The 62,464-nt window shown below is 42.0% G+C and overlaps 2 protein-coding genes across 3 annotated transcripts; one reads left to right on the forward strand and one right to left on the reverse strand.

Moving 5' to 3' along the window:
- The first annotated feature begins 12,973 nt into the window (after window positions 1-12,973).
- fbxo25 (F-box protein 25) lies at window positions 12,974-36,029 on the forward strand. Of its 2 annotated transcripts, XM_029676421.1 has the most exons (11): window positions 12,974-13,064; window positions 13,376-13,604; window positions 22,496-22,599; window positions 22,767-22,816; window positions 23,011-23,103; window positions 23,266-23,359; window positions 24,102-24,286; window positions 26,298-26,480; window positions 26,762-26,905; window positions 35,203-35,229; window positions 35,492-36,029. In XM_029676421.1, the coding sequence occupies exons 2-11, from the start codon at window positions 13,477-13,479 to the stop codon at window positions 35,579-35,581; spliced, it is 1,098 nt and encodes a 365-aa protein (XP_029532281.1). In that variant the 5' UTR covers window positions 12,974-13,064; window positions 13,376-13,476; the 3' UTR covers window positions 35,582-36,029. The 2 variants fall into 2 exon arrangements, with proteins under 2 accessions (XP_029532281.1, XP_029532280.1); XM_029676420.1 differs by lacking the exon at window positions 35,203-35,229.
- Window positions 36,030-36,587: 558 nt separating this feature from the next.
- si:ch211-225h24.2 (uncharacterized protein LOC564539 homolog) lies at window positions 36,588-60,533 on the reverse strand. Its single transcript, XM_065026310.1, has 4 exons — window positions 60,172-60,533; window positions 49,989-50,042; window positions 40,065-40,180; window positions 36,588-38,861 (listed from the first exon to the last, which is right to left on the reverse strand). The coding sequence occupies exons 1-4, from the start codon at window positions 60,256-60,258 to the stop codon at window positions 38,432-38,434; spliced, it is 687 nt and encodes a 228-aa protein (XP_064882382.1). The 5' UTR covers window positions 60,259-60,533; the 3' UTR covers window positions 36,588-38,431.
- Between the last annotated feature and the right edge of the window lie 1,931 nt (window positions 60,534-62,464).

A 62,464-nucleotide genomic window follows, 5' to 3' on the forward strand; every position in this document is an offset into this window, starting at 1 on the left:
AAACTATCCTTCCAGACTCATATTAAACATCTCCAATCCAAAATTAAATGTAGAATTGGCTTCCTATTTCACAACAAAGCCTCCTTTACTCATGCCGTCAAACATACCCTCGTAAAACTGACTATGCTACCGATCCTCGACTTTGGCGATGTTATTTACAAAATAGCTTCCAATACTCTACTCAGCAAACTGGATACAGTCTATCACAGTGCCATCCGTTTTGTCACCAAAGCCCCTTACACCCCCCACCACTGCGACCTGTATGCTCTAGTCGGCTGGCCCTCGCTACATATTTGTCGCCAGACCCACTGGCTCCAGGTCATCTATAAGTCTATGCTAGGTAAAGCTCCGCCTTATCTCACCTCACTGGTCACGATAACAACACCCACCCGTAGTACGCGCTCCAGCAGGTATATATCACTGGTCATCCCCAAAGCAAACACCTGCTTTAGCTGCCTTTCCTTCCAGTTCTCTGCTGCCAATGACTGGAACGAATTGCAAAAATCGCTGAAGCTGGAGACTTATATTTCCCTCACTAACTTTAAACATCAGCTATCTGAGCAGCTAACCGATTGCTGCAGCTGTACATAACCCATCTGTAAATAGCCCACCCAATCTACCTACCTCATCCCCATATTGTTTTTATTTACTTTTCTGCTCTTTTGCACACCCATATTTCTACTTGCACATCATCATCTGGTCATCTATCACTCCAGTGTTAATTTACTAAATTATAATTACTCCTTTACTATGGCATGTTTATTACCTTACCTCCTCACGCCATTTGCACACACTATATATAGACTTTCTTTTTTTCCGATTGTGTTGACTGTACGTAACTCTGTGTTGTTGTTTCTGTCGCACTGCTTTGCTTTATCTTGGCCAGGTCGCAGTTGTAAATGAGAACTTGTTCTCAACTAGCCTACCTGGTTAAATAAAGGTGATATATATATATATATATATATATATATATAACTCCAGTTTAGAGCAAAGGCAGCACATTGCTACTAGTAGCAGCCTATTTGTGGTTTGATGTACATTTGAAGGTAGCCCCTAGGAGGCAGCATCAGATTGGAGCTGGGTCTTGCTCTCCATAACAAACCTAAACAATATATGTGGCCAATGTCTTTCCTACTGTTTGAGCTGCTTATCTGTGTGAAGTTAGTTCTCATGATACATCCCATAGTAATATCTGATTTAAGAAAATCTGACTAAAACAAGATCACAAAATAAAAATATATTATGTGAATTGCATCAGGGCATGCTTGCGGTCCAATGTAGAATGTTACTCACTCTGTGGAAGTGCCCTTAGAACAAGGTGCCTGCTTGTGATCTGCTTCTCTGTCTATCTCTCTCTCTCTCTCACATGCACCCATTCACACACGCACGCACACACACACACACACACACACACACACAGATAGGGCCATTCTTTTATGTATTTAAAAAGGCCCGGAGTTTGTGTGTGCATGTGCTGACCCCTAAAAAAAAGAGACAATGTTGATGTAGTTCATCAAAATATTTATTGATTTAAATGTGCAGTAGAAGAATAATACACTTTAAGGGGGCACGAAGCCCCCTTAAATCTGCAGGAATGAGTCTTAGACAGCCCCGGACGATGCCATAGGGTGGTACTGTGGTGTCATGTCAGAACTTTGTAGCTGAATCCCAAATGTACCTTAGGGAAGTAAACACCAACTTACTATTGGAGCAGCCTGGTCCCAGAACTGTTTGTGCTCTTGTCAACTCCAATGATGTCATTGTCAAGTGAGCCAAACATGCTTGGAATGACATTGAGAGACAAGGAGCTGGCATGATAACATAAACAGACTCTTAGGCTACTGTTGGAGACCCACATGAGAGTGAGCCTGCCGAGACAGTCGCAAACTGGCTGTTCATAATGTTAGGACGATGTACGTCATCTAAGCACAATGGCGCAATCTACTGTGGCGTTTTGCTGTCGTCACATTGACACATGTTTTGTCATCATAATCGTTTATTTACTTGACAAAAAATGTTCACGTCCACAAAAAAGAACACATAATTTAAAGCTACTTAACTATAGCTTCACCAATGGTTACTACTTATTGGTAAATAAAAACATTCGAAAAGTATTCAGACCCCTTCCCTTTTCCAATTTTTGTTACGTTACAGCCTTATTCTAAAATGGACTAAATAAAACAAATTCTCAACAATTTACACACAATACCCCATCGTGGCAAAGCAAAAACAGGTTTTTAGAAATGTTAGCAAATTTATTCAAAATAAAAAACAGAAATACCTTATTTACATAAGTATTAGGACCCTTTGCTATGTGACTTAAACTTGAACTCAGGTGCATCCTGTTCCCAGTGATCATCCTTGAGATGTTTCTACAACTTTATTGGAGTCCACCTGTGGTAAATTAAATTGACTGGACATGATTTGGAAAGGCACACACCTGTTTATATAAGGTCCCACAGTTGACAGTGCATGTCAGAGCAAAAACCAAGCCATGAGGTCGAAAGAATTGTCCGTAGAGCTCCGAGACAGGATTGTGTCAAGGCACAGATCTGGGGAAGGGTACCAAAAAATGTCTGCAGCATTGAACACGGTGACCTCCATCATTCTTAAATGGAAGTTTGGAACCACCAAGACTCTTCCTAGAGCTGGCTGCCCAGCCAAACTGAGCAATCGGGGGAGAAGGGCCTTGGTCAGGTAGGGGACCAAGAACCCAATGCTCACTCTGACAGACTTCCAGAGTTCCTCTGTGGAGATGGGATAACATTTCAGGCCTTTATGGTAGAGTGGCCTGATGGAAGCCACTCCTCAGTAAAAGGCACATGACAGCCTGCTTGGAGTTTGTCAAACGGCACCTAAAGGACTCTCAGACCATGAGAAACAAGATTCTCTGGTCTGATGAAACCAAGATTGAACTCTTTGGCCTGAATTCCAAGCGTCACGTCTGGAGGAAACCTGGCACCATCCCTACGATGAAGCATTGTGGAGGCAGCATCATGATGTGGGGAAGTTCTTTCAATGGCAGCGACTGGGAGATTAGTACAGAGAGATCCTTAATGAAAACCTGCTCCAGAGCGCTCAGGAATTCAGACTGGGTCGAAGGGTCACTTTCCAACAGGACAACGACCCTAAGCACACAGCAAAGACAACACAGGAGTGGCTTTGGTATAAGTCTCTGAATGTCCTTAAGTGGCCCAGCCAGAGCCTGGACTTGAACCCGATAGAACATCTCTGGAGAGACATGAAAATAGCTGTGCAGCGACGCTCCCCATCTAACCTGTCAGAGCTTGAGAGTATCTGCATAGAAGAATAGGAGAAACTCCCCAAATACAGGTTTTCCAAGCTTGTAGCATCAAGCGGGGCGGCAGGGTAGCCTAGTGGTTAGAGCATTGAACTAGTAACCGGAAGGTTGCAAGGTCAAATCCCCGAGCTGACAAGGTACAAATCTGTCATTCTGCCCCTGAACAGGCAGTTAACCCACTGTTCCTAGGCTGTCATTGAAAATAAGAATTTGTTCTTAACTGACTTGCCTAGTAAAATAAAGGTAAAATAAAAATAAAAAATACCCAAGAAGACTCAAGGCTGTAATCGCTGCCAAATGTCCTGAGCACAGGGTCTGAATACTTATGTAAATGTCGTATTTCCGTTTTTATTGAAATTTGCTAAAAATAAAAATAAAACTGTTTTTGCTTTGTCATTATGGGGTATTGTGTGTAGATTGATGAGGAGAAAAACTATTTAATCTATGTTAGAATAAGGCTGTAATGTAACAAAATGTTGAAAAAGTCAAGGGATCTGAATACTTTCCGAATGCACTGTAGCTGTCAAGCTGTTATTTTCATCCTATAGCTTACATTGGCTAGTTGTAATGGTTGGTAGGTTATTCAGAGTGAAAGAAGCATTTGAAACAAAAGCCCAATGATGAGTGAGTGACACGAACTGTCCCACTTGGCAGTGTTGTGCATGATGCTATTGTTTGGTGACATCTCGCAGGTCCCCCCCATCCCCCCTACCCTCCTATGTCCTGTGTGTCCTGTGCCCGTGTCCCCTTCACAGATGCTGAGCCCACATAATGGGTCACTGTCCTCAGTGGTCACAAGCTGATGCTTCAAAACAACTCAGAACCGCCAAGTTAAAATTTGTGTGTTTTTTTTCCCGTAAAGCTTCCAATTGGTTGAGTCTGAAACTTTCCAAGTTGGAAAATCTGAGTTTATTGGTTCCTTCAAGACAACTCGGAAACCTGGGAACGCCGAGTTGAAATTTGGGTACGTTGTTTTGCGTAGAACTTCCTATTGGTTGATTCTGATACTTTTCAAGTGGGAAACGTGGAGCTCATATTTCTTCAACGATTTTCCAAATTGGATGCCGAGTTCAAGACCACTGGGAACTTGGAACTCTTCCGACATCTGATATATGACTTCGTTCAATGGTGCTTTAAAGACAACAAAGAACCTCAGAGTTAAAATTTGCACATGTTTTTTGCGTAGAGCTTCCTATTGGTTGATTCTTATACCTTCCAAGTGGAGTAGTGTAGTACTGTAGTAGTAGAATGTATTTGTTTCTTGCAGTCATAGACTGAATTATACAGCAATTTACAATCATAACACAAATCATAAATAATTTTCAAATAGTAAAATCCTAACTTAGCAAATCACTTTTAAGATCATACAATATTAAAATATGCAACATACACCGAGTGAACAAATCGTTAATAACACCTTCCTAATATTGAGTTGCACACACATGATCCATGTCTCAAGGTTTAAAAATCCTTCTTCAACATATTTCTTCTCCTTCATCTACACTTATTGAAGTGGATTTAAAAAGTGACCATAGCTTTCATCTGGTCAGTCTATGTCTACGACCTGAAGATCACTGACGTCACGATTTGACCTAGTTTCTTTTCGAGTTCACAGTTGTCTTGAAAACATCAACAAATTCCAGAGTTTCTCGAGTTCTTAGCTGTCGTGAACACAGCAACTGTCTATCCAAGGTCTCTCTCCGCACACAGGTTGCAATTTCGAGACCTTCGACAATAAGATTCTATCTGCGCAAATGTTGCAGGAATTAAATTGCTCTATGTTTTAACACCCAATTAAAATGAAACACTCTGTCAATTCATAAGGATTTGTAAGACCCTTATTTTATAAAAATGGACAGAGCCCAGTCTTAAAGTCAAACAGCAGATTTTATTCACGAGAGTACTGCTCCTTACACATTTGACCACAGGTTATAAACTGAAAATGACGTCAGCGTTTTCTAAATGTTCCGTCTCTTCTTGACACTGGTAGAAAGGCTCTATAGTTCTCAAGCCTTCCCTCCTCGCCTAGAGCCAAGGTTAGCCAGTGTAGATAAGCATTCTAGCCAGTCTGGCGATATAGTTCATTCATTTCTACCAAGGAACAGACAGCCATTGTTCTAATTCTTGATTATATTTACACACATTATATTCAGTACTAGGATTAAAAAGAAAATGCATACATATACAGTAACATAATAGTATTCTGATTAGTACATATACAGTAACATAATAGTATTCTTATTAGTACATACACAGTAACATAATAGTATTCGGATTAGTCGGTCCTGATTGAAATGTATACATAATTAGCCATTATTGATAAAAATTCCCTTAACAGCAAAGCATAGTTCTGAGATATTGAGCATTGACAAGTTACAAATCTGTCGTTCTGCCCCTGAACAGGCAGTTAACCCACTGTTCCTAGGCCGTCATTGAAAATAAGAATTTGTTCTTAACTGACTTGCCTAGTTAAATAAAAAAAATAAAAAATTACAAAAAAATGGATGTTTTCATATCCCAGATCTCAGAATAGTGTTTTTGTAAATTATTATTTCATAAGCCAATAAGATCCTCACCTTAAAGGTACCTAAAGTGCAGAGTTCCAAAATCCTAAGACATTTATAAATCATTCTTTTTGTTTTTTGTTTATGTTTAATTGTCACATACACCGGATAATTTGAGTAAATAGTGGGGGTGCAATGGCAGATATAATCTTATAGCTCAGAAATGTCAATCTGGGTTCAGCCATAATCCACTAGGCACACAGTGGTTGAATCAACGTTGTTTCCACGTCATTTAAATTAAATTACGTAGAACCAATTTGGGATTATTCTTAATTCCATTCCTTTACATTTGTGTGTATTGTGTGTGTATTGTTGTGAAATTGTTAGATATTACTTGTTAGATATTACTGCACTGTTGGAACTAGAAACACAAGTATTTTGCTACACCCACAATAAAATCTGCTAAACGTGTATGCGACCAATAAGATTTGATTTGATTTGAATAGATGTTGAGTTGACATCTGTGCCCAATGGGAAGGTTCTATCTGGCACAGAATGCTAAATAATTTAATGGTGAAATAATGATAATACTATTCCTTCTTTTTAATCACATCATCAAATATATAAATTCATGTTCATCAAAACATTTGTTAAAGCGATAGTTCCCTAAAATGACAAACAGTGGTGTAGGGGAGGGTATGCGCGTGTATACGCCATATATACCCACTTATTTTTCAGGGGCATTGCGTATACTCACTTCTGAATCCCCACGATGTGTATCAAATGAGTGTAGTGGAGGTATACGCATATCAATTAATAAGGCTGATGGAATAGATCCGAACGTTTACCTTAAAATGTTGATAAACTATAATTTCTTCATATTTTAGGTGCAGCAATGTGCACATGGTGGTAGGCCTACGCGTGAATGTTCCAAAATGCCATTTGCGGCACAGCACATGCAAGGGGTTTCATGGACCGATATGAAAACATCCGTTCGAAATTTAGAAAGAGGGGAGATGTAAAGATGTAAAAACTATCCTGCATTGCAGATTGACTAGGATAATGCCAATATGTGCTGGACAATGAAAAAAAAACATTTAAAAATAAACAATAGAACAGGAGAATGTACACTACAGGTCAAAAGTTTTAGAACACCTACTCCTTCAAATGTTTTTCTTTATTTTTACTATTTTCTACATTGTAGAATACTAGTGAAGACCTTAAAACTATGAAATAACACATATGGAATCAAAAAGTAACCAAAAAGGTGTTTTAAAAAATCTAAATATAGTAGCCACCCTTTTCCTTGATGACGGCTTTGCACACTTGGCATTCTCTCAACCAGCTTCTGCTTTTCCAACAGTCCTGAAGGTGTTCCCACATATGCTGAGCACTTGTTGGCTGCTTTTCCTTCACTCTGCGGTAAGACTCATCCCAAACCATCTCAATTTGGTTGAGGTTGGTGATTGTGGAGGCCAAGTCATCTGATGCAGCACTCCATCACTTTCATTCTTGGTAAAATAGCCCTTACATTGTCTGGAGGTGTGTTGGGTCATTGTCATGTTGAAAAACAAATGATAGTCCCACTGAGCTCAAACCAGATGGGATGGCTTATCGCTGTAGAATGCTGTGGTAGCCTTGCTGGTTAAGTGTGCCTTGAATTCTAAATCAATCACTGACACTGTCACCAGCAAAGCACCTCCACACCATAACACCTCCTCCTCCATGCTTTATGGTGGGAAATACACATGCAGAGATGATCCGTTCACCCACACCGCGTCTCACAAAGACATGGCAGTTGGAACCAAAAATCTCCAATTTGGATACCAGACCAAAGGACAGATTTCCACTGGTCTAATGTCTCCTCTGAACAGTTGATGTTGAGATGTGTCTCTTACTTGAACTCTGTGAAGCATTTATTTAGGCTGCAATTTCTGAGGCTGGTAACTCTAATGAACTTATCCTCTGCAGCAGAGGTAACTCTGGGTTTTCCATTCCTGTGGCAGACCTCATGAGAGCCAGTTTCATCATAGCACTTGATGGTTTTAGCGACTCCGCTTGAAGAAACTTTAAAAGTTCTTGAAAATAGTCTTAACGTAGTGAAGGACTGTCATTTCTCTTTGCTTATTTAAGCAGTTCTTGCCATAATATGGACTTGGTCTTTAACCAAATAGGGCTATCTTCTGCATACCACCCATAGCTTGTCACAACACAACTGATTGGCTCAAACGCATTAAGAAGGGAAGAAATTCCACAAATTAACTTTTAAGAAGGCACACCTGTTAATTAAAATGCCTTCCACGTGACTACCTCATGAAGCTGGTTGAGAGAATGCCAAGAGTGTGCAAAACAGTCATCGGATAAGGATGGCAATTTGAAGAATCTCAAATGTAAAATATATTTTGATTTGTTTAACACTTTTTTGGTTACTACATGATTCCATATGTGTTATTTCATAGTTTTGATGTCTTCACTATTATTCTACAATGTAAAAAAAATAGTAAAAAATAAAGAAAAACCTTTGAATGAGTAGGTATTCTAAAACTTTTGACTGGTAGTGTATGAGGAAGTCTTCATAAAAAATTGCCTCCACATTTCTAGGGTAGGATTTTGTCGATAGGCTACTTTGAAGCAAGGTAAGACATGCCTAATAATATGAATTTAAACATCCAGGTTTCAAACAATGAAGGAACAGGAAAAATATAGTGATGCTAATGATAGGCCTAACCGTCTTCTGGTAGATGGAAAGGCTTTTTCCCAGAAACCTTCTTAATTAAATGTTAACAAAGTAGCCTACCTGGCAGAACGATATCATGATTATTTGCATCAATCCAGTGGCCATTTGTTTTACGAACTCCATCTCATGTGCTACTGAAATGCTAAACTAACAACAATTAAAGGGTAACTACACTCAAAAATCGAAATTGATGTCTCCTGATGTGTTCTGAGCATTTTTATGGACATCCAATTGTGTTGTTTTCTAATAAAAAAGGTGTGACTTTGAGAGCGTGACAGCCTTATTTATCTATATCAACAGTGTGAATACTATTAGCCTACTGCACAGTACAGCTTGGGTAGGCCTGACCAATATGGGATTTATAGTTTTAGGTCATTCAAAGTGTATGTCACTGTTTCTCATAGAATTTTTCACACAGGGCGCCTTTCCTTCAATGAGCAGGTCATTTGGGAAATTTGGGCAAAATTAGAGTATACCCACTTCTCCAGGCACCTCTACCATGGATAACTAGAAACATTGCTAAAGCATAGCTCTGGATGAGTAAACTGATTTATTTTTCTGGTCTCTAACACTAAAGTCATTAAACTGCTTGCTAGTTATCAATAAAAATGTGGTTTGTAATTTTTATGAAATACCCTTTTCATCGAGGTTCTCATATTAATATAGATTTTAAAAAACAGTCACGGCTGGTTGTGACATAGCCTGAGGTTGAACCCCAGGCTGTAGTGACGCCGCAACACTGCACAACACTCCACTCAGGAGGCCCAATGTAGACATTTCTGACAGGTTGTAAATAGCTCTTTAATGTATGTAATGACTAACACCGCAAGAGGAACTGATGATGCACTACCTTGTGCATTCTACTGTTACCTTTCAAGAGTAAGTTTAAAGGCCTCTCTTCCGACCCCTGGGCGCGCCCCACAGTTTGAGAACCACTGCTCCAAGGCACCTGTATTTATTTGTTTTTACCATAAAGAGCTTAGTCTTCTGAAAAAGTGGTGATATAAAGTCATTTAAAAAGAGTACATTTGCCATCAATAATCAAGGACTTGAGACAATAAGGTTCTATTTGCTAAATATATAGTTTTGAGATAATGAGTATTTTTCAAGTCCCAGATCTCAGAACTGTTTTGTGATGACTTCCTCTTTCATGACGCAAAAAGTACATTGCTTTCGGAAAGTTTTCAGACCACTTGACTTTTTCCACATTTTGTTACGTTACAGCTTTTTTCTAAAATGTATTAAATCATTTTTCCCCCTCAGGGTAGCCTAGTGGTTAGAGCGTTGGACTAGTAACCGGAAGGTTGCAAGTTCAAACCCCCGAGCTGACAAGATACAAATCTGTTCTTCTGCCCCTGAACAGGCAGTTAACACACTGTTCCTAGGCCGTCATTGAAAATAAGAATTTGTTCTTGACTGACTTGCCTGGTAAAATAAATTTTTCCCCCTCATCGATCTACACACATACCCCATAATGACAAAGCAAAAACAGGTTTTTAGAATTGTTTTCAAATGTATTACAAATAAAAAACAGCCTAGAGTCTTCTTGTGTATGATGCTACAAGCTTGGCAAACCTGTATTTTGGGAGTTTCTGCCATTTTTCTCTATCCTCTCAAGCTCTGTCAGGTTGGATGGGGTGCATGGCTGCACAGCCATTTTCACATCTCTCCTGAGATGTTCGATCGGGTTCAAGTCCAGGCTCTGGCTGGGCCACTCAAGGACATTCAGAGAGTTGTCCCGAAGCCACTCCTGCGTTGTCTTGGCTGTGTGCTTAGGGTCGTTGTCCTGTTGGAAGGTGAACCTTCGCCCCCAGTCTGGGGTCCTGAGCATCCTGGAGCAGGTTTTCATCAAGGATCTCTCTGTACTTTGCTCTGTTCATCTTTCCCTTAATCCTGACTTGTCTCCCACTCTCTGCTGCTGAAAAACATCTCCACAGCATAATGCTGCCACCACCATGCTTCACCGTAGGGATAGTGCCAGGTTTCCTCTAGACGTGACACTTGGCATTCAGGCCAAAGAGTTCAATCTCGGTTTCATCAGATCAGAGAATCTTGTTTCTCATGGTCTGAGAGTCCTTTAGGTGCATTTTGCAAACTCCAAGCGGGCTGTCATGTGCCTTTTACTGAGGAGTGGCTTCCTTCAGGACACTCAATTGAATCAATTGAATTTTCCACATGTGGAGTCCAGTAAAGTTGTAGAAACATCTCAAGGATGATCAATGGAAACAGGATGCACCTGAGCTCAATTTCGAGTCTCATAGCAAAGGGTCTGAAAACATACAGTACCAGTCAAAAGTTTGGACACACCTACCTATTCAAGGGTTTTTCTTTATTTCACTATTTTCTACAATGTATAATAATAGTGAAGACATCAAAACTATGAAATAATACATATGGAATCATGTAGTAACCAAAAAAGTGTTACATTTTAGATTCTTCAAAGTAGTCACCCTTTGCCTTGATGACAGCTTTGCACATTCTTGGCATTCTCTCAACCAGCTTCATGAAGAATGCTTTTCCAACAGTCTTGAAGGAGTCCCCACATATGTTGAGCACTTGTTGGTTTCTTTTCCTTCACTCTGTGGTCCAACTCATACCAAACCATCTCAATTGGGTTGAGGTTGGGTGATTGTGGAGGCCAGGTCATCTGATGGAGCACTCCAACGCTCTCCTTGGTCAAATAGCCATTACACAGCCTGGAGGTGTGTTTTGGGTCATTGTCCTGTTTAAAAACAAATGATAGTCCCACTAAGCGCAAACCAGATGGGATGGCGTATCGCTACAGTAGCCATACTGGTTAAGTGTGCCTTGAATTCTAAATCAATAACTGACACTGTCACCAGCAAAAAACCTCCACACCATCACACCTCCTCCTCCATGCTTCACGGTGGGAACCAGACATGCAGAGATCATCCGTTCACCTACTCTGCGTCTCACAAAGACAGCGGTTGGAACCAAAAATCTAAAATTTGGACTCCATTTCCACCGGTCTAATGTCCATTGCTTGTGTTTCTTGACCCAAGCAAGTCTCTTCTCTTCTTATTGGTGTCCTTTAGTAGTGGTTTCTTTGCAGCAATTCATGCATTCTCCTCTGAACAGTTGATGTTGAGATGTGTCTCTTACTTGAACTCTGTGAAGCATTTATTTGGGCTGCAATTTCTGAGTCTGGTAACTCTAATGAACGTATCCTTTGCAGCAGAGGTGTCTTCCTCTATGTCTTCCTTTCCTGTGGCAGGCTTCATGAGAGCCAGTTTCCTCATAGCTCTTGATGTTTTTTTTTTTAAATAAACTTTTTCAGATTGACTGACCTTCATGTCTTAAAATAATGATTGACTGTCTTTTCTCTTTGCTTATTTGATTTGAGCTGTTCTTTCCATAATATGGACTTGGTATTTTACCAAATAGGGCTGTCTTCTGTATACCTTATGTATACCTACCTTGTCACAACACAACTGATTCACTCAAACGCATAAAGAAGGAAAGAAATTCAACAAGTTCACTTTTAACAAGGCACACCTGTTCATTGAAACTCGTTCCTGGTGGCTACCTCATGAAGCTGCTTGATAGAATGCCAAGAGTGTGCAAAGCTGTCATCAAGGCAAAAGGTGGCTACTTTAATTAAAGAATCTCAAATATAAAATATATTTTGATTTGTTTAACACTTTTTTGCTTTCTATAAGATTCCATATGTGTTATTTCAATGTTTGATGTCTTCACTATTGTTCTAAAATGTCGAAAATAGTCAAAATAAATAAAAACCCTTGAATGAGTAGCCATGTCCACACTCTTGACTGGTACTGTATGTAAATAAGGTATTTCTGCTTTTTTTTTTAAACATTTTATGTATTTTTTCATCCATTTTAGAATAAGGCTGTAAAGTAACAAAATATGGAAAAGTATAGTGGTCTGAATACTTCCCGAATGCACTGTATATCACCTTACATATAATTATTTTTGATTGACAACCCAGAATTGTATAATTGGATTGCTGATATAACCTTATAGCACCAAGTTAAAAGGTGTTTGCGCAGATATAACTTTCTGATTTAAAATTGTTTTATTGTCAATGTACTTTTTTAAAACCAAAATGTCAGATCGAACCTTATAGTCCCAAGGTCACAATTTGTAACTGGGATATCATGACAGAGCTAAATAGCCTATAGTGGTATCAAAATATTACATGTCTTAGAGCGAAGTCAACCCATACTGTTCAGTTTAGCAAGCTCGGCATTATATCCCTTCCCCATATCCAAACCAATACACTCGGATACATGTGCGAGGTTTCTATCACGTGTATACAAATTTCTTAGCAAAACACAGTAGATAAAAAAGATAATGATTGACAATAGTGACAGCCAATCAGCGATATAATTCCGGGTAGCAACAAGATAAAGAAAGCCAACACGTCCAATCACAGAAAGGCAAGAGGCGTGTCACATTCTATTGTACGATATGTTTACTTCCGTCAATATTTCCAGAGCAAAGCTGCGTTTCTCAATTCAACAACCTAATCGCTCTCTAAGTAAGTTTGGTATGATTGTTTTATTGGGAAATATATGTTTAACTAAGAAACACAATAGTCCTCTGTCTCTATAGTCTGTTAATCTTTTTCCGGATAATCAGTTTGCGAGCTAACGTTAGCTGTCATTTGCTCTGCCTTTTTCTAACTCGGCTCAACCAGAGAACTGTGCTTGACAGATATCCGCAATAGTAGTCAATATTTAACAATGGCTTTATCTTTATTGTACATTCGACAGTGTTGACAACTGCTGTTGATTTTTTTTTTATTACAAAAAACTAGAAATCGCTAAAATGTGTAATCTCTCCTCACAGCGATTTATTTTAACCGTGGCAATACAACAATACACACAGGTACAGTAACTAACTAGCAGCTAGCTACACAAACATCTCCTTGCACATTCCCCGGGTGAAGGATGCCTTTCTTGGGCCAGGACTGGAGGTCGCCAGGATGGAGCTGGATCAAGACCGAGGATGGCTGGAAGAGGATCGAGTTCTATGGAAATGAATTGAGGGACAACAACAACGGAATAGACTTGGAAGAGTAAGTGCCATTTACGTACGTGCCCTCATCGCTCTTAATAATTCACCTATTGATATATACATGCATACAGTAGCAGTCAACATTTTGGACACACGAACTCATTCAAGGGTTTTTCTTTATTTTTACTATGTTCTACATTGTAGAATACTAGTGAAGACATCAAAACTATGAAATACCATATGGAATCATGTAGTAACAAAGTGTTAAACAAATAAAATAACATTTTAGATTCTTCAAAGTAGCCTCCCTTTACCTTGATAACAGCTTTTCTACGCTCTTGGCATTCTCTCAACCAGCTACACCTGGAATGCTTTTCCAATAGTCTTGACGGAGTTCCCATATATGCTGAGCACCTGTTTGCTGCTTTTCCTTCACTCTGCGGTCCAACTCATCCAAAGCCTTTTCAATTGGGTTGAGCTTGGGTGATTGTTGGAGGCCTGTTCATCTGATGCAGTGCTTTGATGCAGCACCTCTGATGCAGGGCTCTAGCATCTCAGTGCTAGAGGTGTCACTACAGACCATGGTTCGATTCCAGGCTGTATCACAACCGGCCGTGATTGGGAGTCCAACAGGGTGGCGCAAAATTGGCCCTGCGTTGTTACTGTTTGGCCGGAGTAGGCCGTCATTGTAAATAATAATTTGTTCTACAAATGTACTTTTAACAAGACACACATGCTAATTGGAATGCATTCCAGGGAACTCCTTCAAGGCTGTTGGAAACGTATTCCAGGTGAAGCTGTTTGAGAGAATGCCAAGAGTGTGCAAAGCTGTCATCAAGGCAAAGGGTGGCTACTTTGAAGAATCTCAAATATAAAATATATTTTGATTTGTTTAACACTTTTTTTTTTTTGGTTACTACATTATTCCATATGTGTTATTTCATAGTTTTGATAACTTTGATATTATTCTACAATGTAGAATATCTTCCAAATGAAGAAGAACCCTTGAATGAGTAGGTGTCCAAACTTTTGACTTGTACTGTGTGTATATATATATATATATATATACTACTCTGCCTGTTTCTCATTGCTGTATGCTTGAGTTGATTTGTAGAACACACAAGGTATGCCACCTTTAAAAAAATAAAAAATAAAATAAAAAAGTATAATAACGTTCATACACATGTCAGTAATATAACCATGTAAAATGAATCTAGTTCATGTAAAGTCTTATCATTCAGATCGATGACAATTGACGTTGACTCTGTTTTGATTGGTTAGTATTAAATCTAATAACGTTGGCTATAGACTTTGCTTTTTGGCTCCATTGAAGATGAGAACTATACAATGAATCAACTGATGCTCACATGCTTGAAATGATCCTCATTAAAAGCCCTGTGTCATGTAAATTTCATCACAAAAATACAACATGCTCAAAATAATAGATATTTACATGACACCCTGCACCATCTATGATATTGTCTTGTATTAGCTGTTCTGTACAGTCAGGCAGCATCTGGTAGCCTTTCTGTATGAAGAATCTACCATTGTCACTCCCCACACTCTATTTCACCATTTGGATATTGGTTTCCATTGAAAAATAGGGTTTTGAGCAGAGATGTAGTCTGCCATTTATTACTGATCTAATGGCTTTCCTCACTGAAATGTGTGCCATGGTGGGGAAAAGTAGCCAAGTGTCATAGATGCACATGAGTAAAAGTAAAGATGCCTTTTAAAATAAAATGATTCAAGTGAAAGTCACCCAGTAAAATATTACTTGAGTAAAAGTATTTGGTTTTAAATATAGATAAGTTTCAAAAGTAAATGTAATCGCTAAAATATACTTAAGTGTCTAAAGTGAAAGTATAATTAATTTCAAATTCCTTATATTAAGCAACCCAGATGGCACAATAAATTTAAATAAAGACAAAGGATAGCCAGGGGGTACACTTCAACACTCTGACAATTTACCAACGAAGCATTTGTGTTTAGTGAGTCTACCAGATCATAGGCAGTAGGGATGACCATGGATGTTCTCTTGATAAGTGTGTGAATTATAAAATGTTCCTGTCCTGCAAAGCATTCAAAATGTAACGAGTACTTTTTGGTGTCAGTGAAAATGTAAGGCATAAAACGTTAATTATTTTCTTTAGGAGTGTTGTGGAGTAAAAGTTGTAGAAAAATATGAATAGTAAAGTACAAACACCCCAAAAAACAACTTAAGTCCTTTACACCACTGAACGTGTGTGTGTGTGTGCGCGTGGGTGGTTAGGAAACCCCTCTGAATCGGAGAGATGTGGGGGGCTACCATAATCGACATTAGGGTTGGAAACTTTCCAGTAAATTTCAGGGATTTGCCTGGGAATTTTGCTTAGGATACACAAGGCAATTCTAGGTCTTGTGGCATATTTTGGTTAAACTATCCCCAATTCAATGGAATTGCAACCCTCTGCATGCACAATGCATTCTTCCATCACATGTGCAGCTGATTCTCAAGATCTTGCACACTAATGAGATGCTATTGAGCCCACACTATTACACTGTCTGAGCCAAGGACTACATGCTTTCTGGTAAGTTTTGATTATGGTACTGGGTGGGGTGAATATATTTTATATGACAAATTATTTTTTGTTAACTGGTATGTAGTAGCCTACAGCACAGTGTGTTTAAATCATTTATAACTTGTTAACAATTTCTGCTAGTTAGTTTTTGCTACCATGTGGGGTTTAGCTTGCATGAGCCTGCTAACTGAGTGTAAATTCACCTGTTCCATACAGGTTTCATTTTAAAACATGTATCTTACAAAGGAGTTGTTTAATCTAGCTGCTTAACTTTATCTGTACATGGAATTGTATTTTAACTAATTTATTTCCTCATCTTTACAGGAAAATGCCACGGGCCCCATCTGATGTGTCAGTGCAGCTAATGTATTAGGAAAAGCTGTGTACATTTGCATAAACTGTGCCAAATCAAATGTGAAGAATGCAACAAAAATGCACAATCATCTGGCCAAGTGCATACATTTCCCTCAGCGCTCACAACAAGCAATCTCTGACAAAAGTCCCTCTACTTCTATTGGAGGTGAAAATTATGAATCGGACACCTTATTGATAGCAACAGCTCATGGTCCTGGAATTGGAAGTTTTTTTGACTCAACGGAGGAACGTAGTCAGAGAAATGCTGATGAATGTCTTGTTCGAGCTGTTTATGCAACTGGTTCACCTCTGATGCGCACAGGTAATGTGTATTGGAAGAGATTTCTGAATGTTCTCTGAATGTTCTTACACCCCTCCAACCAGACATTTATCAACTCATTTGCTGGATGCAGAGTTCAGTCTTCAAGTGAAGGTCAAGCAAATCATAGAGAAAGTAGACTGTATTGCAATCATCTGTGGTGGGTGGTCAACAGACACACTGATCTCTACATTGCAGATGAGCTGAAGGCAGTTATCAATGACTTTGGACCACAGAATGTATATATATGAAGGCTGCTTGGTCTAAAGTGGAGGGGTCCTACCCTCACATCACACCCATTGGCTGTGCTGCTCATGCATTGAATCTGCTCCTCAAGGACATAATGGCACTGAAAACAGTGGATACCCACCCATTTCCTTGGCTCTCTTGTAGAGTGTATGTGGAGGGTCATCAAGTTATAGCAGCAATCTACCTCACCAAGCAAAGAGAAGAATAAGAGCACCACATTGAAGCTGCCCAGCAACACCTGTTGGGGTGTTGCTGTCATCATGTTTGACCGTCTCCTGGAGGGGAAGGAGTCTCCAAGAAATGGCCAGATCACAGTCTGCCGATATGGACAGCCCCATCAAAAGGATCCTCCTGGGTGATGTATTTTGGGAGAGAGTGGTAAGCAGCCTGAAACTCCTGAAACCTATAGCAGTAGCCATTGCACTGATTGAGGGAGACAGTGTCATTCTGTCTGATGTTCAGACTTTGCTTGCAGATGTAAGAGAAGAAATCTGTACTGCCCTGCCCATTTCACTGTTGCTCCAAGCAGAGGAAACTGCAGTTCTGAAATGCATCAAAAAGCATGAAGACTTCTGCCTGAAGCCCATACATGCCGTGGTGTACATGTTGGACCCCAAGTATGCTGGCAAGAGCAGAGATCAGCGATCAACAAGGCCTATGGTGTCATCACTACCATGTCTTGCACCTTGGCCTGGATGAGGGCAAGGTTCTTGGCAGTCTGGCAAAGTACACTTCCAAGCACACTTCCAAGCAATGGTTTTGGGATGGAGATTCAATACGGCAGTCGTGCCAACGTCTCATCAGCCACCTGGTGGAAGGGACTTTGTGGATCTTTCCCCTGTTGCCTCCATCCTCCAAACCCCCGCCTCAGAGCGTACAAGCGAGCCTTGTTTGGGAACACACACACCAAGGCACGCAACAGGCTGACCAATACAAGGGTTGAAGAATTTGTGGCCACCTGGGCAAATGTTTGGCTTTTTGAGCCTGGCAACGAGCCATCCTCAAGTTTGGAAAGTGACAGTGAAGATGAGGCCTCTGATTGTGATATTCAAGAGGTGGACATTGAGGAGGTCTAGGGAGAAGACATGGAAGACCACCAACGCTTTTGTTTCTCGACTATCATTTTACAGATGTATGCTGATAATGTTATTGGGAGATGCGATGGATCATTGGGGATCTTTCAATATTCCCTTTTGTTGTTCAGTGAAATCCTCCCTTGTGAAGAGTCAACTAATTTAATTAAAGTTCAGTTTGTAACTAAATTGTTTTAAAATTTATATTGGAAGGATTTAATCATTTGCAATCATGTCTACTTATGATGAGGTTTATGTTTATGTCTCCATATGATATGGTAAATACATCAAATGCAAAAAAACATCTACATTTTAAATGGTATTAATATTAATTCCCATGGAAAGTTTCCACCTCTGAATATTCCCCAAAATGTGCAACCCTAATCGACATCCACAGCGCCCGGGGAACAGTGAGTTAACTGCCTTACAGATTTTTACCTCGTCAGCTTGGGGATTTGATCCAGCAACCTTTCGGTTACTGGCCTAACGCTCTAACCATTTAATGATAGGGTTGTTGAAGCAAGACTCAGAGTAAAGTGAGTCAGTCACCTAATAAAACCGATCCAACTGGCCTATGTGCCATAGGATGAAGGTAAACTGAGAAAGATCTCTGTTTTCATCATCAGTGTGGTGATGGCATATATTGTGTAACTGAGGATTGTGTGTGTTTTTTCTTTTTTCTCCCCAAGTTCGTGGTATCCAATTGTTAGTAGCTACTATCTTGTCTCATCGCTACAACTCCCGTGCGGGCTCGGGAGAGACGAAGGTTGAAAGTCATACGTCCTCCGATACACAACCCAACCCAGCCGCACTGCTTCTTAACACAGCGCGCATCCAACCCGGAAGCCAGCCGCACCAATGTGTCAGAGGAAACACCGTGCACCTGGCAACCTTGGTTAGCGCGCACTGCGCCCGGCCCGCCACAGGAGTCGCTGGTGCGCGATGAGACAAGGAAATCCCTACCGGCCAGGCCCTCCCTAATCCGGACGACGCTAGGCCAATTGTGCGTCGCCCCACGGACCTCCCGGTCGCGGCCGGTTACGACAGAGCCTGAGCGCGAACCCAGAGTCTCTGGTGGCACAGCTGGCGCTGCAGTACAGCGCCCTTAACCACTGCGCCACCCGGGAGGCCCTAGGACAGAGTGTTTTTAAACCGATGTGTCTGGTTCCTGTTTCTCCCACAGCCTGTCAGACAGTAAGTGTGAATACTGATAATAGTTGTTTGTTTGACTGATTGTCTGAGGGAAGTGACTCCATACCCGCTAGCCGTCTCCAGCTATGCAACCTGTGGAGAGTTGTATTGTGAAATAGACATGACTGGCAGATTCATAAGTCAGTAGGGGAGAGTGGTGTATCTGGAGCCATTTTTTAAATTTGTATTTTTTTTTTTACCTTCATCACTACGTCAAGAGAAATATAATATTCTCTCTAACAAAGATATCTACATATATTTCAGGATGTTGTGGATCCCTGGAAATAATTTGGATTAATGTAAACATAGCTTGTCTAAAAAAAGTGGTCTCATCTCTTGGCACAACTTACCCTGGGTGTGGGGTAGCCTAAATTGAGTATAAGGACAGGGTAAGTTAAGGTAAAAATGTTCCATATCTGTACTGAATGAAATATTAACACCCTCTCTCACATCTGTTCTGACATGTGGTTCAATTTAACATTCACTAGCAAACCTATTGAATAAAGTTGCCAGGATTTTTCCTACCCTCTCTCTTCGGTTTTGTGGCTGATTCATATTTATGGAATGCTATAATTGGGTGCATGGGTTTGACCCTGCATTGTATTGCCATATAAAGAGATGTCGAAGGATTTACTATGCAGGGTGTTCATCAAATCAGCATGGTATTTTATGCTATAGCAGTGGCTACAAACGAGTTATTTTTGTCTGTCTCTTGTCAGTTAAAATGGGGTTTTGGGCAGTCTGACTTCTCTCAGCAGGAGTGCTGGCCTGTTATCTGCAGGAAACATGTTCTGTTATGTCCTGTGGACTGTGGTGATAGTGAATGATGAGGCTTTTAGACCAGGGGTTTTCCCACTCAGAGCTAGCTCTGTCTAACGCCTGTGGTGCTCCAGTCTAGACAAACAAAACCGGTTTGGAAAAATAATAATCTTCTATTTTGACGTGGCAGAGTATTACATCTGATTGTTATGATTTGCTACATGTATTATATATATTTTTTTGTGGTGATGTAGTCGCTATTTATCTCAGATGGTTATAATAGTATAGGCTAGTCGCTGAGTACCTTTTTAAAAAATGTTTTATGGTGTCATCAAATCTAGAGTTGGCCATCCAGTACAACAGTTGACAATAAACATCCTACAAATACCTCACAGAAAAACAGATGATGACAATGCACCACACAATAACCGATGACATAATTTCCTCTCAGTGACTCCTCCAAAAAACATCCCGACTCAAAGGCCAATGACATCATACAGTGGCCATTGACTGCTAAACAAACACTCCCACAGACCGACATCATTATGCCTGCTATTGTACTGATCCAAGTCCAACACAGTAGTTCAGCTCTCTCTCAGCCATTTAGCTGATGCCATGTAAAAGGTAAACATCGACTGTCAAAGCCCCACATTGACTGTACAGAGTATATTTCAAGTAGTTTGAGAGCCAACATTGCTCTGTTCCTCTTGTCTGAGGGTTTTTGTTTTTCCTTTTCTGTCCAGGCATGCTGCAGTGAGAATCCTCTGTGAAATGTTAGTTCATTGCATTCCTGACCTCTAATTCCCTGTTACTGATTGGTGTGTGTGTGTGTGCACGTTCGTTCGTGCGTGCTTTAAGCAGTGGGACCAGTGCATAAAACGTCCTGAATTAGCCTCCAGCCTGGATAAGCTGCATGTGTCACATGTAAAAAAAAATAAAAAAATATCCACACCAATGAATTGCTTCATCTCCAGCCCCCTACCTGTGGATCTGAGACAGGCTGCAGGGAGAGTCTCAGAGCTCTGCTCCTGAGATGGTCACGTGATAAGGCTGAGCACATGTATTACTAAGGCATGGAGAGCATCAGTGGACCACTCACTTTGATCTAGCAGCCAGTCCTCATTAAACCTGCTGATTGTCTTTGTAGAGCGAGAACGCAACACCCATAGAGATCAGAGCAAGGTGATGGTCAATGAAGTTCCAGATGCACTATGTTCCAGATAACAGTAGCAACAACCACAAAACCATGTAGGAGCAACAACATGGACTAGGGGTTAAAGAGGTAGTTCACCCAAATTACTATAAACTCATTTTATGGAGAACGTGACTATTTAATCTGGGAAATAGTTTTTACAGTCTTTAAAATATATTTCAAAAGCCTGTCTGATAGAGCCAATACATTTCCCTGTGTTACAGGTATGCTGTTGGACTGAGGATTAAAGCCTGTTGCCATATATTTGAAATGTAATGAAGTCCAGTGGGAGTAATGAAAGCTCTGCTGATACAAAGAGGGCAAACCAATCTCTGTCAAGGGCAAGACCAGAAGTTTTATTTATTTAACCTATTTATTTTCAGTTCATTACTTTGGCCTACGTGGCAGTGCAGGAATATTATCATATGGTCTGAGTTGGGCAAAAAAAGTGCATTCATAATTTGTGTTTTAGTATACTGGAGCCCTCAGAGATACTGGCCTCGAGCCGTACTTTCACAAACCTGTTTGAAGATGTAATCTGAAATTTGTCCGAGTACTGAAACGTCCCCTAAGGGTAGCCCCAACAGAAGTATCACTATGAATTGTAGCCATGAATGCAAAACGAGACACTCTGCCACTCCACCCTACAGGCAGCCGTGTAGCCACGGGTACACATGGAACATAGACCTAAACAGGACTGTAGGAAGTTGATAGTTGCGGTATAATCTGGATTTTGAGATTAGCTGCCTGTGATGGGAAGTTGATTTGCTGCTAGATATCTTATGCTTGCCTCAATGATACAATGACAGTGATACAACCTCATGGATACAAGCTGTGACCCATTGGCATACAGTCATATACACACCCTGGCATCAATGCAAGTCAGAGATTTTCGTAAATCTGAAGTTTATTGTTTATCCGACAGTGGTTTCCTAGATAAAGAGATTAGCAGATCTTGTCCAGCATTAGAGCTGATGTTATGGTCGGAAAATAGTCCCTGACCTTCTCCATGGGTCTTTCTGAGAAACAAGAGGTCAGCCAGGTCAGATCAGGGCTGTGCCAGTCTTAATCACCTCAGAGGGGTAGTCAGAGGGGTAGTCAGGCAGTCATCTGGGCATGGCCAGGCTGTAGCCTTCTGCAGTGTGGACAGCCACTTAGTTTGTTACATAAATACACTGACGTCCAACATGCCAACGCTCATAAACAATGCTATTAACGCACTCCTTTCATGTCTACCTTGTCTTTCTGAAACAGGCTCTGCGATGAAAACAAAGAGAATCTGTTTACTGGAAATGTGTGCGAGGTAGTCGCCAAAAAGAGGAAAAAAGACTTCTACAATAACAACACCAAATCACAGTGTGAGTAGCACTGACCGCAGCCATCTTATTCCCATTAAAGGTCTTTGGGGGAAAATGGCCAACCACGAGCTATTAGGAATGCTAGCCAGCTAGCATGAGGTTTGGCCAACTGTGGTTTAACAAAACAGTTCTGATAAATAGCAGAGTAAATCTCTCTCTTTTCCCAGTTGTTTACCAGGAGAAGTGGATCTATGTTCAGAAGGAGAGCACAAGAGAGGTGAGGAAAGTTTAGGTCAACCGCACCATATAACAGTGCGACCCAAGACCTGGAATGTGGATACACTGTTTATGCTAAATTTAATGGACAGTAAATAATACTGAGAATATCCACTAGATTTTGTTTATTGCCCATTCTACTCTTTACCATACATGGTATGTGTTTTGGTAATTAAGTTTGTGTTATTACCTTAGAGACATGGATACTGCACACTAGGGGAAGTCTTCAACCGTCTAGATTTTTCCAGTGCCACTCAGGACATCCAGAGATTTACCTATGTGGCAAAAGTAAGCTGTTGGCTAACTATCTGAATTATAAGCATGATTTAGCTTGATCACTAAAACTGCGTGTATCAAAACTACTGGATATGTGTTGATACTAGTCCTTGGTTTGTGTCCTGTCCTCTCACTCTTTTACTTCCCTCTCTCTTACCCTCTCCCTCTGTGCAGCTCCTCCAGCTGATAGCCAGGTCTCAGCTGCCGTCCCTCAGTGGAGCAGCTCAGAAAAACTACTTCAACGTGCTGGAGAAGATGGTACGGAAGGGTGAGCGAGACGGAGAGGGATATGTCCTCATCATGCTGTACCTCCCTGGTCTGTGCTCAATGGCCTGTCAGAATAACACCGTGTAACCACAGCACATTGCCTAATGGCACAGCCCCTGGTTTTAGCTCTGAGCCATACTTCCATTAGTGTTGGCACTGCTCCCTGGTTGGAGAAGTGAAATACAGCCTCATGCTTTCTCTGAGAACAACACGTCTCTCTGTTCTCAATTCTATGCCCTCAAACTGACAGTCTAATACTGGGTTTCTTGGCATTGTTTGGTCTCGTCAATGTGGCAGTAGAACCGGTCCCACTGCTGCTGTGTCAGTGATTGTCCCGCCACTAAACCACACAGCTGTAGTGCCCCGTCATTACTGAGCTGCTGTTGCCGGGCGGATCAAAGGAGCCATCAGATCTAAGCTTTAGGTCACACAACCACACGCCTCAGGAAGGAAAACATGAATTCGCTGCAGTATATAAAGACCTATTTTGCTTTGGCTTCATGCATGCCTTGAGAGTACAGTACGTTCTTCAACTGGTGGTTTTGCTTTGGGAGTAATGGTAAAATGCTTCGACTTTTGATAAAGATTTTATATATATATATTGAATTTGACTACATTTTTTCCATGACAAAAAACATAACATTTATCTCTCGAGAGACCTGGTATGAACGACAGTGAATATTGATGTAGTTATAGGGTGGTTTTTTACACTGTTTTAACGTCTTTGTTCTCTTTGTGTCCAGTTCTGGAGGATCATCATAACCCTCGCCTTATCAAGGAGCTGCTGCAGGACCTGAGCTCCACCCTGTGCATCCTGACCCGAGGCATGGGCAAGTCTGTCCTGGTGGGCAACATCAACATCTGGGTCTGCAGGCTGGAGACCATCCTCAACTGGCAGCAGCAGCTCAACAACCTGCAGATACCCAAGGTAGAGTATTGGGGGGGGGGGTCCTTTTTAAACGGCTGACTATGGGCCTAAAAGCCCTCACACCTTATAGTTCAGCCATGGCTCTATAAGGGAAGTCTACTGCTGACCTGGGTACTGACCTGGGTACAGTTCCCACATGCTTCAAGATGGCCACCATTGTTCCTGTACCCAAGAAGGCAAAGGTAACTGAACTAAATCACTCGCCCCATAGCACTCACCTCTGTCATCCTGAAGTGCTTTGAGAGACTAGTCAAGGATCATATCGCCTCCACCTTACCTGCCACCATAGACCCACTTCAATTTGTTTACCGCCCCAATAGATCCACAGACGATGCAAACGCCTGCACACTGCTCTATCCCATCTGGACAAGAGGAATACCTATGTAAGAATGCTGTTTATTGACTATAGCTAAGCATTCAACACCATAGTACCCTCCAAGCTCATCATTAAGCTTGAGGCCCTGGGTCTGAACCCCGCACTGTGCAATTGGGTCCTGGACTTCCTGACGGGCAGCCCCCAGGTGGTGAAGGTAGGAAACATCCCCTCCAGTCCGCTGATCCTCAACACTGAGGCCCCACAAAGGTGCGTGCTTAGCCCCCTCCTGTACTCCCTGTTCATCCATGACTGCAGGGCCAAGCACGCATCCAACTCGATCGTCAAGTTTGCAGACGACAAAACCGTAGTGGGCTTGATTACCAACGATGACGAGACCGCCTACAGGGAGGAGATGAGGGCTCTGGGAGTGTGGTGCCTGGAAAACAACCTCTCACTCAACGTCAACAAAACAAAGGAGATGATCGGGTGGTGCGGTCTGCCCAACGCATTACCGGGGGCAAACTACCCGCCCTCCAGGACACCTACAGCACCCCATGTCACAGGAAGGCCAAAAAGATCATCAAGGAAATTAACTACCCGAGCCACTGCCTGTTCACCCCGCTATCATCCAGAAGGCGAGGTCAGTACAGGTGCATCAAAGCTGGAACCGGGAGACTGAAAAATAGCTCCTGTCTCAAGGCCATCAGACTGTTAAACAGCCATCACTAGCACATTAGAGACTGCTGCCTATAGGCATAGACTAGGAATCACTGGCCACTTTAAGGAATGGAACACTAGTCACTTTAATAATGTTTACATATCTTGCATTACTCATCTTGTATGTATATATTGTATTCTATACTATTCTATGGTATCTCTTTCACTTAATGTTTACATATCTTGCATTACTCATCTCATGTGTATATACTGTTTTCTACAGTATCTTAGTCCGTTCCGCCTTGAAATCGCTCGTCCATATGTATAGTCTTAATTCATTCCTACTTAGATTTGTGTGTATTGGGTATATGTTGTGTAATTTGTTAGATATTACTTGTTAGATATTACTTCACTGTCGGAGCTAGAAGCGAAAGAATTTAGCTACACCCGCAATATCTGCTAATTACGTGTGTGACCAATAACATCTGCTAATTACGTGTGACCAATAACATCTGCTAATTACGTGTGTGACCAATAACATCTGCTAATTACGTGTGTGACCAATAACATCTGCTAATTACGTGTGTGACCAATAACTTCTGCTAATTACGTGTGTGACCAATAACATCTGCTAATTACGTGTGTGACCAATAACATTTAATATGATTTGGCACGGTGACAGTGTTCAGTCATCGGGTCCTCTCAGTGTTGTATTGTGTAGTGGAATGCTGCAGCCCCAGCCAGCCTGGGATATCCTTAACTAGGTGTCAATCTGGTTCTGCTTTAGCCAACTCTTGTTCTGATGTTTGGCTGAATCCAAATCAGACTGGCTAGGCTTCAGAGATAGACTGGTTCGTTTTCTGTCTCATTATCAAGGTGGTTAATGTTTGCTTTGTAAAAAGTTGTAACTTCCGTACTTAGACGTGTGCCGTCTGTTTAGTTTCAAGAGACGAGAGACCCTCTGCTTGGAGGATAATTGACCTGGTAGTTATGTGACAGTCTTGCCATAGTTTCAACATACGTATATTTCTCCCCCAGCAAATGTCCAATGGGATGACGCTGCATGACCTGCCGCTAGACATGCAGAACAACATCCTGTACAAGTTCTCCGACGCCTGTGACATCATCAACTTGGGACAGGCCACGCCCACTCTTCACATGCTCAGTGAGGACCGGCACCTGTGGAAGAAGCTGTGCCAGTTTCACTTTGCAGAGAAACAGGTAGAAGTCACTGGGTATCTAAACATGGCATTCAATGTAATCAGTGTCACAAACTGCTTGAATACAGGGTCATGTTCATTGAGTAGTACACAGTGACCACCAGAGTGCAGTGTTGCCACATTTAATATAAGGGAGGCATTCTACATAAGGTCTATGGAGTTGAACATGAAATGGTGGTCATTTAGAAAATAACTCAGGAATTACCCTTCGGAGTTACCATAGCATCTCTTTCTTTCCTTTCCCCCTGGTGTCAACCGTGTTTTCTCCTTGTGTGTGTGTAGTTCTGCAGGCATCTGATCTTGTCAGAGAGGGGCCATGTGGACTGGAAGGTCATGTACTACACCCTACAGAAATACTACCCCAAGAGAGAGCAGTACGGAGACACACTGCACTTCTGCAGACACTGTAGCATCCTCTTCTGGAAGGTAAGAACAAGACGACACACTAGACAATATGATAGCATCTCAAATGGCACCCTATTCCCTACCTAGTGCACTACTTTTGACCTGGGCCCATAGGGAATAGGGTGCCATTTTGGACACGTATTATGGGTTACATAGCTGCATATCAGGGGGGACTCCCATAATACATATGCCTATTTTTAGGTTGATATTAATAATAGATTTATTAAGCATTTTTCCAAGTTCGCAATGTGCTTATCAAGAAGGAAAAGTGAACTAAAATGTAAAATAAAGTTTCAAAGTGGAGAGTGAGTTTTTGAGTCCTAGCCAGGAGAAATCTTTGTATCTGATGTCATGGTGACCTTTGGCTGTGTTTATGGAGTTTGGGGTCAGCTCAGGACTGAGATTTGCCCTTTAGTAGACGGTAGCGCATTTCCGGCAATTCACAAATGTTTCTGCCGTAAGAGGGAAATGCCCCGACTATCTGTGTTAATACGCCTCACTTGTGATACGGCTTTGGAAACATTTGGAACTTGAATTTCATATCAGCAAGACATTATTTTTCAAGTCCAAAAGATACACTTACTGTACGCAGTTTTAGCACAGCTGCACATGACTGTGTTGTGAATAATGCATGCTTCCAGAAAGACACTTCCTCCCTTCGCCATTGGAAATGTGAGCGCAAGGTGGGAGGATGTCGGCTGGAGGCTGTTATATGTGCTAAAACTGCGTACAGTAAGTATATTTTGTATTTGAAAGATTCTTTCTCGCTGATATGAAAGTAAAGTTCCAAAAGTTTTCAAAACTGTATCGCCAGCAAGGATTATTAATGTGTCTGGGTCTTTCTATGAACAATGGGGACAATGTGTGACATTGGGATCAAGATTTCAAAATCGTATGACACAAAAATCAAAAGGATTTTCATGTAGTTTCATGTGTTCTTAGAGGAATAAAAGTGAATATATGTAAATCGCCCCATAACCACCTATACAACAACCTATCAAATGTATTTATAAAGCCCTTTTTACATCAGCAAATGTCACAGAGTGTTATACAGAAACCCAGCCTAAAACCCCAAACAGCAAGCAATGCAAATGTAGAAGCACGGTGGCTAGGAAAAACTCCCTAGAAAGACAGGAACCTAGGAAAAAACCTAGAGAGGAACCAGGCTCTGAGGGGGGGCCAGTCAGTCCTCTTCTGGCTGTGCCAGGTGGAGATTATAAGAGTACATTTAAAGCCAGATTGTTCTTCTAGATGTTCAAACATTCTTAGATGACCAGCAGGGTGAAGTAATAATCTGTGGTTGTAGAGGGTGCAACGGGTCAGCACCTCCAAGAGTAAATGTCAGTTGGCTTTTCATAGCCGAGCAGTCAGAGGTCAAGACAGCCGGTCCAGGACAAGGCAGCACGTCCGGTGAACAGCTCAGTGTTCCATAGCCGCAGGCAGAACAGTTGAAACTGGAGCAGCAGTATGACCAGGTGGACTGGAGACAGACAGGAGTCATCAGGCCAGGTAGTTCTGAGGCATGATCCTGGTGCTCCGGTCTCTCCTGGAGGAGAGGGAGAGCGAGGGAGCATACTTAAATTCACACAGGACACCAGATGTGCCCGGAGAATTACACCAGATATAACAGACTGACCCTAGCCCCCCCCAGCACGTGTACTATTGCAGCATAGATACTGGAGACCGAGACTGGTGGGTCGGGGGACACTGTGGCCCCATCTGACGATACCCCCGGACAGGGCCGACCAGGCAAGATATAACCCCACCCAATTTGCAAAAGCACAGCCCCCACACCACTAGAGGGATATCAATAGACCGCCAACTTACTACCCTGAGACGAGGCTGAGTATAGTCTACGAAGATCTCCTCCAATGTTATACAATTGTTTAATGTGTATATAACTGCTAGGCTACCTGCTGCCCTTTTTTTCCCCTTTTATTCCCGGAAGAATTTCTATGGAAAGACTAGTTGAATCCAACATTAGATGTTGTCGTCCTAATAAAAGTAAGAAAATGTAGGCACTCTGGATAAATGACTAAAATGTAAGTAATAATCATGGCTAGTTACAAGGGAGCAGGAGAACTTATAAATTTTCAAACACAAAATTGCGGATTTTATTTTTTCCAAGGTAGGCCTATTCCAGTACTTGAATTTATGAGCAACAAATTCAAGTTCAAGTAGGCTACTTCAAGCCCCTTGTTTTGTTTTTAAAATTGCAGTTCTAACATGGAAAACAAAATGTATTTGACATGTTATTTCATTACCAGATCTTAATATGATCTGGTAACGAAATAACATGTCAAATACATTATTGTGAATAAGCCCACTAGGTTAAGTAATTTGTTGTCATTATATCCCGAATAATTAATAGGAATCGCGTTGGTTTTGCGCAATAGTCTATTCTACACAATTGCACACAGTAGACTCTGTGTCCAAGCCGAGGAATCAAATCAAATCAAATTTATTTATATAGCCCTTCGTACATCAGCTGATATCTCAAAGTGCTGTACAGAAACCCAGCCTAAAACCCCAAACAGCAAGCAATGCAGGTGTAAAAGCAAGGTGGCTAGGAAAAACTCCCTAGAAAGGCCAAAACCTAGGAAGAAACCTAGAGAGGAACCAGGCTATGTGGGGTGGCCAGTCCTCTTCTGGCTGTGCCGGGTAGAGATTATAACAGAACATGGCCAAAATGTTCAAATGTTCATAAATGACCAGCATGGTCGAATAATAGTAAGGCAGAACAGTTGAAACTGGAGCAGCAGCACGGCCAGGTGGACTGGGGACAGCAAGGAGTCATCATGTCAGGTAGTCCTGGGGCATGGTCCTAGGGCTCAGGTCCTCCGAGAGAGAGAAAGAAAGAGAGAAGGAGAGAATTAGAGAACGCACACTTAGATTCACACAGGACACCGAATAGGACAGGAGAAGTACTCCAGATATAACAAACTGACCCTAGCCCCCCGACACATAAACTACTGCAGCATAAATACTGGAGGCTGAGACAGGAGGGGTCAGGAGACACTGTGGCCCCATCCGAGGACACCCCCGGACCGGGCCAAACAGGAAGGATATAACCCCACCCACTTTGCCAAAGCACAGCCCCCACACCACTAGAGGGATATCATCAACCACCAACTTACCATCCTGAGGCAAGGCCGAGTATAGCCCACAAAGATCTCCGCCACGGCACAACCCAAGGGGGGGGGCGCCAACCCAGACAGGCTGACCACAACAGTGAATCAACCCACTCAGGTGACGCACCCCCCCCCAGGGACGGCATGAGAGATCTGAAAACACGAACTCATTGCCTTTTTGCTTTCTCTGTTAAATCTAACGACACCCTGCTGTAAGTCAAGCAGACAATGATAGATGGTAAACATCAATTCGCTAGGGATATTAGATCCAACTGTCTTCACCAGCGTAACCAATGAGACACCAAAATATTCTGGACATGAATTGCAAACACCTTTTTTACGGTACTTGGGCTATTGTTGAATCGCATGCGCCATCACAGCTGTTTGTCACTTGGGCTATTGTTGCATCGCATGCGCCATCACAGCTGTTTGTCACTTGGGCTATTGTTGCATCGCATGCGCCATCACAGCTGTTTGTCACTTGGGCTATTGTTGCATCCCATGTGCCATCACAGCTGTTTGTCACTTGGGCTATTGTTGCATCGCATGTGCCATCACAGCTGTTTGTCACTTGGGCTATTGTTGCATCGCATGCGCCATCACAGCTGTTTGTCACTTGGGCTATTGTTGCATCGCATGCGCCATCACAGCTGTTTGTCACTTGGGCTATTGTTGCATCGCATGCGCCATCACAGCTGTTTGTCACTTGGGCTATTGTTGCATCGCATGCGCCATCACAGCTGTTTGTCACTTGGGCTATTGTTGCATCCCATGCGCCACCACAGATGTTTGTCACTTGGGCTATTGTTGCATCCCATGCGCCACCACAGCTGTTTGTCACTTGGGCTATTGTTGCATCCCATGCCCCACCACAGCTGTTTGTCACTTGGGCTATTGTTGCATCCCATGCGCCATCACAGCTGTTTGTCACTTGGGCTATTGTTGCATCCCATGTGCCATTACAGCTGTTTGTCACTTGGGCTATTGTTGCATCGCATGCGCCATCACAGCTGTTTGTCACTTGGGCTATTGTTGCATCCCATGTGCCATCACAGCTGTTTGTCACTTGGGCTATTGTTGCATCGCATGTGCCATCACAGCTGTTTGTCACTTGGGCTATCGTTGCATCCCATGTGCCATCACAGCTGTTTGTCACTTGGGCTTTTGTTGCATCCCATGTGCCATTACAGCTGTTTGTCACTTGGGCTATTGTTGCATCCCATGTGCCATCACAGCTGTTTGTCACTTGGGCTATTGTTGCATCCCATGTGCCATCACAGCTGTTTGTCACTTGGGCTATTGTTGCATCCCATGTGCCATTACAGCTGTTTGTCACTTGGGCTATTGTTGCATCCCATGTGCCATTACAGCTGTTTGTCACTTGGGCTATTGTTGCATCCCATGTGCCATTACAGCTGTTTGTCACTTGGGCTATTGTTGCATCCCATGTGCCATCACAGCTGTTTGTCACTTGGGCTATTGTTGCATCGCATGCGCCATCACAGCTGTTTGTCACTTGGGCTATTGTTGCATCGCATGCGCCATCACAGCTGTTTGTCACTTGGGCTATTGTTGCATCCCATGTGCCATCACAGCTGTTTGTCACTTGGGCTATTGTTGCATCGCATGTGCCATCACAGCTGTTTGTCACTTGGGCTATTGTTGCATCGCATGCGCCATCACAGCTGTTTGTCACTTGGGCTATTGTTGCATCCCATGCGCCACCACAGCTGTTTGTCACTTGGGCTATTGTTGCATCCCATGTGCCATTACAGCTGTTTGTCACTTGGGCTATTGTTGCATCGCATGCGCCATCACAGCTGTTTGTCACTTGGGCTATTGTTGCATCCCATGTGCCATCACAGCTGTTTGTCACTTGGGCTATTGTTGCATCGCATGCGCCATCACAGCTGTTTGTCACTTGGGCTATTGTTGCATCGCATGCGCCATCACAGCTGTTTGTCACTTGGGCTATTGTTGCATCGCATGCGCCATCACAGCTGTTTGTCACTTGGGCTATTGTTGCATCCCATGCGCCACCACAGATGTTTGTCACTTGGGCTATTGTTGCATCCCATGCGCCACCACAGCTGTTTGTCACTTGGGCTATTGTTGCATCCCATGCGCCACCACAGCTGTTTGTCACTTGGGCTATTGTTGCATCCCATGCGCCATCACAGCTGTTTGTCACTTGGGCTATTGTTGCATCCCATGTGCCATTACAGCTGTTTGTCACTTGGGCTATTGTTGCATCGCATGCGCCATCACAGCTGTTTGTCACTTGGGCTATTGTTGCATCCCATGTGCCATCACAGCTGTTTGTCACTTGGGCTATTGTTGCATCGCATGTGCCATCACAGCTGTTTGTCACTTGGGCTATCGTTGCATCCCATGTGCCATCACAGCTGTTTGTCACTTGGGCTATTGTTGCATCCCATGTGCCATTACAGCTGTTTGTCACTTGGGCTATTGTTGCATCCCATGTGCCATCACAGCTGTTTGTCACTTGGGCTATTGTTGCATCCCATGTGCCATTACAGCTGTTTGTCACTTGGGCTATTGTTGCATCCCATGTGCCATTACAGCTGTTTGTCACTTGGGCTATTGTTGCATCCCATGTGCCATTACAGCTGTTTGTCACTTGGGCTATTGTTGCATCCCATGTGCCATCACAGCTGTTTGTCACTTGGGCTATTGTTGCATCCCATGTGCCATCACAGCTGTTTGTCACTTGGGCTATTGTTGCATCCCATGCGCCACCACAGCTGTTTGTCACTTGGGCTATTGTTGCATCCCATGTGCCATCACAGCTGTTTGTCACTTGACTGTTATTCGGGAAAGTTCCTCCCTGGATCAGTAGATGTGTGATAATATTATAGCGTAACTAATCAGCTGGATGGATACCAAATGAGCATCTAACAAGTATTATGCATAATTATTGAAGAAGCACATTAATGATCGTATTGAATTTAAGTATAAATGTAAGGTGACTCTTTTTTTGATAGAAGCATTTGATTTTGCAATGCATACATTTATTTTTGATTTGTGTGCCCATAAACTGTTTTCACCCCTTAACATAAGGAGACACTAAACGTAGTTTCACATTTCTGAGAGCTCTATACAAAAAACTCTTGACAGCTAGGATTCTTACAGGGTTCAAATACAATGTCTAATTTAACTGATTTAATGATTAACATATGATATAACGACAGCTTACACTGCCATAAATGCAAGGAGAGAAGTAAGTTGTCACACGATTTTGGACAAATCCGTCAAGATGCCAACCATGATTAAGGGTTAAACAGGTTGGCTATATAGCTATGACCCCCCCTATATTTAATGTAATGACATGAGAGAAAAAACATCCTCACTGGTACCCTAGTTTATAGAAAGACCCTTCTAAGCGTTAAAACGGAGCGTCGGGATTGTAGTCCACATGTAGCCAGCGGTGGTCCTTATACATTCACCTTAGAACCCTAGGGATGGCTGTATGCCCCCGTTGGGTTCTCGAGAGCTGGACAGGGATGTACTGTGAGGAAAATGTACAGCCAAAACAATCTTTATCAGTAATGTGTAGTCACAACCACCGCCAAAAATATTCAACATAGTTTCTCTGTGTATTGAGACTTGTTTATGCACTTTAAATAAATAAATGATCAACTTATGCTGTTAGAAGTGATTCATCATTTGGGTAGAGAAAACCAGCCTCTTTTCCAGAACCAACAAACTGCTTTAACTGCCCCTCTCCTTTTTGCTAGCAGCATGTAACTTTAGCACATTCCTCTTACCTCAGCCCTTAGTAATTTTCATGATTTTTTTTTTTTGATTCATTTTTTTTTGAAGTCATTCAAAAGCCAGATGTTTTAGGCTTAATTATAGTGAAGCAAGTCAATTCTGGTCTTCATATATACAGAACAAAAATATAAACGCAACATGTAAAGTGTTTGTCATGATTCATGAGATGAAATGAAATATAAGATTCCAGCAATGTTCCATATGCACAAAATATTATTTCTCTCAAATTCTGTGCACAAATGTTTCTCCATCCCTGTTACTGATCATTTCTCTTTTTCCAAGACAATCCATCCACCTGACAGGTGTGTCATATCAAGAAGATGATTAAACAGCATGATCGTTACTATGGTGCACCTTGTGCTGGGGACAATAAAAAGCCACTCTAAAATGTGCAGTTTTGTCACACAACACAATGCCACAGATTTCTCCAGCTTTGAGGAAGTGTGCAATTGGGATGCTGACTGCAGGAATGTCCACCAGAGCTGTTGCCAGGGAATTGAATGTTAATTTATCTACCATAAGCTGCCTCCAACGTAATTTTAGAGATTTTGGCAGTACGTCCAACTGGCCCCGCAACCGAAGACCACGTGTAACCACGCCAGCCCAGGACCTTTTAAGTTTGACTTACCCTTTTTAAAACCCTTTTCAGTTGAACCCAGAACATGAATAATTAACGTTTTCTACACTATAAATGGACTATTCCCTGGGGATCTACAGGTTTAGCATGTTGGTTGGGCTTTAGTTTGCTAACGTTAATGCTTATGACTGCTAATCCCGAACCTAAGGAGGAAACTAATCTGTGAAACCAGACAAATTATTCACATGCGGCTCAAAGATCAATGAATGAACTGACTAACCCTCATTGACAGATTTGACCTATTTTCTTTATAAGAAACCGACCACCCATTTCATTCAAAAGCATGGGTTATAGCAAGGTTATTGTTAATGACTGTTTTGAATATTTGTTTCACCTTTATAGCCCCACTTATGATGCTCATGAATAGAAGGACTGGTCACACCATTGCTATTAAGACTCAAATGTGTGAGCAGGTTGAGCACATATGAGTACATCACCTTGCCAGCTCCTCTCACCACTAACTAGTGTTATGATGCAGTACTAGACTCTAAACAACCTGAGTATTGTTCTGGGCTCCTCCTGCAAGTACTGTAACTCCTAAATTTAGAGAAATGTGCCTTCTATTTCTCCTCTGGCATTGTAGATTGACCCCTCTTTCCTCTCAGTGCCAACCAAGGCTTTGTTAGAACCAGACAGCCTCCCATCCTTCTGTTTCTAATCTTTTAACCTTTCTGCATCCCTCTCCATCCCTCTCTTGTTCCTTACTTCCTGCCTCTCTTCCTGACTCCCCATGTACTTGTCCCTGACCCCTAAAGGACTGCCACCTGGCCTTATTATTCAAGGTACTTTCCTTCCCCTCATGTCTGACTCTGGCCACCATTTTGTTTTCTGTTGTCCTGGTGATGAATTATGTTTTAGACTCGGCTTGTTGTCACTCATCTTCTGGTTTGTTATGCTTTGTTTGCTTTGAAAATGACTAAGGTTGTGATTTTTCTTTTCTTTGAGAAAATGTATTTTAGGCACTGTTGTCCTGTCTGACATGGAACTCGTATGAATGTGTGATGCTATAGTATAGTAACAATGGCTCTCCCTCCTGTCTCCTAGGACTCTGGACATCCTTGTACAGCCAACGATCCCGACAACTGCCTCGTGCCTGTTTCACCTCAGCACTTCATAGACCTCTTCAAATTCTAGACCTCCTTTTGATACTCCAGACCAGGAGAGGGGTGACTTACCCCCTCCTCGCCTTGCCTCTCCTCTCCGTGTATAGTGTGTGTGTAAAAACAAAGGGCTCAGAGGAAGAAGACGTTTTATATTTTTCAGCATTTTTTGACTCTGACTGAAAACAACAGAGAGGAAAAGAGGAGATATGTTTTTGAGTGTGAGGCATGGATGGCATGAAAGAGAACTGCAGTGCTCATTATTGACACCTTGTTGGGAAATAACAACTGATTATTCCATGTGATGGCTTGGTGGCCATTTTGCCTACCGTTTAATTTTTTCCTTCTTGGTAACAGAATGTATGTCCAATGTAGATGTAGGTCTCTGTTTATGTACAGTATATATCCTCCTGTGTATTTTCGCCCTGCATATTTGAGGCGTCAACACTAAAAATAAATGTACATGTTTGCTGTAACAATGACTTTTTTTACGATACACCTTTTGTCAGAACTTTCAAGTAGACAGTAATGAAATGTGAACATGACTTTATGGGGGGTTGTAATATTGCTTTAACATTCCAACTGAGATGTAACTTATAGTTGGCTACTCTTGTTGGTATAATCATTCATTTCCTGTGATGGAAGCGAACTAATTATAAAAAGGCATTCGTGGCTGTGGTTGCTATGGGAATCATCTGACCTTTGTCCTTTTAAAAATCCACTACAATATGACATAGAGCTTTAACACCCATGCAGATCACAGCGGCACAGGAGACCGAGCAGAGTATGTTCACATGAACCCTCCGTCTGAGGTTAAGGCCATGCATAGAGCATTCATAACAGGAGTCCTAAACAGTCATGACAGCCAATGTAAGTTAGTTGGCTAGCAAACGGCTAGGCTGTATGAAGGAGAGTGTTCCTGCATGTTTCTCCACCTTGTAAACTATTCTGTTGTTGAAGTCCGACACAGTAAATCTGACCATGCATTTACCTAGGAGTGAACACAACGACACCTTGTTGAAATAAGCAGATCCAAACCATCCAGGCAGGGCAGGTCTTTATTCTTCTGAACAAATGGGACCCTTCTTTTTAGTAAATACAGAAGCTCTAACAGCCATCGTGGCAAGGAACCCATATATGTGCACAAATGTGGCTGTGGAAGAAGGGACTAAGTAGATTTGAAAATAAAGGCACATATTTAAATGAAAGGATTGTCCAAGTCGAACCACCTACAAGTGGAAAGCCTGATTCTGTTTGGAATTAAAATATACAATTGCAATCACACACAAAACAATCAGTGTTTTTGCTATGAAAATGAACTCAAATGATTCTTCAATAACTCACTGCTATCCTATTAAAGCACCAACACACATTTACACAGGCACATACAACAGCAGATCTCATGTTAACAATGTCTGTTGAATTAGTTTGTCACAGTCCAAAAAGCACCTCGGCTGCTGGCAAAATTGTTGGAAACCATGAAAACTGGAATACAGGATGTTTCTTATGGCCATGAATGAGAAGGGAGGGGTGTGGTTAGATGGTATACTAGATGGTATATTTTCTAATTGTATGTTCTAGTTGTATGTTCTAGTCGTATGTTCTAGTTGTATGTTCTAGTCGTACCGGGAGTTTTTGCATTTTTGCTAACCCTAACCCTTTTCCTAACCTTAACCTAATTATCCTAACCTGCTGTGTGAGTTCTCCTAGCCTGCTACAAAAAGTCAAATCTGTCCGTAGCTGAAAACCATTTAGTCAAAACCAGGGAGGGGTGCAGCAGTGATGCATGCTGGGATTGCCCATCACATTATTTGATCCTCATGGTGAGCTTGGTCTAGTAGTAGTCTATTCCAATATGGTGAGCAGAGAAGCATGCCACAACACATACTGTAGCGAAAGGCAGATCACGGCTTTTTGTCTAATTGGGGAAACAGCACACAGACTGCAAGTAGAAAATGGCGCTCAGTCCTCTTATTGCATGGAAAATGTTTCTTATCATTAGATTTGAATGTACAGTATTCATGACACTCCAACGGAGCGCCATCTGCTGGGCTTGTAACAACATTTAGATCATATCATTAATTAACAATACTCCAGATTCAGCAGCCTATATTCGCTAACACACATTTGCACTTATGGTTCAGAGCCTGGAAGGCTTATTACACATTATTGGACAAAGCATTTTAAGCCTTTTAGCTATGCTTATTAGGAGCTAAGACTTCTGACACATTCCTCTCCCAGTAGACATTTACTGCAGGGCCAGGGAGGGCAAACAACATGGAAAACGTATCATTAAATAAGGCCTACAGTAGCATAGTTGGTCTTGTTCTCAAACTACACTCTAGCATAAAACATGAATGCCTATGTTACAATACAAAATCTCCTTTGGAAATCATTCTCTTGGCTTGATAATATAAAATGGTCAAAGGCCAGTGGATAGCACAGTTAGTGTAAGGCCTTCATGTGTTTGCTTTTTTACTTTCCAACCTCTTATCTATGACATCCTTTTTAAGATGGTGACCCTTTTCTCTACACTTGCCAAACCAGTCCACTCAGATAAACCTAGCATAATGTGTTCCCAGGCTCAATGTCTCTGCAACATTAAAACACAGTTTCAACACAAAGTCAATAATAATAGATTCTAGTGACCTTGTCTGCTTTGTAAGTTCATCTGCTATGTTGTGGAGTGAACAGTCAGGGATATATGGGCTGTGTTCGTCTATGCTGTACGGAAAAGTCAGGACTGCACTCAGAATGTCAATGGAGGAATACAAAATCAGTTCTTTATGCAGCACAGAGACAGACAGGCATGTCTTTTTCCCTCCTCTTAATTTGAGGAATGAGGTGAGGGGCAGGGATTGCTGGCAGGTAAGGGGTAAAGCTTTTATTTAAACCCCTCCCATGTCTCCGAAACACTCCCTCGGCTCCGCCTCCTGATTCCGGCCAGCTTGCCTTTGGCGCGGGCTGTCCACCTGACGGCCGTGGAATCCCGCGATTCTGACAGGTTGGCGTAGTGCGACGAGTCTTCCTCTAGACCCAGACCTGTCCAGGAGGGCAGCCCCAGCGGGAGCCCCAGGGCCTGGGGGAAGGACACAGGCGAGTCCCTGGTCCCACTCTGAGCCTCCATTGCCTCCTCGGTGGGTGTCTCGGTTTGGTCGGGCAACTGCGGCGGCTCCCAGCCCTCCAGCTTGTCCAGTTTCCTGGTGGGCGTGATCTGCCTCATCGTCATGGTGACGCTGTCCCAGAAGCAGTGGCCCTTCTCTGTGATTGGCTTGTTCTTCTCCTTCCCTTCCTCCTTGTTCTTCTTGTGGGACCTTGATCAAAGACAGAGAGAGGGGAGGATGAAGAGAACTATGAGTACAAAAAGCAGTAAGAACATACTACAATACATGTATCATTGTTCCTTGAAGTCCAATGTAGTTGTGTATGTGTACGCATGGGTACTCCCCTGCCCACATCCTAAACACACTATTAGAAAAAAAGTGCTATCTAGAACCTAAAAGGGTTCTTTGGCTGTCCCCATAGGGGAACCCTTTGAAGAACTATTTTTGGTTCCAGGTAGAACCCTTTACACAGAGGGTTCTACATGGAAGACAAAAGTGTTCAACCTGGAACCAAAAAAGGTTATCTTATTGGGACAGCCGAAGAACCCTTTTGGAACCCTTTTTTCTAAGCGTGTAGAACATGCAGGATACTAGGACATGAGGGTGTGGGATGGTAAAGTAGACATTTTTACCCCTACTTTATATTTACAGCTCTGCTTATCCAGTAGAAGTATGCATGACAACGGGGCATCCTAAGCCCCTACACCTACTCCTTTAGAGACATATTTTCTTCCCCTCCCCCTCACTTCCCCTACTGCATCGGTAGGACATTAAAGTAGGAGTGTGGTGCGTTCCCCATTGAGAAGGGCATTGTATAGGGATACCAGAGGTATTGTACTTCTGCCACTGAATGATGATTTACCCTCCATACATTCCACACCCTGTGGAGACAGGATGTTGACATGAGCCAGACTGTCTGTCTCGCTATCTGACTCTCTCTCTCTTTGTCTGTCTCTCTCTTTGTCTGTCTGTCTGTCTGTCTGTCTGTCTGTCTGTCTGTCTGTCTGTCTGTCTGTCTGTCTGTCTGTCTGTCTGCATGTCTGTCTGCATGTTTGTCTGCATGTCTGTCTGTCTGTCTGCATGTCTGTCTGCATGTCTGTGTTCAGGAGGTTCTATCCAGGATTAGGTGGTTTTGGGAGAGCAGCAGCGCCAGCAGAGCTTACTGTAGGCCTCACCTTCTCAGAGAGGTCAAATGAGACAGGACATTCATCTCACTGAAGGAGGGAAGACAGAGTGCTCACCTCTCCCTCTGAGCCCAACTAAATGTTCTATGGGGCCAGCCCTATTGCACCTTGTAGCTAGTTGGGGAAATAAGAGTTATAGTGGGGCGAGGTAGCAAAAGTATGACATACAAATACTTGCCTGCACTTTGTTATATGTCATGATGGTAGTACAGTATATGATCAATCTCACCCTCTGCGGTCGGCCAGTGTGACCCCTGTCAGTAGGAAGTGCTCGTCATCCTGAGAAGAAAACATCTTCTTATCCCTCCTCTCCTTCTTGGACTTGACTTTCTTCACTTTCACCTCCTGGGAGACCAAAACAAACAGAGCACCACTGTAAACTACAGCCTGACCAATATGTTTTTTGGGGTCCAAAACAGATTAAAAACTTACCGGTACCAATATATCTGCCAATATACTGTTTACATCAGCAAAATTAAAAAGTGTCTTTCTTCCACACTGAATTCTCATAAATTGCCATCCAAAATAGCAATTTTCCAATAACTATGCTTCAACTGTTGATTTCATAATTTCAATGACACATCATGAAAATGGCCGCAAACATTCAGATAAGCATGAGATTCCCCTTTTCATTTATAGGTGGAGTTATCGGACGATGCCGATATAGCGCTTTAAAGGTCAATATCTGTGAACCGATATATTGGTTGGGCTCTACTGTAAACAGGACTGTAAATCCTAAATAGCTTTTCATAAGCTCTAGAATGATAACCATAACAGTTCTGTGGTGTTTTATGACTATTGACTTCCACCACCAGAACAGTCTGTTTTTAAGTGATGAGATTAACTCAAATGAATGGATTCAATGGAGATTGAATACAGGTATTGGCCATTTATGTGTAAAATGGGGTAACAGTTACAGCACAGTCATCTCGGCTCCAGCCCTGGCACTGAGGAGAGAGAGAGCAGTCACTACTCGCTTGGCTGGTCAGTACATTCCAGTGGAATACCCTCCCACCTAACCCCCACTCATCTGTCACATCGGAATTCCAGCCTTATTATTTTCAAATAATGTGGCCGAATTCAACTACTTCTATTTGAAGTATTTTCAAATAATGTCCTATAAATCTAGGCTATTTGAAACTATTTTCAAATGTTTCCAAATACATTATAAATACGCTTAGGACCAAACAGACATGGGTTCAAGTGCATGGAGTATTTAAATATTTGTATTTGAAAACTGTATCTGTGTATGAGTATTTTCAAATACATGCCAATACTTTCCAAATGTATTTCCAACTACATTCCATTATTCAACTACTTGTATTTTCAAAGAAAATGTGTTCAAATACTTACATTGAAATGTGAAAGTAATTGAAATACTTAAAATAGTATTTGAACGCAGGTCTGCTATCCGCACAGGGAACGCCCATCCTGATTCTGGCCCTTTAGCAGTAGTTGGCTCATGTCCCTCTTTTTGTTCTTGTCCCACTTTATTCCAATGTCAAATATCAAGGTCATATCGTTTACACCGACTCACATCTGACCTGTTCTTTTCACATTAGTACATTCCTGGCATTTCTGATAAATATTCAGAATTCTCGTAATAGAAGTATTATTTGGACTCTAAATTATCTGTACCCTCGTAACGTTTGAGGTTACCTGTCAACAAGCCACTATGTAAGAGGCTGTTTCTATGGAACTAAAACACACACACACCCTTTTCCCCAGTTCAGACCTTGTTGTTCTGGAACACAGGACAGAGAACACAGGACAACACAAACAAACAGAGGTCTGCAGACTAAAGAAGCCAACCAAAATATAAACAGAAACACAAAGGGCCATGAAATCTCTTCTAATCCCAGATCGTTGAACCCAGAGACCTCCATTTAATAAAGGCAGGGTCCTATTTGCCCTCTTTGCTGTGGAGTAGGCAACAGACAGGCACACTCTCTACAATGCCACACACACAGACATGAGCCCTCTAACACTGCATAGTTGGCTGCACCCCTCCACACTATATCCTCTGCTCACTTCACTTCACACACATACACACACACACACACACACACATACACATACACACACACACACACACACACACACACACACACACATACACACACACACACACACACACACACACACACACACACACACACACACACACACACACACACACACACACACACACATGTTGTACAGTAAACCCATACACACTCTGTGTGATTTGTTAAGTCTATGGGGAATGCCATTGGTTGTATTTACAGTTTGATGAAGGTGTCATTAAAATACCTTACAGTCTAAAGACCCTAATAAAGTAGGGGGGTTAATAAATATCAGATATGATTACTTCTCATCCTCTCTTTCTTTCCTCCACATACCAGAGGGGTTGAGGTTGAGAGGGGTTGAGGTTGAGACATCCCAGCAAGCACATTACATTCTGAGAACCACATAACATTCTGAGCGTTTCAAACTTGATCCATTTTTTGAAAGATGGGAAACAGCCCTTTAAAATGATATGACATGCAATAAAGAGTGGTAATCAGTGAATCCGTCAGATTCTAAGCCCTGTCTAAGCAGGGGAGGGGTTCTACTAAGCTATATGAAATTATTTTAAGATGGTCACCAAGGATCATTTAGCTATTTGAGTTAGAATTTTAAGACCCCTTGAAGTATCCAAAATATATATATACACTACTGTTCAAAACTTTGGGGTCACTTAGAAATGTCCTTGTTTTTTAAAGAAAAGCACATTTGTTGTCCATTAAAATAACATCAAATTGATCAGAAATACAGTGTAGACATTGTTAATGTTGTAAATTACTATTGTAGTTGGAAACGGCTGATTTTTGGCAGCTTCATTCAATAGTATCTGCAAAACAGCAGTATTAACGTCAACAGTGAAGAGGCGACTCTGGGGTTCTGGCCTTCTGGGCAGAGTTGCAAAGAAAAAGCTATATCTCAGGTTGTCCAATAAAAAGAAACGATTAAGATGGGCAAAAGAACACAGACACTGGACAGAGGAACTCTGCCTAGAAGGCCAGCATCCCGGAGTCGCCTCTTCACTGTTGACGTTGAGACTGGTGTTTTGTGGGTACTATTTAATGAAGCTGCCATTTGAGGACTTGTGAGGTGTCTGTTTCTCAAACTAGACACTCTAATGTATTTGTTTTCTTGCTCAGTTGTGCACCGGGGCCACCCACTCCTCTTTCTATTCTGGTTAGGGCCAGTTTGCGTTGTTCTGTGAAGGGAGTAGTACACAGCGTTGTACGAGATCTTCAGTTTCTTGGCAATTTCTCGCATGGGATAGCCTTAATTTCTCAGAACAAGAATAGACTGACAAGTTTCAGAAGAAAGTTATTTGTTTCTGGCCATTTTTAGCTTGTAATCAAACCCTCAAATGCTGATGCTCCAGATACTCAACTAGTCTAAAGAAAGCCAGTTGTATTGCTTCTTTAATCAGAACAACAGTTTTCAACTGTGCTAACATAATTGCAAAAGGGTTTTCTAATGATCAATTCACTTTTTAAAATGATAAACTTGGATTAGCTAAAACAACGTGCCATTGGAACACAGGAGTGATGGTTGCTGATAATGGGCCTCTGTACGCCTATGTAGATATCAGCCGTTTCCAGCTACAATAGTCATTTACAACATTAACAATGTCTACACTGTATTTCTGATCAATTTCATGTTATTTTAACGGACCAAAAATGTGCTTATCTTTCAAAAACAAGGACATTTCTAAGTGACCACAAACTTTTGAACGGTGGTGTATATTTTTGGCCTTACTGCTATTAGCCCATAGAAATGCACTGAATAACATGGTCTGACAAACACCGCTCTGTTACTTTTCACCGCAGATGCGGAAGTGCGACATCCTGTGGATGTGGTCCATTGAGACTCATCCAATGAAAAAAAGCGATATCTCTAGTTTAAACTGACAGATTTTTATGGGGATTTTTTGTATTATGCTAATTTGATTTCCATGGGGGAAAGTTAGCCCAAAAATGATTGTGGGGGTACACCGGTTACACTAATTAAACATATATTACAAGAAAACCGTAAGCTACAGTGCATTCGGAAAGTATTCAGACCCCTTGACTTTTTCCACATTTTGTTACGTTACAGCCTTATTCTAAAACAGATTTTTTTTTAAAGCATCAATCTACACACAATACCCCATAATATCAAAGCAAAAACAGGTTAATTTATTTTTTGCAGATTTATAAAAAATTTAAAACTGAAAAAACGTATTTACATAAATATTCAGACCCTTTGCTAGTAGAATCAAAAATTAGCTCAGGTGCCTCCTGTTTCCGTTGATCATCCTTGAGATGTTTCTACAACTTGATTGGAGTCCACCTATGGTAAATTCAATTGATTGGACATGATCTGGAAAGGCACACACCTGTCTACATAAGGTCCCACAGTTGACTGTGCATGTCAGAGCAAAACCAAGCCATGAGGTCGAAGGAATTGTCTGTAGAGCTCCGAGACAGGATTGTGTCGAGGCAGAGATCTGGGGAAGGGTACCAAAAAATGTATGCAGCATTGAAGGTCCCCAAGAACAAAGTGACCTCCATCATTCTTAAATGGAAAATGTGTAGAACTACCAAGACTCTTCCTAGAGTTGGCAGCCTGGCCAAACTGAGCAATCGGGGGAGAAGGGCCTTGGTCAGGGAGGTGACCAAGAACCTGATGTCACTCTGACAGAGCTCCAAAATTCCTCTGTGGAGAAGGAAGAACCTTTCAGAAGAACAACCATCTCTGCTGCACTCCACCAATCAGGCCTTTATGGTAGTGGCCAGACGGAAGCCGTGACAGAGGTACGTGACAGTGCGCTTGGAGTTTGCCAAAAAGCACCTAAAGGACTCTCAGACCATGAGAAACAAGATTTTCTGGTCTGATGAATCCAAGATTGAACTCTTTGGCCTGAATGCCAAGCGTCATGCATGGTGTTGGCAGCATCATGCTGTGGGGATGTTTATCAGTGGCAGGGACTGGGAGACAAGTCAGGTTCGAGGGAATGTAAATGTAAATGTAAAGATGAACGGAGCAAAGTACAGAGAGATACTTGATGAAAACCTGCTCCAGAGCACTCAGGACCTCGGACTGGGGATAAGATTCATCCTTCCAACAGGACAACAACCCTAAGCACACAGCCAAGACAACGCAGGAGTAGCGTCGGGAAAAGTCTCTGAATCTCCTTGAGTGGCCCAGCCAGAGCCCGGACTTCAACCCGATCTAACATCTCTGGAGAGACCTGAAAATAGCTGTGTAGCAATGCTTCCCATCAAACCTGACAAAGAGGGTCTGCTTGAGAGGGTCTGCAGAGAAGAATGGGAGAAACTCCCCAAATACAGGTGTGCCAAGAAGACTCAAGGCTATAATCGCTGCCAAAGGTGCTTCAACAAAGTAGAGGGTCTGAATACTTATGTAAATGTGATATTTAAGCCATCTGATTCGATGAAAGATGGAGTTGAATTTGTCTTTCTGCCCATAATTTCATTTAAAGTACTCAAGCACTTTGAAGAATCTAAAATCTAAAATATATTTTGATTTGTTTAACACTTTTTTGGTTACTACATGATTCCATATGTGTTATTTCATAGTTTTGATGTCTTCACTGATTTTTTACAATGCAGAAAATAATAAAAAATAAAGAAAAACCCTTGAATGAGTAAACTTTTGACTTTTGACTGGTACTATAAATAATAAATAAAGTATTTATGTTTAAAAAAAAATTTTAATACATTTTCGCTTTGTCATTATGGGGTATTGTGTTTAGATTGATGAGGGAAAAAATGTATTCAATCTATTTTAGAATAAGACTGTAAAGTAACAAAATGTGAAAAAAGTATTTCTGAATGCACTGTATGTGTACAGTACAGTATTGTAACTGATAAATGCACACACACACATACCAGATGTTCATGTTTTTAAATGTATGTAAATTGTAAAGTATTTTGTCTGTAATGTCTTTTTCATTATGTGTCGGACCCAAGTAAGACTAGCTGTCGTCATTGGCGTTGGCTAATGGGGATCCTAATCAATGTAAATTTAATCCCATACCATCTCTCTCTCTCCTTCTCCCCCCAAGGCTGTTCTCTTATTTATTGGTGTCGTCTCTCCCTGTGTTGTCTGGTGTAAACTGTGGATCAGGTTTACTACACTCCAAATCCATGCAGCAACACTGAGACCAGCAGTGACGCCAAAGCTTTGACCCTGACCCAGGTATGCAGCTGTGTGTGTGTGTGCGCGTGTGTACCATAGTATACAGTAAGCTACTCAGCGATCTCCTTAACCTTCACCTCCAGGACACCAAAGCCAGCATAGCAGCCACAGCCCAGTGTAATCTCCATGCAGCCCAGCAAGCAGGCTATTCACCTCAAGCAGGCTATTCACATCACTAAGCTCTCTGTGTGTGAGATGGCAACTTTTCCCTCCATGCCACACAGAACAATGGACGTCTTATTGGAAAGAATTTCTTTCATCCATACCTTGGTATTACTGCAGTCTGCATGATCAAATGGGTATACATCAAGTTCTACAATTTAATATGTTTTTTTTATCATACAAAGTAATGAAGGCATTATGCTGAAGCGTATAACTCTGTCTAAGCATAAAACTGACCCATGCTTTTGGCGATTCTAATCATGGCTTTCTATCCGGACAATTCTTGCTATTTTCAGCTTTGCTTTGTTTCACACCGATTACTCCCCACCAAATCCTGACTCCTCGAAAGAATGTTCGGCTTCCTTCCCCCTCGTACCAACCCAGCCGTCCCCCATCCTCACTTACAAGCAGGTTATGAAATACCACCACGTCTTGTCCACTGAACAGTTACAGTAACAGTTAGCACAGCTCCTGGGGTATCTACGCACAAACACCACATGGAAGTATGGTGGTTTAGCAAATTGTACACATTCCAGCAGAATCTCATCAAAACAGGTTATGAAATACCCCATGAGATCACACACACACACACACACACACACACACACACACACACACACACACACACACACACACACACACACACACACACACACACACACACACACACACACACATACACACACAGTAGGGGAGAGCAACAAACTTTTGTTGACAGAAACCACAACGGACACCTGTTTATCGTACCACAACAAACAGATAACAAAAGCTAAGACACAAAAACACACCAAACACACACACACAGATCTAATAACATCACCAGAAACAGATATGAAGGTGACCTGGGCTGAGAAACAGAGCAGAGACACTAAGGGCTGGGCTGAGGGATGATGAGGGTTGAAGGTGGAGGTGGATGGATATCCACTGTGTCATAATATCTGGCCAGTGGATGGGGGTTGAGGGGGTTTGATACAAGGGTATGATGTGTACATACACTCCTACGTATTTATTTGGACAGTGAAGCTACAACTAGGGCTGTTACGATGACCATATTACCGCCACGCCGGCAGTCACGAGTCATGACGGCAGTCAAATTCCATGTGACCGTTTAGTCATGGTAATTAAGCTCTGATGCTGCTGATGGTCATTAGTATCCTACTAAACTTGCTAACTGCCTGGTACTCAGCACTCTATTTTCCCTCTAATCACTCTGACATCAATGCAAATGTAATCAAAAATCTAATCAAACACTTCATGAGAGCCCATGAGCTCATGTTGCACAACATTTCTATAGGCTATGTAATTGCGTGAGAAAACAGTGATGGCCTCTATTAAAAAGAGGAGGATCCCATCAGCTTTCTATAGGCTAGGCTTACAATATTTACTTCTCAACTTTCCTAATATTAAGCACATTGATTCTCTTTAAAACAGGACTTCAGCCTACCTGGCTGGCATAAGAATTAACCACGGGATTTATGTGCATAAATAACATGTATTTTGTCCCCACTCCTGTTTCGAGACAGTGGCATGATAATGGTTAATTCTATATCAAAACAAATTTCACACATACAGTATGTTATTTAGTAAATGTAAAGACAAGATTAAATCAAGAACAGTCTAATGGGTGACAATATTCGCCTATCACTTGTGAATGATATATTATCATTTGTGAATCATGCCCAGTTTGTGTTCAGTAAGAAACAGTGCATGCCTTTTTTTGCAACTTTTTCAAATCATAGTCACATACCTCATGTAGCCGAGCCCATAAGGTGTGTATATCAACTAAAGTGGCCAAATAACTTTGCAAAATTAAGCACATTAATCCACTTTACAACAGGTGAAGAGTCTATCTGGCATCCATCACATTACAAGCGTAGCAACACATGCTGTGTGCGTATTGCTGCGCTTATAATGTGAAGAAATAGCCTAACAGTTTATCAACATGTTAAGCTAAACGTTCTGATCTGTTGCGTCAGCCTCATTGCTTAAAAATGTTTTTTTGATGCTAGTGGTTGTATTAATTTGGGATCTATATCGCATCCCACAACTGTCCTAGACTATGTTTGGAATATTTATTTATCGCACAGAATAGAATAGGTTAAGTTTTGTACTATGGGGGATAGTACATTGACATAGGCTTTATCAAGAGCTTATCCAATTGTGAATGAGAGACTGATGAAGTGTGTGCAGCCTGTGCAAAGAACAAAGCAGAGCTCATCGCCTTTCATGCAATTTTTTTCAAATTAGTGTCGTATAATGCAGCCTTAGCATGTATTAAAAATCTAAACAAATAGCCCAACGTTGCATCACAAATAAGTTGCATAAATTACTCTAAATGAAGCATATAGGAGGACCTGTTTCTTTGTTAACCTCTCAACACAGAATAGTCGCATGTGCGCACTCCCTCATATCGTTTGGAGAAAATATACTTTCTATTTTATTCAGTTATGTTCAATTGTATTCTTCATACTATAAAATAATATAAAATAATGTCTCTGAATTCTAACCAAATCTTGTCTGCTAAATGAACTAGTGTAGCCCACTACCATATAGCATAACCAGATCAGGGCCTAACATGACAACTCAGAGAATGCTATTCTGTTCTATTATGTTTCTGAACACTTCTACATTCATGTGGATTCTACCATGATTACGGATAATCATGAATGAATCGTGATTAGGTTAGCATGTCTTGAAGGTATGGTATTTATGACACTAACTTTCTCACTCATCATTATTCACGATTCATTCATGATTATCCGAAATCATGGTAGAATCCACATGAATGTAGAAGTGTTCAGAAACATACTGTATTATATTCTTATTTACAATAAAAGCGACTCAAAAATGACACAATGCATTAGTGACCATTCATTTCTATTAGGCACAACATAACCCAAAACACAATCAAAACAAACTGCAAATGCATCCAACAAGTTTGTAGAGTCACAAGCTTGATGTAGTCATTGAATGCTCGGAATATGGGACCAAATACTAAACTTTTGACTAAATGTAATACACTATAAGTGCATGTGTCCTTCAAATGGGGGATCATACCTTCAAATGGGGGTTCATACATTCAAATGGGGGATCATACCTTCAAATGGGGGATCATACCTTCAAATGGGGGATCATACCTTCAAATTGGGGATCATAGCTTCAAATGGGGGGATCATACCTTCAAATGGGGGATCATACCTTCAAATGGGGGGATCATACCTTCAAATGGGGGATCATACCTTCAAATGGGGGGATCATACCTTCAAATGGGGGATCATACCTTCAAATGGGGGATCATACCTTCAAATGGGGGGATCATACCTTCAAATGGGGGGGATCATACCTTCAAATGGGGGGACTAGATACAATTAATTCTAAAACGGTAAAACATATATGAAAATACCATCAATTAAAAGCTGACATTCTGTACGATTGCCTCATGTAAAACATTTGATCTCAAATCCAAAATGATGAAATATAGATTTAGATTCACTGTCCAAAATATATATGTAGGGGGGTGTACACGTGAAGGTAGAGTGAGTAAGAATAAGGTTTGAGCAAGAAGGGTTTGGAGTGAAGGGTGGAGTGGGGTTGTGGGAATGATGTGAAGATAAGGGGGAGGGATATAGGAAAGTAGGAATGAAAAGGGGTTGAGGTTGACACACAGAGGGTCTAGGGCTAGATACTGGAGGTGTGTGGGTTTGAGATGGAATAACTAAACAGTTTTGGTGTTTGGAGGGATTGGGCTGTTTACCTTGGATACAGGGCTCGCTGCCTCTTCTTCGTCCTCCCCCTCTGGGTCCTTATCCTGAAAAGCAACAAACAGCAGGGTCAGTAACCAGAGGCACACACACACACACACACACACACACACACACACACACACACACACACACACACACACACACACACACAGAGAGTTAACTAAAGAGATATAACATACACATAGTACACTGAGTGGAACATCATACTCAGCATACCCTATTACTCTGGTCCCTGAGGCTGACAGCCACAAACTACATCTCAGAGTTTGTACAACTCCTACACCCCCCCCCCACACACACACACTGTTGTAGACGTGTTCATAGACACACACCGGAGCTGAGTCTAGAGCAGTGTGTGCAGGCCTTCCTGTAAGGCAGAGGTATTTATGGAACAGTAACATCAACACTGCCTTGGGGGGGAGAGGAAGGCCTCAGATCTCTCCCTTTACTCAGAGAACAGAGAGACCACCTAGGGGAAGTGACACAGGAGAGGATAAAGACGACAAATAGGGGTCTTCTGTTCTGCTCTATAACATGTATCAGTCTGGACTTAAAAATACATATGGTGATTGATAATAGTCATTTATATTGATTGAGTGTGAATGTTGCATTATAAAGTTGCATTGTAAATCTTGTTGATAAAATATTTTTTGGTTTTACATGGCTGCCCCTGAGGACAGCTGACTGTGTGTAAGGTAAATGATTGGGTTTGGCAGTGGGGTGGGAGTGAGGCCGTGGTTTGACGTGTCAGGGCAGAGCCTTCTGGGACACAACCACCTCAACAGATCAAAGACAACACAGTCACAACAGGCCCAGTCTAATTACTACTATTTATGGATGCAGAAAGCATTAACGACACACAGACAGAGAAGAGAGGGAGAGGAGGGGAGAGAATGATGAGAGGTAGATGGACAGAGAGAGGGGGAGGGGAGAGGAGGGAGACAGAGGAAGAAAAAGAGAGTGTGATGTAGAAAGATGACAGGGAGACAGAGAGGGGAGAGGGGGGGCAGAAGAAAGAGAGTGAGATGTAGAAAGATGACAGGGAGACAGAGAGGGGGAGAGAGGGGGGGACAGAAGAAAGAGAGTGAGACGTAGAAAGATGACAGGGAGACAGAGAGGGGGAGAGGGGGGGACAGAAGAAAGAGAGTGAGACGTAGAAAGATGACAGAGAGGGAGAGAGAGAGAGAAAGAGGGAGAGAGAGGGGGAGAGAGAGGGGGACAGAAGAAAGAGAGTGAGACGTAGAAAGATGACAGGGAGACAGAGAGGGGGAGAGAGAGGGGGACAGAAGAAAGAGAGTGAGATGTAGAAAGATGACAGGGAGACAGAGAGGGGGAGAGAGAGGGGACAGAAGAAAGAGAGTGAGATGTAGAAAGATGACAGGGAGACAGAGAGGGGGAGAGAGAGGGGGACAGAAGAAAGAGAGTGAGACGTAGAAAGATGACAGGGAGACAGAGAGGGGGAGAGAGGGGGGCAGAAGAAAGAGAGTGAGATGTAGAAAGATGACAGAGAGGGAGAGAGAGAGGGGGGACAGAAGAAAGAGAGTGAGACGTAGAAAGATGACAGGGAGACAGAGAGGGGGAGAGAGGGGGACAGAAGAAAGAGAGTGAGATGTAGAAAGATGACAGGGAGACAGAGAGGGGGAGAGAGGGGGACAGAAGAAAGAGAGTGAGATGTAGAAAGATGACAGGGAGACAGAGAGGGGGAGAGAGGGGGGACAGAAGAAAGAGAGTGAAATGTAGAAAGATGACAGGGAGACAGGGAGGGAGAGGGGGACAGAAGAAGGAGAGTGAGATGTAGAAAGATGACAGAGAGGGGGGGAGGGGGGACAGAAGAAAGAGAGTGAGATGTAGAAAGATGACAGGGAGACAGAGAGGGGGAGAGGGGGGGACAGAAGAAAGAGAGTGAGATGTAGAAAGATGACAGGGAGACAGAGAGGGGGAGAGGCAGAAGAAAGAGAGTGAGATGTAGAAAGATGACAGGGAGACAGAGAGGGAGAGAGAGGGGGGGGACAGAAGAAAGAGAGTGAGATGTAGAAAGATGACAGGGAGACAGAGAGGGGGAGAGAGGGGGCAGAAGAAAGAGAGTGAGATGTAGAAAGATGACAGGGAGACAGAGAGGGGGGAGAGAAAGGGGGACAGAAGAAAGAGAGTGAGACGTAGAAAGATGACAGGGAGACAGAGAGGGGGAGAGAGGGGGGACAGAAGAAAGAGAGTGAGACGTAGAACGATGACAGAGAGGGAGAGAGAGAGGGGGACAGAAGAAAGAGAGTGAGACGTAGAAAGATGACAGGGAGACAGAGAGGGGGAGAGAGGGGGGACAGAAGAAAGAGAGTGAGATGTAGAAAGATGACAGGGAGGGAGAGGGGGCAGAAGAAGGAGAGTGAGATGTAGAAAGATGACAGGGAGACAGAGAGGGGGGACAGAAGAAAGAGAGTGAGATGTAGAAAGATGACAGGGAGACAGAGAGGGGGAGAGAGGGGGACAGAAGAAAGAGAGTGAGATGTAGAAAGATGACAGGGAGACAGAGAGGGGGAGAGAGAGGGTGGACAGAAGAAAGAGAGTGAGACGTAGAAAGATGACAGGGAGACAGAGAGGGGGGAGAGGGGGGTGGGCAGAAGAAAGAGAGTGAGACGAGAACGATGACAGGGAGACAGAGAGGGGGAGAGAGGGGGGGACAGAAGAAAGAGAGTGAGACGTAGAAAGATGACAGAGAGGGAGAGAGAGAGAGAAAGAGGGAGAGAGAGGGGGAGAGATTGAGTGAGAGAGGAGAGTGGGGGGAGAGTTCGGGTGAGAGATAGAGGAAAAGAGCAGAAGAGGGAGAAATAGAAGGAGAATGCTGTGATTCAGTAAAAATGTCCCAACAACAGGAGAGCGGCAGAGAGAGGTTGGTTGCCGTCCTCAGGGCTTTAATCTCTATCTATCTGCATCTCCCTCGCTCTGTGTCTCTGTCTCTATCTCTTTAGGTGTTTGAAGCTTCCATTTTTGGCACTGAGTTGTTTGATGAAAGCCCGATATCCAGGCGAAGACACATACAACTGATTTTAGCACTGCAAGTTCAGAAAGTCACCTGTAATGATTTAGAGGCATCATTCAAGATAAATGCTCTTACAATCCTCACTTCACTAAAATAATCAACATCATATTGCAATAGGGAACACATTACTGCAATATGACAAAGATTATTATTTTTTTTTTTGTATCAAGGCATGATTATTACAGTTGTATAATTGGGGCCTACGGGGCAGAGGCAGTGTTTGATCCTCAACAGCAGGATTAGCTCTCCTCTCCTTTATTTTCCTCCACCGTTCATGATTAAATGAGTAGAGGTGAAGTCCTCTGAAGTCAGTATTTAGATTCAAAATCTGGTAATCCTGCTTCACGGGGAGCAGTATTACAGTGGTATTACAGTAGTATTAAAGCAGTATGATAGTTTATACCATCAGTGCCCTGCAAACACTACCCCCTCCCCCTCCTCTCTCACTCCGGTGAACCTTCCTCCCACGGTAACATCACAGAGACAGTCAGGACTAGGAGGATCTTGTTGCGAGGAGAGTGGAGGGAAAGCAAGCTGTAGCATGGCCCCGGAGCCCTAGAGCACGGTGGAGAAAGAAGATATTAACTTCCAATCTATTCTCTCTCCTCCTTACCCCCTAAACACTCTCTCCCTGTCTACAAATAGTTGTCTCCCCTTCTTTAATGCCTCTCCCACTTTTTCTCTAACTCCTTTCTCTCTACCTCTGTTCTCTCTACCTTCTTTCTGTCTCTTACTGAGTGCATCTCTCACGCTCTCCCTCCCTCCATCTGCCCTTCCCTCCCTTCCTCTCTCTGGGTGAGGCAGATCTGCCACCTGGCCCTCTCCCAATAGAACCTGTTTTGCCCAGGGACCTAAACTGAAGGAAGGAAAAAACCTCTTCTCAGAGAAAATAAAGAACAGAACATTCAGAGACTCTCCTGTCAGACCTTGTTCTGGTATCCATTTTTCCCTGATACGAGGGGAGAAAGCTTCTGTAAGAACATTTTATGATTAGACCTCTGACCTTGGATGCACTTTAATGCCATGCATGGCTTCATGAGGAGACCTCTCTGATTACTTTCCCAGGCCCCAGGGATAGGTTATAACTAAACCTGGACTGGGATCAGTTTTACTCATAATATTCACCATCTGGAATGATAACATAAAACTAACCCTGAATCAGTTCTTATGGGTAACCTCCACATATAGACTTTCCCAGGGCAGCATCAGGGACCACCCAATAAGGCAGGGGCAACGATTTTCCTTTGGTGATTTACAATATTTAACAGACTCATGTGAGAGTGTTGGCCAACCGTTTCTCTCCACACGATCAATCCCACATTAGAGAACACTGAGATTGATGTTAGAACAAGTAGTGTAAATATGCCCCTGATGGTTAGAAAGCTTGGACACTGTTTTGAGAAAGCAGAAATGCCCTCTAAAGATAAGCCTTCAGATAGTGTACCTCAGTGGAGGCTCCTCGGAGGAAGAATGGGAGAACCATCCTCCTCAGTGAATTTCATACAAATTTTGATTTTAAAACATTAAAAAAGTTATCCTTTTTAGATAAAACTATACTAAATATAATCACGTCACCAAATAACTGATGGAAACACTATTTGCAATGAAGGTCTACAGTAGTCTCAGCAGCACTCTGTAGGGTAGCACCATGGTGTAGCCAGAGGACAGCTAGCTTCCGTCCTCCTCTTGGTACATTAACTTCTATACAAAACCTAGGAGGCTCTTGGTTCTCACCCCCTTCCATAGACTCACACAGTAATTATGACCATTTCCGGAGGACTTTCTCCAGCCTATCAGAGCTCTTTCAGCATGAACTGACATGTTGTCCACCCAAAGGATCAGAGAATTAATCTAGTACTGGAAGAATAAACTACAGCTAGCTAGCACTGCAGTGTATACAATGGGGTGAGTAGTTGACTCAAAGAGAGAGAAAGACAAGAGTTGAACAGTTTTGAACAAATTCATTTATTCAAAAATGAAGAAGAATCAAGAGAGAAATAAAGAGAGCGAGATTTCATAATTGTTTTCACTTACTTAGCCTACTGAAACACCCTGCTCAAACATAGGGATACTATGTTAGTTAGCTGGCTATGACTTTCCAACACAACACTGGAACTCTTCCAAGTCAAGCTGAGCTTTAAGTATTACTAATTTATTGCCACCGAGGCCCGTGGGTGTAACTGCTTACTGACTGTACACAAACATTGCTGCATGATTGTAGCGGGCTTACTAATGCTTTAGTTATATTATCTATGCTGACTATGACGTTACTTTAATGGTGACAATGATCTAGGCTGTGTGTAGCGGTTTGGCTTGGAAAGTCTTTTTTCGCCTGGTTAGATACAACTGATATGTTGTGCATTGTATTCCACAAGCAAAGTGAAGAGAAGGAATACAACGTAACTGCTATGAAGGTTAACTCTATTTAAGCGTGATCAAGGGTGTACTCATTCCGGAGATTCTGTTGAAAAACGTTTCTTAAACGGAAGCAAACGGAACAGTGCAGTATTGGCCTCATCCTCACCATAATAGGCCCCGAGTGTGTGTATGTATGTGTGTGAGAAAGTATGTGTTCTCTCCTATCTGGGGCTCTCTCGCTGTCCCCAGCAGCCTGACAGAGGCCAGCTGCTTGGGCAAATATGGGGGTAGAAGAAGGACCTCTTAGGCCCCACAAATGCTGCTGGTACTCAGCTGGTAAATAGGCTAGAAGGGAGCAGAGTGTGTCTGCGTGAGCGTGAGCGCGCGCGTGTGTGTGGCAGTTTTGTTAAGGGGATCTTAACTGAGCAGCTGATGTGCTATTTTATTTTTGTGTGTGAGGATCAGCTTATCTGTTCTTATCCGTTGTTTTCCATAACAGAGGGCTGACTCCATAGCTTCAAATTTGACCCCTAGAACACTTTCCATGCCGGTGTACAGATGTAGGATCTTATTTTGATACCCCTGTTGCAGGAGAACTTTCCTACAAAGCAGGAAATATAAAAATGTGTAGTGTATTTGAGGTTTAAAAGGGCTTCTGAAGTTTGTAATTACCACTTCGACATTTCAGACATGATTTTCCATTACATAAAATGTAGCAACCCCTACAGAAATGTCCATTAATTATAATCCACTGGCTCAAATTAAGATCGACACCTGTACAATGATATTGAAGCTAGTGTAGGCTACAATTAAACTCCATGTAATTAATGTCAAGGAACTATATCAATAGTTAAAAAGGATTATGAAAAGGACTGAGATGAATTTCTTTGTGCTGGAAGGACATGCTTGACAGATATTGCATGATGTCACTTGAACACATTTTCATGTTCAATCAACAGGCTACACTGTAAAGGGGTTGCCATGCATTTGACAGTATCTTACTGGCAGCACGGCGGCGAGTAAAATTCTGTATTTCATATTACAGTACACCTACTGTTACCAGTCAAAAGGGTGGATACACCTACTCATTCAAGGGTTTTTCATTCTTTTTTTACTATTTTCTACGTTGTAGACTAATAGTGAAGACATCAAATCTATGAAATAACACATATGGAATCATGTAGTAACCATAAAAGGGCTCGATTTGATACACCTGTCAGTAACGGGTGTGGCTCAAATAGATGAATCCACTAACTTTTGGAAATGTAGTATATTGGAAACAATTTAAAAATAGGCTACAGCCCACACTTCAATGCAAAGGACGAATTGTTGCTCAATATTTAGTTTATCAATAGATTATTGGGTTTCTATGTCCTGCCTTGGTATTGGCTCAGATTAAATAGGCACTGATGTCGCACTCCTATCGCACAGAAATACTGTCGCCTACACATACTGTCACATATTTGACATAAGCTACCAGTCTATTTACTTTATTGGCAGAATATTTACACTGTATCTGGCAAAGGACTGTGACAGAAAGAGAAAACAACGGCAAATAGTTGTGGACTTGTTAATTCAACAATGTTTTGCATCGACTTTTCCCCCAACCTAAATATGCTGGACTTCCCGCGAATACTGAAACATTGTTTAGGCTACTAACAACAAATCAAAATTACAGTAGGCTACATACTAGCATACATACAGTATCAGTCAAAAGTTTGGACACACCTACGCATTCAAGGGTTTGCCGTTAATGAAGACGAGTGAAAATCAAGTGCTTTACTTTTGGAATCTAAATAATTAGACATAAAAATCTATTTCCTATTTATTTTTTATAACCATTGCAGAATATATTCCTCACCTTTTCTGTTCGTGATGTGTTCATATTCCTGAAGTAGCCATACATCAAATTACCATGCGCATCTCTCTTTTAATTGGGCATATGTAATAGATAGGCTGTGTACTTCAATTTTTGTTGTATGTGATCCAATAGGCAGCGTGGTTTATAGCCTACATTTAACAGGTGAACATCAAGACAGTTGATCTTTTACTTTGAAGTACAATACCCGTCAAAAGTTTGGACACACGTACTCATTCAAGGGGTTTTCTATATTTTTACTATTTTCTACATTGTAGAATAATAGTGATGACATCAAAACTATGAAATAACACATATGGAATCATGTAGTAACTAAAAAAAGAGTTAAAGAAATCCAAATATAATTTATATTTTGCACTCTTGGCATTTTCTCAACCAGCTTCACCTGGAATGTTTTTCCAACAGTCTTGAAGGAGTTCCCACATATGCTGAGCACTTGTTGGCTGCTTTTCCTTCACTCTGCGGTCCAAGTCAACCAAGATCATCTTAATTGGGTTTAGGTTGGGTGATTGTGGAGGCCAAGTCATCTGATGCAGGACTGCATCACTATCCTCCAAACATTTGACTGGTACTGTAAATACTGTATCAAAGCAAGTACAGTGTAATGACACACAGTACAATATCGTAAAATGTACTGTATTATACTTAATCAGAACGAATTGATGAATTAATGGAGGAATGAATGAATGAGTTGTTTGCATTTCACAGTATTTTAATGTAATTACAGGGGGTTGGTCCAATCGGTAGTTACAGTCTTGTCCCATCGCTGCAACTCCTCTACGGGGGAGAGAGAGAGAGAGATATAGCGAGAGAGAGCGAGACGAAGGTCGAGAGCCATGCGCCCTCCGAAACAGGACCCTGCCACGCCGCACTGCTTCTTGCACTATTATAGGCCTTAACAAAGGCTTCTAAACTGGCAGCGACTACAGGACCAAACAGACCACAATGACAAAATGTTAAAATGTTCAACCATTTAAGACTTGCTGCCACTCCAATCTATCCCCTATACATTTTACATTTCATGGGGCACTATAACCACATAGGAGCTAAATTGGTACATTATTCTCTCATAAGGGTGCAACAAATATAGACTCTAACAAGGCACACCTCAAAATATGGTAATAAGCTAGAAACAACAATACCACGCACCCAGTAGCGGTCAAAAGGTTTTCGGTGCTCCAAAGATACGGTACAGTACTATATTCTGTGGGGTGGAATTACAGCACCATTCAAAATACAGTCATTTCCACACAATGCACCATAATTTACAGTATGCTTCAATAAAACATGTTGCGCAATTGGACAGCTTCAGTGATGACCTTAAGGGTTGCATATATTACTAAAGTGTATTGAAATCCACACTCCCCTTACGTATTTATTTGGACAGTGAAGCTCAAACTTTTTATTTGGCTCTTTACTCCAGCATTTTGCGATAAAATGTTTTTTTATGAGGCAACATATTTTCATATATTCTTTTGGGGGGGGTATGCTATTTATGCTTCTATAACTTTCTCACATCATTATTCACAATTAATTCATTATAATACATAATCATCATCTGTAACCACGTTTAAGAATAGTTTTGCAACAGAATCGGCGGAATCACCAGCACACACAATTCACTTTCATCGCAGTCATCATCACTTTGCTCGTTGTATAATTCCTTCTCCTTCTCTCACCATTTCACTTTGCTTGCATTCCTCTCTGTTTGAGGTTGTTGAGTAGGCTAAATTATCTGCATTCACTACCTAAGTAAGTGAAAGGTGAACTAAGAAGGAGAAAAAATACAACAAAATATAGCTAGCTCTCCCTCTCTGCTGCTTCTCCTTCATTTGTGAAGAAATGTATTTCTTTGCTTGGTAGCCGTTTTGTTGCATCGAGCCATTATTCTAGCTTTCTACAATGATCATGAAATGATTTGAAATTATGAAATGATTTGACTGAGACAGAATTAATTTGTTCAAAACTGTTCAACTATTGTCTTTCTCTCTCTTTGAGTCAACTACTCAACCAGACGTATGCACTGCAATGCTAGCTAGCTGTAGCGTATGCTTTCAGTGACAGTTCATGCTGCAAAAACTCTGATAGGTTGGAGGACGTCCTCCAGAAGTCATCATAATTACTATGTAAGTCTATTGAAGGGATTGAGAACCATCAACCTCCTAGGTGTTGTATTGAAGACACTAGCTATCCTAATTTTTCTTTTTCTGGAATTCACTGAGTAGGATGATCCTTCCCTTCCTCCTCTGAGGAGCCTCTACTGATCCACATTAACATAGAACATTTCAGAAACATATTATATTCTTATTTACAATAAAAGTGACTCCAAAATGACACAATAGGCCAACATTATTTGCCCTTCATTTCTATTGGGCACAAAATAATACTGAACACAACCAAAACAAACTATCTAGAGTCAATCACAAGCTTGATGTAGTCATTGCGTGCTGGGAATATGGGACCAAATACTACACTTTCGACTAAATGTAATACTCTTTCGACACCTTCAAATAGGGGGACTACATACATAAAGTGCATTTTTTTATAAACGGTAAAACAGATATGTACGAGAATATACCCTCTAAAGGTGACATGCTTTACTATCGCCTCATAAAACGTTTGATCTCAAATCCAAAATTCTAGAGTATAGAGCCAAATTAAAAAATTTAGTATAACATATGATATAACCTAGTTACTATTACGATAACAAATAAAATATTTAGGGCTGTGCTCTATGTGTGTTTCAGGGACAAATGATTTGGACCAGGCCTCAGATCTAACTGTTGATCATAAGTACACGAAACGAAAACACCGGCTAAAACAGCTACGTGAACCCCTGCATCCTATGTGCGCTATAATCCCTCTACTTTATTTGTGCCAGCTGCGCGGCTGCTCTCCTTACCTTGTAAGTGTGTTGATGATGCCAGGATATTTCGTCCTCCTCCGACACATAGTCCACCAACACTTTGCTTTTGCTTTTCTTGAACATCTTTCCAAATTTCTCTTTAATCAATCTGGACGCGCGCACATCAAAACGCAGCGAAGAGTTCGTTCTGTCAAACTTTTTTTCTCCGTTTCTCGAGAGATCGCAAGTAAGCACCACCGCTGTGGTTACTACAACAGATCTTGGAGCCTTTCCATGAAAAAGGCTTTTTAGGCAAGCGACTTTATGCAGCGCCAAATTCCAGTTCAAAGACGTTTTGGTGTAGGCCTATTTGATGTAGCCTATGTCTGTTTGCGGAATCTCGACCACCACCTGGATCTCCTCCCACGTCGCTCCTCCCATATCCCCCCACATGAGTCCCGTTTTATGGTTGCCATGGTACTTTGAGGAGTGTTGTATTTTCCACCTTTGAAGTCACTGGGCTGAGATTAGGCAGAAGTGTTGGAACTTTTTCTAAAGTAAAAACTAGGATTTGTAGAAATCTAGTATGGCAGTGCTTCTGAAACCTTATATTTAGATTCAAACCAACCAACCATTATATGCATTCACGTAATGATTTGGGAGCTTTAGGACTGATTTGGAAATGAATTGGGCATTGTGGCTTGGTTTAGTAGCCCATAGGCCTAGTTGAACAAATGAGGTGTCAAGACAGCACACAATGTTTTCCAACTCAGTGGACTATGCCCTATCATCTCTTGAAGTAATTTGAATGTAAATGTAATATGCAAATACTTCTCATCATCTCAGAGATTATGTTCTGTGTTATCAGGGGTAGTGGTGGGGGTGCAGGTTGCATCACAATCATCCCTATTGGAAGATCAATAGATGTAAGGAAATGCAAATAAACCAACAAAAGCAATGTGATTTCATGACTCAGCATAACAGCCTATATGTAACTCAGAAAAACAATTGGACCAGGCAGCTCTGATTAAAGTTAGCCTTGTGGTTTAACAGAGTGGGCAAAAAACTGGGCTCCTGCTTCTCCCCCCCCCCCCCCTTCCCTCTCCTTCCTTCCAGTCCTCCCTCCTCTCTGAATAAAGAAAGCCTGAGGCCTCGGGAACAAATTACACATTATGCTGCTGACTGGTCCCTAAAATAGCCTTGCTAACACTGTTCACCTGATCCTCAGGATCTGGATACATTTCTATCGCTGCAACTTCACAGCTAAATCAATTAGGATTGTAAGATTGTTGAATAACTATAACAATTAGGGTTTCAGAGTTTCTGCATCCTCTTTTAGATGTACCTCTAAACAATGTATGTTGTTCCTTTGATGACACATTCTACTAGGGATCTGTGATGGTTGAGCATGTGGAATTCACATCTAAAGCAATTCCATTTTTGATCACTTGTGTACATTATGGAAGCAACTTTCTGGATGTTGTTTGGTCTTTACAGAAAGAGGTACTGTGTAGGTTGAGAAATTCCCTGAAAGTGGTGTAGAGAGATGTCGTTATCTGGTCATGCGTGCGTGGATTAATGGAAGTGCTTTCAAACCATACATGCAATCTTAACCTCTGACACTAATTTTAACCCCCCTAGCCCTAGATTAGGAACAAATAGCTCATGCGCTTGGTCAATGCCTTAGCTCTGACGACATCCCCACTTTTGTGAGTTCTGTATGGCAAGCTGGTGATGTGTTGTACTGTAAGTGAGGTTTAATGTCCAATCATTAAGGTCAGTGCCTCACCTACAAAGTGGTGTGTCCACAACAAGAGTGACCTATTAAATGAGGTAGATCATTTTTATTGACCTATCACTGTGGATCACAATAAGAGCAAGTTGCCACAAATAAACATTTCCAGGAGTTGTATACATATGTAAATGAGGGTTTAGTGTTTCCCTTGGACATGACCCAACTGGCCACTTGTAGAACAAGTGTCCATAATCGTCATCAGACAGTAGGGTAATTGTTTAATCGTCTCTGTCCATAGACAATGACGACTTTGTCAAAGGTCAGAGTTCTCACACCCCACCCAAACTACCAATCACACCATGATCTGCACTCAATGGCCTACTCTCACTCCATCCACTGGGAAGACCCCTGTACTGTGTGTGTGTGTGTGTGTGTGTGTGTGTGTGTGTGTGTGTGTGTGTGTGCGTGCGTGCGTGCGTGCGTGCGCGTGTGCGTGTGTGTGTGTGTGCCTGCGTGTGCGTGTGTGTGCCTGCGTGTGTGTGTGTGTGTACCTGCGTGCGTGTGTGTGTGTGTGTGGTTAATTATAGCTCTCTCCCACAACACTAATAATAATGA

This window comes from Oncorhynchus nerka, linkage group LG13, assembly GCF_034236695.1.
Source record: "Oncorhynchus nerka isolate Pitt River linkage group LG13, Oner_Uvic_2.0, whole genome shotgun sequence".
NCBI classification, from domain to species: Eukaryota; Metazoa; Chordata; class Actinopteri; order Salmoniformes; family Salmonidae; genus Oncorhynchus; species Oncorhynchus nerka.

Excerpts from the sequence above, each read along its gene's own strand:
- si:ch211-225h24.2 (XM_065026310.1), bottom strand. The coding sequence starts at position 60,258 with ATGTTCAAGAAAAGCAAAAGCAAAGTGTTGGTGGACTATGTGTCGGAG. Across the intron at positions 50,043-60,171 it reads ATCATCAACACACTTACAAG|GATAAGGACCCAGAGGGGGA; the intron begins GTAAGGAGAGCA and ends GTTGCTTTTCAG. Across the intron at positions 40,181-49,988 it reads CAGCGAGCCCTGTATCCAAG|GAGGTGAAAGTGAAGAAAGT; the intron begins GTAAACAGCCCA and ends TTGGTCTCCCAG.
- fbxo25 (XM_029676421.1), top strand. The coding sequence starts at position 13,477 with ATGCCTTTCTTGGGCCAGGACTGGAGGTCGCCAGGATGGAGCTGGATC. Across the intron at positions 23,104-23,265 it reads GATTTACCTATGTGGCAAAA|CTCCTCCAGCTGATAGCCAG; the intron begins GTAAGCTGTTGG and ends CCCTCTGTGCAG. Across the intron at positions 26,481-26,761 it reads TTCACTTTGCAGAGAAACAG|TTCTGCAGGCATCTGATCTT; the intron begins GTAGAAGTCACT and ends GTGTGTGTGTAG.